The 72,089-nt window shown below is 35.7% G+C and overlaps 3 protein-coding genes across 4 annotated transcripts; all 3 read right to left on the bottom strand.

Annotated features, from left to right (window-relative positions):
- Window positions 1-15,916: 15,916 nt before the first annotated feature.
- Window positions 15,917-20,304, bottom strand: LOC121259059 (VAN3-binding protein). Its single transcript, XM_041160538.1, has 7 exons — window positions 19,870-20,304; window positions 19,307-19,432; window positions 17,815-18,250; window positions 16,661-16,894; window positions 16,508-16,557; window positions 16,366-16,423; window positions 15,917-16,207 (listed from the first exon to the last, which is right to left on the bottom strand). The coding sequence occupies exons 1-7, from the start codon at window positions 20,248-20,250 to the stop codon at window positions 15,993-15,995; spliced, it is 1,500 nt and encodes a 499-aa protein (XP_041016472.1). The 5' UTR covers window positions 20,251-20,304; the 3' UTR covers window positions 15,917-15,992.
- Window positions 20,305-38,462: 18,158 nt separating this feature from the next.
- LOC121259039 (ankyrin repeat-containing protein ITN1-like) lies at window positions 38,463-41,392 on the bottom strand. Of its 2 annotated transcripts, none has more exons than XM_041160517.1 (6): window positions 41,301-41,392; window positions 40,953-41,015; window positions 40,670-40,759; window positions 40,117-40,371; window positions 39,503-40,002; window positions 38,463-39,208 (listed from the first exon to the last, which is right to left on the bottom strand). In XM_041160517.1, the coding sequence occupies exons 1-6, from the start codon at window positions 41,311-41,313 to the stop codon at window positions 38,603-38,605; spliced, it is 1,527 nt and encodes a 508-aa protein (XP_041016451.1). In that variant the 5' UTR covers window positions 41,314-41,392; the 3' UTR covers window positions 38,463-38,602. The 2 variants fall into 2 exon arrangements, with proteins under 2 accessions (XP_041016451.1, XP_041016452.1); XM_041160518.1 differs by having other exon boundaries at window positions 38,463-38,752.
- Window positions 41,393-41,397: 5 nt separating this feature from the next.
- Window positions 41,398-43,436, bottom strand: LOC121259040 (ankyrin repeat domain-containing protein 27-like). The gene is made up of 6 exons (XM_041160519.1): window positions 43,093-43,436; window positions 42,464-43,003; window positions 42,156-42,305; window positions 41,919-42,056; window positions 41,619-41,723; window positions 41,398-41,454 (listed from the first exon to the last, which is right to left on the bottom strand). Exons 1-6 carry the CDS (start codon window positions 43,133-43,135, stop codon window positions 41,441-41,443), a joined length of 990 nt encoding a protein of 329 aa, XP_041016453.1. The 5' UTR covers window positions 43,136-43,436; the 3' UTR covers window positions 41,398-41,440.
- Window positions 43,437-72,089: the final 28,653 nt, after the last annotated feature.

Below are 72,089 nucleotides of genomic sequence, written 5' to 3'. Positions count from 1 at the left end.
GAAACCTTTGGCGTGGTGTACTGATGTTGTATCTGACTCTGTCGCTGCTCTGCTCTGTTTGGGTTGGTATTAAGGGTGAAAATGGTCCAGTCTGGTGATTTTCGGTCCATCATTTTTCCAGACCGGACCGGACTGAACACCCATAGGGACTGAACCAGATTGATAGCTATCAATCCGGTCCAGTCCAGTTGGTCCATTTGGTCTGACCTAATTTTTTTTTCTTTTTTTATTTTTTTAAATAATTAATAAAAAAATTTATTGAAAATACTAAATTAAATTAAGTAACTTATTAATGTGGATTATGTAACAAACTCAATAAAAAAAATATTTTATTTGGTCAATAATAATAAATTAGATGAAAATTATATTATTAATTTATATAATTACTATATAATTAACTAATTAATATTATATATTAGTTAATTCATAGAATATTAACAAGTGTTAATAACATATTTAAAATTTTATATTGTTAATAGTGATAGGTTAGATGAAGATATATATAAAATATTGTTAATTTATAGAATACTAACAAGTATTAATAACATATTTAAAATTTTATATTGTTAATTGTACAATTATTATATAAATAATATATATAAAATATTTTTTTATTTTTATTTTTCATTCAGTCCGGTCCGGTCCGAAAAAACCCTGGACTGTGGACTGGACTGAAACTTTTTGGTTCTCTAAAACGTGGACCGAGACCAACCGGTCTCTGTCTCGGTCCATTCCGGACCGAAACGGTTGGTCCGGTCGGTCCGATCGGACCATTTATCACCCCTAGTTGGTATCAACTTTTCTATCTCTTAGTGTGCCCACTTTGAAACAAAGTGGTTTTATGTGATCTTTCCTGTGTGCACACTCAGGGCTCCGAGAAGAATAAGGGAAATATCTCACCTCTGTCTCTACGCGGTTTGGCCACTGGGGATAGCACAACCCTACTATGGGGTGAAACATGGTCTCTGCTTTGTGAGATGCTCTAATTTGATGTGATAATGATGCTCAGGTTATGTTATACCAAAGTACTCTATGTTTTATGTGTCTTAAAACCATCGCTCTGTTATGTTTGAAAACTTGTTTTGTTCTGCATGCTAACTTTGTAAAATATTTTGTTCTGCATACTGTACTCTGTAATTGCTCTTGTTTGCACGCTAATATATATCTTCTAGTTACTGAGTTATTGATAACTCACCCCTTATCTCCACAATATTTTTCAGATGTTTTGGATGTCTTAGCTGATGATCAAGATTATGGAGCGTAGGTGAGATTATTTTTAAGCATAGATGGTTTCTTTGAGTATTGGCCTTTTTGTTAAGAAATATTTTCATGCTCTGATGACTTGGTATTTTTGGGAGGTTGATTATATTGAGGAAATTAATTTGAAACAAAATGTTTTATACGATTTTGAGATTTTTGGATTCTTTGAATATATTGTTAGAATGTGAGTTTAAGTGACAAGGAGTAACTTTCAGACCCTTGCGAGATCGGGGCGTTACCCATATCATCTGGTCCAGGTGCCTTTGTTGGATGCATCTCATTTAAAGCCATCTTCACCTCTTTCTCTGTAAAGATCATATCCAGCTACTCCACCATGTCAGTTGTTAATCTGCTTGCTAGTCCTTGCAAAAACTCCATGTTGCCAAGATCATCAGCATCTTTAAAGAGAGTATTAAAATAACTAAGGATGGCTGCATCTCTTCCTTCATCAGCTTGCCATCTTCCATTGGAGTCCTTCACCCCTTTAATCCTATTCTTCTTCTTTCTTTGTGTTGCCTTGTTATGAAAAAACCTTGAATTTTTATCCCCCTCAGCTACCCACAAAGCCTTAGATCTCTGCTTCCACATTATTTCACTTCTTGCTAACCATTTTTTAACCTCATTTATAGCTTATTGAAGCTTCTGCTTGTTATGAGATTAAGGGTCTGCCTTATGTGCAATCTAAAGTTGTTCCTTAGCCTTACTTAAGTTCCTCTGCACATGTCCAAAGCTAGTTTTATTCCATACAGTAAGATTATCACCATAATGTTGTATTTTCTTCATCACAGTTCTCAACTCTTTCCTTCCTTCAATTCCCCTCCAAGCTTCTTGAATGACCTCTTTGCAATCAGTAGGATCAACCCACATTGCTTCAAATCTATACAACTTCTTTCTTGGAACCTACTTAATCCCTTCAGTTAACTTCAATATTATAGGCGTATGATCATAATAAGCAATAAGTCCATGGTTCACATAAGCCATTGGGTAAAAAGAATGCCACTTTAAATTTGCTAAAAATCTGTCTAGCCTTTCATTGATGCATTGTCGCATTTCTCTTATGCTACACCAAGTGAAAGAATTGCCATTAAAATCCAAATCATGTAATTGACATTCTTCAATAACATCTCTAAAACCCTTAAGTTGTCTGTCAGGTCTTGCTTTTCCCCCACTCTTTTCATTATTACTTATAATCTCATTGAAATCTCCCAAAAGTAACCACCCTTTATCACTAGGTACTTTTAGAGATCTTAGTAAAGTCCACAACTCATGCCTCTTACTCAGAAGAGAAATGAGATAAAGCCTTTAAGTCATCTCAGTAAAGTTTGAACCTTGGTGGCTAACTGGCTTTTATGGTCAAACTTTTCACCTTCCTCAATAACTTTAGCATGGATATGGAACTTAGAATTCCACTTTGAACTACTTCTTCCAGTAAAGGGCAATACCTCTACTCTTTCCTTCACAACTAACTGCTAAACAACTATGAAACCCCAACTTATACTTCAACCTTTCCATTACTCGTGCATTTAATCTTGTCTCATGGAAACAAGATCTAACTTCTTTTCTGACTAAGTCAAAAAGGGCCTGAACTCTCAGTGGGTTCCCAAACTCACAGAAATTCCAACTTATGAAACTCATTGATCCCGATAGGGCTGTTGCACAGCCACTGTCGATCCCAAAGTATTGTTACCCCTCCTTTCATTCTCACCCTTTTTAAGACAACAAGCTTTATCATTTACTTAAATGTAAATGTAAGTTGATTTTGTATTTATGTTTTTAAGAGTCTTTTAACCAATTGGCTTATTCGTATACATATTGATATGAACCCGCGGGAATAGAATCCCTTGACCCCACAATCAAATTGAAAACTCACCCAAGAAAGCCAAAATCAAATCAAATGGATGGAGAATCTAGACCCGATGAGAACTCGTTTCAAGAACCTAGATTATATTAAAATTTAGACCTGTTGAAGAACCCGTCTCAAGAACCCAGACTACAAAGGAGGAACGCCACAAATGTTGTGATTTACCTTTAATAAGTTCAAAAGTTCAATCAAGAACAAGACGAGATAAAACTCAACTCACAATGAATAAATTCATCAAATTTCATAAAACTTCCTAACATGAGGCAACAAAGTGTATTTAAACCTAAACCGAATTAAAACCCTAACCAAAATAAAGTCCTAACTTCCAAAAATACCTCTGAGTGAATAGTGCCACAGCTACAGTACGCGCTACAGTAACTCGGCTACAGTACTTTTGAAACCCTAGTTCGCTACAGTATTTCTTAAAACCCTAGTTCAACAAAATAATAAATTTTCCAACATGCCCTTGAATAGATTCCCCTTAATTCCTTCTCATAATAAACTCAATTATTCTAAACTAATAAAATAAGTCTTTTAAATGAATTAAAAAAGTTGAAAGCATTCAAGTGCCCAAAGCCTTTAAGTCATTTTATTGCCCTCTTCCATAACTTATCAAATGAATCAAAACTGAATCCTCATCTTTCAAGCCCATCTTGAATGTTGGGTTCTTGCTAAACTCGTCCCAAGTGGATTGCATCAATCCTTGCATTGCCTCTTTGATCTTCTTGGCTCTTGACCTTCTAATTGGCCCATCTGGAAGTTGCAAAGGATCTTTACGACTAGGCCCACCTTAGTTCCCATCATTCTCCCTCTCCTCAAAGGATTCAACCTTGAATCTCCACCTGGATCAAAAGGAAAATGGTTAGTAACATTGAAAATAGCAAAAAGAGGATACTTACCTGGAAGATCCATTATATATAAATTTTCATTAATTTGTTCAAGAATTTGGAAAAGTCCATCCAAACTACTCCTATCATCAACAGGTAAAGGTGTTAAATCTGAATGAGTAAATAGATTAAGTCTATAAACAATTTCAAAAGGTGAAAATTGTGTAATAGCATGAACACTCCAATTATATGTAAACTCAATGAATAGTAAATAATACTCCCACAAATGTTCATGAAACATATCTAAAGCTTTCCTCACACCAAAATGACCACTCCAATTATATGCAAACTCAATGAAACGCAAATGATACTCCCTCAAATGTTCATGCAACAAGTCAATGTATGGCAAATGATACTCACACAAACGTTTATTAAACACACCTAAAACTTTCTTTACACCAAAATGACCACTCCAATTATATGCAAACTCAATGAATGGCAAGCAATAGTGCCACAAACGTTCATGGAATATGTTAATCAATGACAACTGATACTTCCACAAACGTTCATGCAACACTTCAATAAATGGCAAATAATACTCCTACAAACGTTCACGCAACATGTTAATGAATGGAAAATGAAACTCCCATAAACATTCATGCAACATGTCTAAAGTCTTCTTTATACCAAAATGATCAATCAAATCAAATCCATGCACAAGTAACTCGCACATAAGACTAGTAGGCACATGACGTCTATTCTCTCTAAACAAGTACCAATCTAGTTTATGGAATTTACCAAATGAGGCTTTCTCACGTACTCCATACACACTAGCCAAGCCATCATCATTAATATACAATTTCTTATCATATTCAAGTCTCGATAACTTTGCATCTAAAATGATGACAATGACATACCTTCTTGCTAAAACATCCACCACAAAAATTTTCTTATCTTGTGTGTACTTGATTATATGAGGAAAGGTCTCAATGAATTGCACCCACTTGGCATGCATTCTATTCAACTTACATTGTCCATTCAAGTGCGTTAAGAACTCATGTTCTTGAAAGAAAGGTCGGTTAGGAATTGTCACAAAATCATTGTAATGCTCTATCTCCCTAATAGGTGGCAATCCACTAAACACATTTCTAGGAAACACAACCTCATATCCCTGCAACAAAGAGACAACAATACTAGGCAAAGATATGTCAAGTTCATTAGTATTAAGACTCGCTTTAGCATAAAAACTTACTTTTCTCTTTGTTTTTCTCTCACTTTCTTCACTCTCACTTTTCTTTCCACACTCTTTTTTTTTTCACTCTCTTTTTCCCTTTCACTTTCTTTTTGTTTCTCACTCTTTTTTTTTTCTATCACTCTCTTTTTCTTCATCTTTTTTTGAACTCTCGACCTGACAATTATTTTTCAACTCATTCTCTGTTTCTCTTGAGGTCTTAGCCTCAGCCTCAGCCTCATCCTTTTTTTTCTCTCATTTTTCTCTCTCTCTCCTTTTCGGCCTCACTATTTCTTTTTTTCTCAATCTCACCTTCACTCTTGCTTTTTAGCTTACTGTCACTTTCACTTTTGCTTTTTAGCTCAATCCCTTTTCCCCTTTTTCTTTTTTGATCACTCTCACTTTCACCCTTTCTTTTTTGATCACTCTCATTTTCACTTTTTCTTATTTGATCACTCTCACTTTCACTCTTTTTTTGAGCAACCTCACTTTTCAATTTCAGTTGGTCCTCATAGACCTGTCTTGGAGTTAAAAGAGCAAACTTGATTGTTTTGCCCTCCTTTTCAAAGTTGTACATGTTCTTGAACCCATCATGTGTCACCCTCCTATCATACTGCCACGGCCTCCCCAACAAAATATGGCCAGCATGCAAAGACACAACATCACAAAGCATCTCATTCTGATACTTTCCAATAGAAAAAGTAACTAATACTTTCTTGTCCACCCTAACCTCCCCACAATCATTCAACAATTGCAATTTGTATGGTCTAGAGTGTTTTAAGATTGGTAAATTCAATTTCTCAACCAAAGTAGTGCTAGCTACATTAGTACAATTCCCTCCATCAGTGATCATACTACATACCTTATTGTTGACATGGCATTTAGTATGAAAAATGTTCTCTCTTTGTTGCTCTGCATCATCCACCTTAATGTGTGCATTGAGAACATGCCTGACAACAAGAGACTCACCTGTCACGGGGTATACTACTCCATCATCATCACTAGCATCAACCAACTCGGGCACCTCATCACTATCATCCTCACTCTTAGTCATCACCTCCCCATTGTCATGCATAATCATCACCTTCCTATGTGGACATTGAGAAGCAATGTGCCCTGAACCCAAACACTTAAAACATTTAATATTTCTATTCCGTGAAGGTTAGGATTCTACATTGGATTTGTTGCTAGTTCCCTCATCTTTTTCCTTAGGTGGTTCGGTCTTTCTCTTTGCTTTAGCTGGATCATTCCTATCCCACTTTGATTTCCAAGTAGTGCTAGAAACTGAAGTGTACCTTGTTATCCATTTTCTCTTTAACAGTCTCTCCACCTTCATAGCCATGTGTACTATGTCCTCTATCTCCACATAATGCTGCAATTCAATTACATTGGCTATGTGCCTATTCAGACCACTAAAAAATCTAGCCATGGTGGCTTCCCGGTCCTCCTCTACATTAGCCCGAATCATCGCCACCTCCATCTCCTTATGGTAATCCTCCACACTCCTAGACCCCTGTGTAAGATTTTGTAATTTCTGGTAAAAGTCTCTATGGTAATGACTAGGTACAAATTTCTGCCTCATGAGAGCTTTCAACTCTCCCCACGTCTCTACAGGCTTCTCATAATTCCTCATCCTATTAGTCACTAATTGTTCCCACCAAATAATAGCATAATCAGTGAACTCAATTACCTACAACTTCACTTTCTTCTCCTCAAAGTAATTATGGCAATCAAACACCAACTCTATTTTTTTCTCCCACTCTAAATAAACCTCAGGGTCAGCTCTACCTTAGAAAGATGGTATTTTCATTTTGATGCTCCCAAGGTCTCTATCTACACCATCCCGACCCCTGAGATTCCCCTCAAGTCGTCTTTCACACCTAACTCTTCAATGTCTACCCGACCCAACTTCAGATGCTAAGTCTTCCTCATCCTCACCATCTCCTTCATTCTCATACTCATTTTCAACTCTATGCTCACGTCGCCTCCTATCTCTCCCACCTTGCAAATTTCTAATCGCTACTTCTTGATGATCCATCTTATCCCCCACTTCACCCAACACAAAGTTCAACCGCTCAAACTGTTGTTGCATGGCTTGCAACACAAAGGATGAGTTATCTGCTCTCCCCCTTGGTGATGCGCTACTCTGCTGAGATATTATAAGGTGCTGCACAAAAGAATGTTAGTGGCAAAAAAGAAAACCTCACACACTCCCTTACGTGTCTACACTCGAATAATAACACTCCATTCGTGTTTCACTTTTAATTGGTTTTTTCCCGATAATAGTCTCACACTCTCTAGCATTTTACCTCAAGAGTTTTCCCACTCAAGTTCTTTAAGAACTAATTGAACTTAATCAAGACAAAGCAACCATGTTTTATCCCAACTAGTAATTAGGTCCATGAAACAAGAACAAGAGAAACACGGAAGGAATGAAAAAAAAACGACAAGTGAATCAAGGAAATTATACGAATGAAACAGTAACTATAAGACAAGATACCAACTTGAATAATGTATGCAGCCCCTTTGATGATAAGGCTCAAGAAAAAATTTTGGTTTCTCTTTTTTTTTTTTTATCTGGGAGATTTTTTTTTCTTTTCTTTTCACCAACTGATTTGATCACAATCAAGAATAAGCAATTGACAAAACCCTAACAATAACTCAAAAACTCTAACACAAGTGATATACGACAGCCACCTCTATTTTTTTTTTTTTGTAATCAATCCTAGAACAATGAAACCCTAGAATTAAATATGTAAGAAATAAAAGATAGAATCAGATCTGATTGGAAACCTTGCTCTGAATACCAAAGGATATGAACCCAAGGGAATAGAATCCCTTGAACCCACAATCAAATTGAAAACTCACCCATGAAAGCCAAAATCAAGTCAAATAGATGGAGAATCTAGACCCGATGAGAACTCGTTTCAAAAACCTAGATTATATTAAAATCTAGACCAGTTGAAGAACCCGTCTCAAGAACCCAGATTACAAAGGAAGAATGCCACAAAAATTGTGATTTACCTTTGATAAGTTCAAAAGTTCAATCAAGAACAAGAGGAGATAAAACTCAACTCACAATGAATAAATTCATCAAATTTAATAAAACTTCTTAACATGAGGCAACAAAGTGTATTTAAACTTAAACCTAATTAAAACCCTAGCCAAAATAAAGCTCTAACTTCGAAAAAGACCCTTGAGTGAATAGTGCCGCGGTTATAGTACGCGCTACAGTAACTCGGCTACAGTACTTTTGAAACCCTAGTTCGCTACAGTATTTCTTAAATCCCTAGTTCAAGAAAATAATAAATTTCCCAACGTGTCATTGAACAGACCCCCTTAAGTCATTCCGATAATAAACTCAATTATTCTAAACTAATAAAATAAATCTTTTAAATGAATTAAAAAATTTGAAAGCATTCAAGTGCCCAAAGCCTTTAAGTCATGTTGTTGCCCTCTTTCATAGCTTATCAAATGAATCAAAACTGGATCCTCATCCTTCAAGCCCATCTTGAATGTTGGGCTTTTGCTAAACTCGTCCCAAATGGATTGCATCAATCATTGCTTTGCCTCTTTGATCTTCTTGGCTCTTAACCTTCTAATTGGCCTATCTGGAAGTTGTAAATGATCTTTAAGACTAGGCTCAGCTTGGTTCCCATCACATATTTTATGTGTTATTTAATGGAACGTAAACAAATTTCTTCGATGAAATTCAAATTCTGTTTAAGTTTTGAAAGTTGCAAAGAAAAACTAAATAATAATTTTTATATAAAAAATGAAAGAAATATTAGATTTGCACAAAAAGTTTACACAGGCTAGTTTACAAATTAACATGGTTTAATATGATTCGTTAGATCTATTTTATAATAAAAATAAGTTTTTTATCTGATGAATCACATTAGATCACGTTAATTTGTAAATTTATTTATTTAAGATTTATGTATAGATCACCAAACATTTCTCAAAAATAAAACATTTTCATTGATTACAATCCTAATGGCCGGGTTGGCCACAATCCTATACTTTTTATTTTTAACTTTGAAATTTGCTTAACAGAGTATACGTCTCAACCCCAATTTGCTCCCCGAACAACAAGCTCTAATTCCTTCCACGTATCTGCTCTTAAATGTGTGTCTATTTATGTAACCACCTTTTACGTATATAATATATTGGAACAAGTTTATTTTCTTAGTTTGTTCGATAGTTTATTTTTTCTTAGTAGTGCGATATTGTTAGGTTATAGCTTGAGTTTGAAATTCTGATTTACTTTTTGTTGGGTATGAATATATGTGTATATATATATATATATGTGTGTGTGTGTGTATATATATAGAGAGAGAGAGTTTTGCTACTTACCATCCTCACACACCACATTTTTTTATTTTTAATTTTTTTATTCTTATTAAACTAATTAAATTTTCTAGTCATCGACCACATACCACACATTTGGTAAGAGAAAAAAAAATAGAAAAAATGTGGAATATGGGGATGATGAATAGAATTTTTCATATATATATTTATATTACTGGCAGTGAGGAAAGGTTAGTTGGTAAATAATAGTCACATCATGAGGAATTTACGTGACGTAAGATGACTAGGTGACGTTTGGATAGTGAGTTGAGATGAAAATTAAAAGTTAAATAAAATATTGTTAGAATATTATTTTTTAATATTATTATTGTTTTGAAATTTGAAAAAGTTGAATTATTTATTATATTTTGTGTAGGAATTTGAAAAATTTGTAATGATGAGATGTGATGAGATGAAATCATGAAACACTTCTTATATCCATGAGGAATGAGATAAGATGAGAATTTTTTTAATAATAGTGAGATAGTTTGAGTTAAATATTTTTTAAGTTTTGGGAAAGGAGAATGAAAAAGTTGAATAAAAAATATTATAAAGTTAAATTTTTGTTAGAATATAGTTTTTTGATATTATTTTTATTTAGAGATTTGAAAAAGTTGAATTATTTTTTATTTTTTTGTTTGAAAGTTTGGAAAAACAGTAATGATTAGTTTGAAAGTACTTGTGTTTGAGTAATATTTGAGAATGAGATGAAATGAGAATTTTGGAATGGAAACCTTTTCCAAACAAGCCCTAAAGAATAAAATTATGAAATGCCCAAATGAAAACTTAACTAATATCTGGATCCATAGGATAAGACCGAACGAGAAAGCTGCGCTGGAAAAGTATTATAAACGACATAATTGTGCCATAGCAAAATATTCCAACCCTACAAATAGTTAACTGGGTATGTTCTGGGGACAATGAACTCATTATTATTCTTTACTAGTAGAAATAGATTCCTCTCTGAGTACTTAACCATCGAAGGTATCCCCATTGGGTTCCTCAAAAACTATTGTTATGAAACTATTGGTAGTCGACTTGGTGTTGAAGAGCCTCTTATTGTTGATGCTTAGACATTGTATTATCTGCCATAGGATCGGTGGCTATTGATACTAATTGTTAGGTTATTGTTCTAGAAGTTGAATGTAATCATATGGTTGCGTGAAATCCTAAACTGGGAATACAAATGAGGAATAACAAAGGGGATGATAAATGTTTGTGAAAACGACTCAATGAGTCACAAGCTTGTATTGATAATAGGGTTCTTTGAGGGAATTTCTAAACCTCCATACATTTAGACTTTCAATAAACTTTTCAGATGATTCTTTTGTTTCCTCTCTTTCTCATATACCCAAGACCTCATATTTGGTAACTAACTTCTACCAAATGATAAACTGACCTGACAGACACTTGCAAAATGACAGAAAAATAAAACGCACCGTTTGGTGTTTTTAGTCCCAAAAACGGTGCGTATTAGAGTAAATAAAAATGTCAAACACTAATAATTGATTAAACGCTGCATATTGCAACTCCTAAACGACAACCCAACTTCAGCCAACACGCCTCATTTTATTCCCTCAAAACGCAGTGCTTTAGGATCTCTTCCAACGATGTCGTTCCCAGTTCCATGCCTTTCCACTTAGTTCATTTCGCACAACTTCACCTTCAGTTCAACGCTTATTTGCTTTTCTTTCTTCTCTACTCCTCCTTAGGGTTTCTGACGCAATAGGTTCCTAACACAACCTCTCCAAGTACATTCGTAGCACCTTTGAAAGCCAACCACCATAGCCCTCCATCATAGACTCCCTTCCTGCGTCATCAAAACTCCCCAAGCTGCCAGCCTCCATCTCATGAAAACACCTCCCCACACAAACACCATAATCACAGCTCCTCCATACACAATGGAAACCACCATCACCAAGGCCCTATTCTAAGAAAGAAAATGGAGCATTATTTTCCCCACTGCGAACCACCCACCGATGCACACAGCCCCACAATAAACCATGGAGACCGCCTCCAACAATCACATTCACAGCCCCTATGTTGCATTCTCAAAAACATAGCTTTATCGCACGCACTCTCTTCCATGCCGCATCAGCCACGAAGAGCCAGTTCTGCACCATTTCTCCATCGCCAATCCCATGGTGCCTCTCGAAGTCCTCACTGTGCCATCTCCATTTCCGCCTGACAGAACCGTAAGCCTCTCTCTTTCTCTCTCCACATTATCTCTCTCTCTCTCTCTCTCTCTCTCTCTCTCTCGTGAGTAACGGTTTCCTCTTTCTCCCTCTCCAATGCTTTGACGCCGCATCCAACCACCTGCCTACTGCTCATTGCTTTGCTCATGGTGAGTTCATCGCATGGTCCTTTCTCGATGAGTCTTTGTCTCATCTTCACTCTTTATGAGGAGCTTTTTGGATGAAATTATAATTGTGCTCCTTTGAGTTACAAGACAAAGTAGGAGTGGGCAACGGGGCCCTGCCTCGGCTGTCGCGTCCCCCGTTTGCCCTGCCCCCGTGAGGCAGAGCAGATTACCCCGTCTACCAATGTGGGGTGCAGGGGGACCCTGCCAGCATCTAAGGCTTCAAGCGGAGATGGGGGCAAAATGGGGTGGAACCCTGCCTCGTATATACCTCGCCCCGCTCCACCCATTTGTAATATATATATTAATTATATATATTATATATAATACATATTATATATAAAAAAAACCAAAGCACAAAACTGGGTATTTTTTTAATACCCCTACCCATAATCAAAGCGACAGCGTTTTGATTATGGGTTAATACCCAGTTGAAGACCCCTTAGCCCTTGCTTCTCGGTTCTCTCCAATTCGCCGTTTGCCTCACCAATCAACACCATCATCTCGAGTCGATGTCGCCGTCGCAGATTGCCATTGCCGTCTCAACCTTAGTGCCGGGCGAATGTAAGTAGGGCTTAATGGCTCACTACCGAATCTCTTTGTGAATTGCCCCCAATTTTTTTACATTTCTTTAATTATTTGTGGATGAAGATTGGAGGATGAGATTATGAATTGTAGGGGATTTGATTGTGCATGTGGTTTTGTGAATTGCTTGATTGTGCTCAATGTGCTGTAAATCACAGAATTGGTATGGAGATTGGAGGGGTGGGGGGGGGGGGGGGGGGGGCGCGGTTGGAGGTCCACCCCTGCACCCCCATCAAAGGACGGGGTATCCCGCCCTCGAATAGACGGGAATGGAGCCCGGAGAAGAAAACCCAACCCCCGCCCATGCAGGGGCGAGGGGTGGGATAGGGGTGGCCTCGCCCCATAGGGTGCGGGTAGCACTCCTAAGCCAAAGTGTTTTGAACTTGTATTTTAGGTTGGACATGGTTTTCACGATGGGCCTCAGTTGGATTGCAATAAATTATTATAATATTTTAAGTGGGCTTAGTCGTACTTTATATTAGTACAAAAATTTTATTTAACATAAATAAATCAGAGTTTAATATATTACTAGTAGATATTAAGTGGATAGCGATTAAATTGGAGAGTGACGATATTTTAGAGTTTCAATGATTTTTAGACATTAAAATATAGAATTTTTAATATCTCAGATTTTAATTATGAAGTACGTGTTAAATTAGAAATTTATAGAGGTTACGTGACTATTTTATAAGTAATGATTGATACTCCCTTGGCATGATTGTGAGAAAATTAAGAAAAATTAAAAAGTCCAAGTAAGTGGAGTTCTTATTCTACACTTTGCATAAAAAGAAATGAATTGAGGTTGATTTTGGAAAAATATGCATGTTTTGTTATGAGAAGAGAATATGAAAAACCTCAATTATTTGTTCCGCATTACTCATGAATTTCATATAAAAGAGAAAAATATTTTTGTCATGACTGGTGTAGATATAAGCAATATATTGGCATTCTATTTTTGAATTGTGAAATAAAGAGCGAATGTGAAATCTAATTTTTTTTGCATGATTATGAAAAGATGCTCTGAATCTATTTTGATTATGTAAAAATGATATAATTCTGTTCAGTACTCCATTTTATATGATGTGACATCTGAAAACCTTTAGCATGAAATTTTGATTCTGTATCTGGCTCTGTTTATGCTATGATCTGCTCTGAACTTACCATGAGTGTAAAACTGTGGCCTTTGTTTGGGTTGGTACTAACTTTCCTGTCTCTAAGTGCACCACTTTAGAAACAAAGTGGTTTTCTATGTGGTCTTTCATGTGTGCGCACTCGGGGCTCTAAAAATAAAAAGGAAAGATTTACTTTTACTTCTACTCGGTTTGACCACCGAGAATAGCACAACCCTACCACAGGGGTTAAACGTGGCTTATGTTCTGATATGATGCTCTGATACGATATGATATGAAATGATATGATAATGATGATGATGTTCAGTTATACTATGCCAAAAGATATTTTTTTTAATATGAATATTTCTGAACTATCGCTTTGATATTCTGATAACATATTCTGGATCTGCATCCTGAAATTAAAAATATTTTGTTTTGCATTCTGAACTCTGTGAAAAGGCTTATGTTTACATATTATTATATATTCTCTGCTTATTGAGTTGTTGATAACTCCTCCGTTATCTCCACAATATTTTCAGATGTTTTGGATATTTCACCTAAGGATCAAGAATGAGAAGTATAGGTAAGGCTATGTGAGCATAGTGGATTAAGTACAAATAGGGTACTTTGGTTATTAGAAAATTTTATTTAGTAGTTTTGTTTTGCTATGCTGACTTGTTTTGAGAGGTTGACATTTATTTTGAGATTTGGTGGTATCTTAGTTTAATTATATTGAGGTAGTTGATTTGAAATAATAAATTTTATGTATCATTGAGTATTTGGAGTCTATAAATATATTGTTAAAATCGAAGTTTAAGTGATAGATAGTAACTCCTCCTACCCATCCAGGACCGAATAGTTAATAAAAATTTGTTTTTTATTTTCATTTTTTATTTATTTTTAAAAAGATAATTTGATGACGATTCAAAAGATAACACTTGTCATCTGTTAATTCAGATGGACGAAAAATTGTGACGAGAATCTAATCCAAATTATTTAATACCAAAAATGATTAATCCTAAAAAAATACAGGGCTGTTAATCGCAAATGGCATAAACACAAGATGGTTATGTCCAATTTCTCTTATTGAAAATGCATGATTGAGCAACAGTCTCATTTATGATTGAGCATACGATATTCTTAAAATGATGAAAAAAAATATTTGAAATATAAAGAGATATTTTTGAAATGTGACCATTTAAAAATTAGATTTTAATTATTGTTGCTATTAAGAAGAGCCAAATTTCTTCAAAGTAAGACTTTTTTTTTTTTTTTTTTTATGAAAAAGTAGACTGTTGAGAACAAACAAATTTGAAAATAAAATACTACTATTAAGGAGATGTTTGGAAATATGTCTCATCTCATTTTATCTCATCTATTTTCAAAACATTATTTAGACATAAATACTTTCAAACTAATCCTGAAAATTTTATGATTAATTTTTAAATATTGTAAGGATTAGTTTGAAAGTTTTTGAAAATTTTCAAATAAAATAAAGTTCAATTTTTTCAAATCCCAAAATAAAAATAATATTAAAAATAATATTCTAATAATATTTTAATTTTATAATATTTTTTTTAACTTTTTCTCTCATATTTCTCAAAACTCAATAAATATTTAACTCAAACTATCTTACTATTATTTACAAAATTATCATCTTATCTCTTTCTCCAAACATCTCCTTAGACCATTGGGAAGAGAAAAACATTGACGTTAGATTGTTTAGAATGGATGAGATTTAAGAAAATATCAAGATTAAAAATAAAGTTTTTATATTATAAAGAAAAAATATTTAAATAGAGCATTGAAATAATATAGAATAGAATGTATATAACGTTGCATTCCACTTCCCATTCATTTATTTGTAAGTTGTTAAAGTTGCAATATTACGTTTCAAAAATACTTTATCTACAAAAAGATATGCACAAACTATTATAATTTTGCGAGATACATCAAATTATACTATATCAAATCATATTAATTTATAAATTTATTTTTATAAGATCTTCAGTTAGACAAGCGATGTTGCAAAAGTAGAGACACAGTATCAAGTTCCAACTCAATTAATTAGGAGCACCTGCTTGACTGAAAATATTTTGACAAATTCATATACACACACGTTCTAATATCTAGTTGATATGGTCAGATATATAAATATGAGAACTTTTAAAAAACAGGGCCAACTGATACGGACCATACGGTCTACTCTCACTTCAATCCATAGCAGCCTTTATCATCTCACCCTTCCCACTGCTTTCTTCTTTGCTTCTAAAGCATTGGAAGCTGTAATCCTACAGTCTTACCTTTTAACCTTTTTTTTTTTTTTCTTTTTAATATATAGGACTACTGCCTGTGCCCCTATTTCAATTACTGATGGTTATTTCAAAGTAGCTAGCTAGGCGAAGACTCAAGTACTCTGTCTCTTCTTTCTTTCTGCCACAATGGAAAGAAGACTCGAAATCCCTTGAGTCCAGATATCGTATTCTCTTTGGTTCTTGCACTCGAACTCCACAACACCTCGAGTCTCAGTCTGCAATCCAAAGTATCGACGCTGCTCTGCACCATCAAACAGATGTCTTCCTGCCCATGCTGGCATGTCCGTGTACAACTCCAACACAACATCTGTATTTACGTATAACTCCATAATTACTACAATATTATTATTAGACCTAGCTAGTTTTTAGCTGATCTGCTATCAACCCATTATGAATTAATATGTGTTATTATTGAAACAAACAAAGAGTGGAAAAGCTGATCAAAAGAAAGCAACGAGTACTTACTCTTTTTCTTTTTGGTGATGGTCCCTGCAACATGCTTGCTCTTCATCTTCAGCATTACCTGCAAAAAGAAGTAAATGCAGGGTAAATGATGGATAAAACAGTAGATCAGTACCATTTTGCTGAGCGTTATGAGTAGACTAACCTCGCCCGTTCGATGAATATAAACAGAGACAATCTTCCAATGAAGATCACCTACAGGATAAATATTTCCACATTAATTTATGTCTGGAATTTGTTGCTGGTAATTTTCTTCGGAAAATAAAAGAGAGTTGAATATTATGATCCTTAGCATTACCTTTACGGGTGCGTTTAAGGAGTTCAGTGCCCCGAGCAAGAAGGTCTTGGCTATCGATGCCTAGAAATTTCTCTACAGGAACAAGCTCTCCACTGGAGCTGCTACTAGGAAGACCGTTATTGCCTTTACCACAAAACCCGATTCCGGCCATTCCTTTTTCCAGCGGTGTGACTGCTGCAATATTCCACACTTCCTTCAGGGCTCTTGCCTTCAAGGTTGCCGCCCCTCGTAGAGCTGCATGCATACATACAAATTACAATAATGTTCAACAGGAGTGACATGATCTTCTCCTACTGCTAGCTAGGACCTTAACTATGGGCTCAATGATAAAGCAAGCAGTTTTTTTTTTTCTGCTTTTTCTCGGGAGAATGAGATCAAGGAATCTTGATTCATAGGGGATGTAGATCACTCGGTATGTCCTGCAGTGACTTGCCTAGTGTGTCACCTGCCAATGGAAACGCATCACCCTAATACATTGATGGGAAAGATAAAATTTGGACATTCGTGTTTTTCATCTCATTTATAATTTATATACGATTCAAGTTCGCAAAAAAAAAAAAAAGAAAAAAAACTATTCGATTGGTCCGTGACACATTAATTAGTTGGTAAAGCTTTAGTGAATTAATAATATCTTTAGCATTAATCGTCAAGAAAAATGTTAAATATATTTAAAAAAACTTATTTTTTTACGTGTTAATTATTGATATGCTGTAAATCAAGAAATTTAAAATTTAAAATTCTAATTTCAAAATAAAACTAATAAGATGAGTTTTTTAAATAAAATTATAATTACATGTAATCCTAGAAGTTTGAAAATTTGGTAAGGCCCATTGTAATGATTTGGAGAAAAAGTTTTTGTGAGAGTTTTATTTTATTGGGTTTTCATAAAAATTTTTGGTTTTTCTATTTTATCATGAAAATCAATACAAAGGATTAGATGATTCTCTCTCTCTCTCTTTTTTTTTTTTTTGGGTGTATAGAAAATGCTTAACTTGAAGGTAATTATTTGTTTATATAGTAAATTTAATATTTTTTAAAAACAAAATCTCCTTGGAAATATTTAAGGTCCATTAATGATTAAACAACATAGTATTCATTTTCAATGGGTATTAGCTAGGAATTTTATTACAAAAATACTACCGAGTCAAACTTACCAGTAGCTGCTGCTGCTGTTAAAGTAACGATATCGTCATGAGAACGGACATTAACAGCCGAGCTGACAATGGAAGCAAGGTGATCACGCTCAGCTCCCATGGCTTCTGCAGCTTCTACACACTGCGCGGCCACTAATGTTGCCGCCGACGCCACGGCCATGTCAGTCTTGGCCGACTGCTCATTCTTTCCCGATGATGAAGTGGCTGCTGTGGCTGCTGCTATGGCTGCTATGGCCGAAGCCACGGCAGCAACGGAAACAGCTGCATGGAGCTGGGCATTGTGGGCTCTTGTTTCCTCTTTCTTCTTCTCCCTCCTGTCCTTCAACCACCTTCCAACTGTCTTGGCTCCAGCACCGGGATTGCCGCCATTGGCGTTGCCAGAACTGGCCCGGCCACCGTTAAATAGATGATGAATGGTGTTATTGGCACGGAAAAACTGCATGAACAAATAAATACAACCATATATTATCATCATTATTTCTTACAAAGACTCGTGTGTAAGTTTGTACTTTGAAGGGGCACGTAATATATAGCCGTAAATACTAAATTCTCACACAATTAATGCAGCATTTTGCTGGACTTTCACAATAAAAAAAAATATTATATAGTACCACCTTTATTCAACTGCAATCTTATGAAATTATGTATCAAGTATGAGGTCTAATGATTGCTATTTAATGCAGCATCTGTGACAGGAGGGATTATCGAAAGGATTGATTTACGTGAGCACGCAGAGGGTTTGTAAAAAGACGATACAAAAGAGGATTTCAATATTCGTATTCATATGTTAATGTTATGACAAGTGCTTTAATCACTTCGTTGAGATCATGGGAGATCCAAAAGATGATGGAAATGTCACAGCTTCCGTGATCAGAAGCAAAAGATATTTGTTTGCTTTCGTGAAGGGGGGATCGGATGACTATGGAGAATCAGTGACGGTGTTGGTCTATAACGAAAACAGGCAAAGTTGCAGTCAAACATGACAAGACCATGTCTACCAGGGTAAAACTAGCTTCGATCATCAGTCTTTATCAAAGAGCATCTGATTTGACACCTTAAAATATTAAAAAAAAGAGCGGTTATTATGTCCTCTCATTTTGATAGCTGGTCATACCGTTCAGTGTAATTATTTATTTATTTATTTTTTTTTATATTTTTTTAACATATTTAAATATATTTAAAAAATAAAAAAAATATATCAATATACTTAAAATCACTATCTTAACTATTAAGTAAAAAAAAAAATTTTTAACTAATGATTAAATAAAAATGTCAAGTTAAAAAGGTAAAGTAAATTTCCTCTTAAAAAAAATGGAGCACTATTATTTTGTTGGGATAAAGTAAAATAACAGAATAAAAAAAAAATAATAATAATAATAATAATAATAATAATAATAATGATCGCAATAATTATTTGGCAGAGAGAGACTATAAAGCTGAGATAAAATTATAGAGTGAAAGAATAAAGGAGTCTAAAAAGAGAGAAGAAAACCTTAACGACATCGTCGAATTCATCAGTGGGAGAAACTGGTGGGCTATCTGTTCCGGTTAAAGAACCAACGCCATTCAAAGGTTCACTACTGTGAGATAGCCTCCCTGACGTTAACGGTGACACCTCCTGCAAAAAAAGCCACCAAGCAACCAAGGGAAAGATGAGACAGCTAAAAAAAAAAAGTATGGGAATGGTCATCTGCATTTTCGTGCTTTGTTTGTTTCCAGGGAAAGAATGAGAAGAAAAAAGAGGGAAGAAAAGGCTAAAAACTTGGTTCGTTTTTCAAAGAGCATAAATGCATTGTCTTTTAGTTTCTTTTCACTTTTATTTCAAAACGCATCTAGCCTATTGAAACCCTGGAAAGAGAGAGTGATGAAAAGGGATTCCCTGTTTTTTTGTTGCGTTTGGTTATCAGGCAAGAATGAGAAACAAAAAAATGGGACAAGAAATCACTATTATGATTCTTTAAAATTTCTAGGCATTTTAGTTTTCATTTTTCTCATTGTTTCCCGCAAACCAAACAGAGGTTTAAACTTTCTGAAACACGAAGCTATATGAAGCACCTCTCTCGCAGATTGTGACATAATGCGGTCAAGAACAAGCTGGGAAGTAGCAGAGAAGGCGAAAGAGAACTGGTTCCCGGACAGATTTGCTGGTGGAAGTTCTTCGACCTCACCCGAAATGTCCTCGGGTATAGAGTTGGTGGTGCAAGACGAAGAGCCACTAGCAGACTTGGAACCCATGCATGAAAAAGAAGGGAGAGGAGGAGGAGGAGGAGAAGTAGGGGGAACAGCAAGAGCTTTGGAGACTTCAAGAGCCGAAGCACTCCATGACCTCGAGAGAAACTCCATGGGCAATCTTGGGCTCTCCGGCAGCTGGGTCCCGCCTCGAAGAGTGGGTCCAGCCCGGCGAGACTTCTTGGGGAGAAGTTTGATCTCTTCCATGGGGTTAATCGATTTGTGCTTTTTGAGAGGTGGCGGGGGTGAGAGGAGTAATATATAGGGGCCGGGAAGGGGTTGGTAGTTTTGGATTGTTTTCTTGGACGTTAATCATAGCAAAGGTCTGGTCAAATAGTGACTGAAGTTTGTCAGAATAGCATAGAGTGGTCCACGTTTGGTTTGCCACGTGGAATAGTTCAGGTCCAATTTTAAAAAAATAATACTATATACAGAAGCATCTCGTTTAAAAAAGAAAAAATACAATCTATTATTAAATAATTATTTTTAATGTAAATTTTGTATTTATTTATATATTTTATAAATATTATACAGTTTTTATACATCCTACAACTGTAAATATTATTTTTTATTTAAAAAAATCTAATATACTATTAATAATTGTTTTGGTTTTTAATACATCATAAGAGTGTTATGTGAAAGCATGGTAATCATGTGATCAATCTTTCTTAAAAGGGAAAATGCTAAGCTCATTGTGTAATTTAGTTTGGGCCCATTTCCCATCACATAGCAGATAATAGTCATCAGTAATCCGGCTAATATAGTAAGATAAGTAATGTCATTGTTAGTATCCTTTCCTTATTTGGAGCTGCACATATGATTCGAAATTCGAACACATATAAATAAATTTATAAATTGAAAAAATTTAATATAATAGGTTATAAAATTAATTTTATCATAAAATAAATTTAACCAATCACGTATGAATCTATTTTTATAAAATCTCTTTATTCTTGTTATCTTTTAGTTATTATCCATTTAGCTCATGATTCATCTAATCAGAAGCAGCTTTCAGAAATGGAACGTAAAAGTGAAGTTTTTTTTTTTTTTTTTGTTAAAAAAAAAGTAAAAATTATTGAGAGTATGATTACAAATTATCCTTAAGACTGTTATATATAGAAACAAAGTACTAAATGGCTTAAAAGACTTGGGACGTAAGGAACGAGAAATGGAAGTTGATCGAAGAAGAGTGTTTGAAGTTGCAGGGTGGCTTTTACTGGGTTTTGGGTTCCAGGAGGTAGCTCGTGGAAGGCTGTGCTAGCTGATCTCGATGCCTGAGGACCAACTTGTTTCACTTTTCGAAATGGGGCTGCCCCCTTCCACTTCTGGGGCTCCACATTACATGTCAGAGTGTCTGCATACCAATCTAATATATATATATATATATATATATATATGCATTATATATGTAGCAGCAGAACAGAAACCTGGCCTGCGTGCGTGGTGACCAAGTGATTGTGTTCCTCAGCGACGAGGACCTTAGGTACGGTCAGGTCTTGGCCACGTCCAGTGCCGACAGCCTTTGAGGTCCAAACAAAAGCTTCATCTCCCTCCTCCGCGGTCTTGTTCCTCTGGAGACACAAAGCTGCGCACCAGAGAGGGACTTGTGCTAAAATGCGCGTGCCCTCTTTTCGTCATCATCCTTTGCTTCATCCCCCTCTCCCCACACTACTCTTTCTTTTTCTTTTTTTTTTGAATTTTTGGTCAGCTTTGTCTTTTAGGAGGCCATGATTGCTGACAAATGGACACCCTTTATTCCGCTTGCCTCATTTTCTAAATGATCATTACCACCTTTCGTTTTCCTTTGCATTTCGACTGTCTTCTACCTCCTTTCTTTTTTTTAAATATTTTTTAACTGGACCTAATTTACAGATTGGCCTACTGTTTAGCTTTTTCTCTCAATAGAAATAAAAGCCATCTTCGACACTATTTTGTTGCTTCCGAACTTGGGCCACCTGTCCGGCGGCCCCCACCAACCAGCTCCCCCGCTTGGGCGGTAGGGTGCCTAGGCCGTCAAATGTCAAGGCATTTGACATAAGATTTTTAGTGGCTCTGTTCTAGTATTTTATGGTATCATGGTCGCCATCGTGGTCTCTCTCTATGTCTATGGTTGGTGGTTCATGGATAGGGATGAATTCGGTCAGGTCCAGTTAGTCGCTATGAGATTTTGCAAACCAGATTGAAGGAGTTCGTTCCAAGGTTTTTCCATTCTAAACCGGACCAAATTGGCATGTGGACCAAACCGGCCCGTTGCCAGTCTGTAACGCTCCATACTTGGATAGGTTGGAGAATTACTACCTGTCACTTATAAACATGTCTCCCAACACATCTAAAAAAAAAATCTCCAAAAACCTCATAAGCAAAATCAATCTCATATCTTCTAAATAAACACATTAAAAACTACACAAAGTCATTACTGCAATAATAATAAACCAATAGGTCCACAATCTTCCGGTAGTCATAACATACCAAACTAATAATTTCATAAGTCCTACTAAACCCAAAAATATAATTAAATCTAAAAGACATCAGAATTCATTCTTTTAACATCCTCTCATCAGCTTAATCATGCTTACCATTCTAATCTAGGTCCTCAGTTGGACTCTCCACATCATTTGAAAATATTATGAAGATAAGGAGAGTGAGTTAACAACAACTCAGTAAGCAGAGGACATATGCTAGCGTGCAAACATGAGTGTTTACAAAGTACAGTATGCAGAACAAAATATTTTTCAGAATTATCATGCAGAACAAAACATGTTTTCAAAAGTAATAGAGCAATGGTTTTAAGACAAGTAAAACCCTGAGTACTTTGGCATAACATAAACTAAACATTATCATCACATCAAAACAGAGTATCTCACAGAGCAAAGACCTTGGTGGCCAAACCAAGCAGAGACAGAGATGAAATCTTTCATTTATTCTTCTCGAAACCCCGAGTGTGCACACATAAAAGATCACAATAAAACCACTTTGTTTTCAAAGTGGGTGCACTCAGAGACAGAAAAGTTGGTACCAACCCAAATAGAGCAAAGTAGAGACAGAGTCAGATACAAAATCAGTACACCATGCCAAAGGTTTTCAGATGTTATATTAAAATAAAACAATGTACCAAAACATAATCAGATCATTTTCACATATTGAAACAAAAGTCAGAGCATCTTTCTAAATCAATGCACAAATTTTCAGATTCTCAATATCGTTCTTTTTCAGATTTCAGAGACCACATGACAGAATTTAGCTCATGTCTACACAATGCATGTCAAAAAACATTTTTCATTTTCCACACAGATTTCATGAGTAATGCAAATAAGCGACCGATGTTGGTTTTGTTTTCCTAAGTTCTCATTTTATCACAAAATATGTAAAGTTTTCAGAAAGTCAATCTCAGTCTTAATAACTCGTATAAAGCCTAGCATAGAAACCTCACTTACCTGACTCTTATAGCGTATTATCTATGCCTTGAAAACGATCTATATCAGTTTCGTCACCTATTTAGAAAAACAATATACATAAACTAAGTATTAGAGACCAACAACACAATTTCGATCAAAAAAATTAAGACCCAAATTCTAAACCACATTTTAGCAAATTTAACTCAACTCAAACAACCATCTAATCACTTGGATAGCCCACACTTCAACCCAAAATACCATATACTAATTTCAATATTGGTCTAAACACCCACCGAAACCAACATCCACTCACATAATCAATACATCAAACCCAATTTAGCAGCCCATAATTCCAAGCAAACACCAACAACTCAACCAAAACCACACTACACATTAAACATTTTTCTCTGTTCACAACTCCACAAAAAGAAAATCCAACACTTCTAAATGTTAATCGGCACCCAACGAGACTCACTACCATTTATTTCTAAAGCACAAATCCAACAAATCAAATTCTATTCTTCTTACACATGTAAATAGGTGACTACGAAAGTTTACAACAATATCTTATACCTAGCATCGTGTGGTGATCGATGAAAGAGGGGAGCGACGCAACACTGTCTAGAGATGAAAATAATTCCTTGTGATTCAGTGAGAAAGTTAGAATTTTATTTCTTCAAAAGAGAAAAATTACCCAACTAAGTGAATAACTTACGGTTGGAGGCTCAACGGTTATGAGAAACCGAGTAGAACAACGTAATCACTGCACTACAACAAACACGAAGACATACGGGAAAATCCACCAAAACCACGGACTGCACTTAAAAAAAAAAATCTATTCAATAGCCATTTCGTGTAAGAGGAAGAGATATGTGAAATCTTAGAGAGGAAAAGAGAAAAAGAGGTGATTTACCAACTGGATGAGCTCTCGGCAACCCAAGTCTGAAATTTGTTTTACGCAAAACTGCAGCACCAACAAATACTGAACAATAGAGGGACGCGAGAGAGAGAGAGAGAGAGAGAGAGAGTGAGAGGCACACTAATCTGCAAGGGATTAAGAGTGTAGAGAGGCAAGAAGTCCAAACTGAAGCAACGTGTGAAGAGAAAGGGATACAGGGAGAGAAAAACAGGGAAAGAAATAACCAACAAGAGGAGAAATTGGAAAGGAAACTGATGAAAAAGAGATGCTCACCAAACGGCATCGTATCTAGTTCTCCAAGAAAGGTTGGGCCTTGCTCACGGGACTGGGCCTCACATCACTGGGTCTTACACAATCGGTCCAGTCTGGTCTGGTCGGTCTAACCCATACCCCAATGGGCCTCTTTTCCAGTTTTAGCCCAACTGACTTTACTAGTTAAATTTGGCCCAAGTCCTAATTTGGAGACTATTTTCAACCTAAGTTATTATTAACAATTTAACATACAAAAAAAAAAAAAAATAGAAAAAACAATTAGAAGAAGATGCAAAATTCCAATAGCATCCAAAATATAAATAAAAGAAATATATATTAAAAAAATGAAAAAATACTAATAAAACTAAAAATCCCGAACCATCCAAACTCCAAATGAAAGAAAAAAAAAGTTACAAAATAAAAAAAGTAAAGAAAATACATATTAAAATTTACAAATTACAATCCATGCATCTAAGTCAAAATTACAAATTACAAATTATAAATGACTGAATAGTAATACAAAAAAAAAAACTCCAACTCCAAGTCTTAGTTTTCAAGTCTTCACAACTTTACTGCAAAAACATAGCAAACAAATATTAAATGTCTTAGTTTAATAACAAAAATCACTAGTATAACAGTATAAAATGTAAGGCCCAAGCGTTGTGAGGCCCGGACCAGTGCGCAAAAAGGCCCAGCCTTTTTCTTGGAAGTTTTCGGAACGGCACCGTTTTGTGTAAGCAATTTCCTTTACCCTCAGCTCCCCCGATTCCTTCTCCCCCTCTTTCTTTTTCGGTTTCTTCTATTTTCCCCCGTATCCTTCTCTTTCCCGTAACCCACTCCCCCTTCTCGTGTCCCTCCCTTCGCTTCATGGAGTTTGTTGGTGAGTCCGAAGTCATGCCCTAGTTTTTTCCCGTTTTGCTTTTCCATCACATTCGATTTTTCTCTCAAATCCGACGCTCTCTCTCTCTTACTCTATTTTTTTTCTGTGTTTTGTTTGGAGTTGCAATGGATAATCTCAGTGAGTGACGCCGAGCCTTGTTGAGCGAAGTGCTACGTTGTTGGGTGGAGAACAAATTTTTGACGGGTTGCCGAGAGCTTCTTCAGTGGTCTGTGATTTTGGTGGTTTTTCATTCGGTGTGCCTTGTGGTTGCTGTAGTGCAGTGAGTTCGAAGTTCTACTCGGTTTAACATAAACATTGAGTTTTCACCGTAAGTTTTTCACTTCGTTGAGTATTTTATAAATTTTGGCTTGTTGGTTTGGTATTTTAGAAATAATTAGACGGGAATTTGTTGGGTGCCGATTAACATCTAGAAGTGATGGGATTTTTCTGTTGTGGACTTGTGAACAGAGAGAAACGTGCGATGTGGAGTGTCGTTTTGGTTAAATTGTTGGCGATTGCTTGGGGTTATAAGCTACTGAATTAAATGTGATTTATTGATGAGTTGAGTTGACATTGGTTTTGATGGTTGTATTAGACAATATTAAGATTAGTATATGGTACGTTGGGTTGAAATGCTGGCTGTCCAGATTACTATTTGGTCGTATTAGTGAGTTGTTTTTGGGCTATATTATGAGTTTTAATTATTAGATGGACGTTATGTCAATTGTTGTTTGATACTCAGTGTATATATATTTTTTCTATCGATAGGTAATGAGATTCTTAGAGGTCGAGTTTAAGACATAGCTAACACGCTATAGGAGTCAGGTAAGCGGGGTTCCTATACTAGGTTTTATACAAGTTAATAAGATTGAGGTTGATTTTATGAAAACTTGCATATTTTGTGTTGTAATGGAAACTTGGGAAAAACAAAGATCAACCTCTGTCGCTTATTTGCATTATTCATAAAATCTGTGTGAAAAAAAGAAAAATATGTTCTGACATGCATTGTGTAGACATGAGCTAATTTCTGTCATATGGTTTCTGAAATCTGAAAAATGAGCGATATTGAGAATCTGAAAAACTGTACATTTATTTAGAAAGATGTTCTGGCTTTTGTTTTTCATTGTGTAAACTATCTGATTCTGTTTTGATACTCTGTATTATTTTGATATAACATCTGAAAATCTTTGGCATGGTGTACTGGTTTTTGTATCTGAATCTGTCTCTGCTTTGCTCTGCTCTGTTATGCTCTGCTCTGTTTGGGTTGGTACTAACTTCTCTATCTCTGAGTGCACCCACTTTGGAAACAAAGTGGTTTTATTGTGGTCTTTCTTGTGTGCACACTCGGGGCTCCAAGAAGAATAAAGGAAATATTCACCTCTGTCTCTGCCTGGTTTGGCCACCGGGGTTAGCATAACCTTACCACGGGGGTGAAACATGGTCTCTGCTCTGTGTGATGCTCTGTTTTGATGTGAAGATGATACTCAGTTTATGTTATGCCAAAGTATTACGGATTTTACTTGTCTTAAAACCATCGCTCTGTTACATTTGGAAAATATGTTTTTGTTATGCAAGATAACGCTGTAAAATATTTTGTTCTGCATATTGCACTTGGTAAATGCTCATGTTTGCACGCTAGCATATGTCTCTTGCTTACTGAGTTGTTGATAACTCACCCCCTATCTTCATAATATTTTCAGATGATGTGGATAGTCCAACTGAGGATCGGGTTTAGTTTGGTGAGCATGATTAAGCCGAGGAGGGGATGTTAAGAGAAGGAATTCTGATGTCCTTCAGATTTAATGTCTCTTAGATTTAATTTTATCTTGAGTTAGTAAGACTCGTTAAGTTATCAGTTTGGTTTGTTATGACTACCGGGAGATTGTGGACTCCTTAGTTTATTTTTTTGTTCTGTTGCAATATTAGTTTTATGGAGTTTTCAAGGTGTTTATTTGGAAGACTTGAGTTTGAGTTTTGATGGAGATTTATTTTAGTTGTGTCGGAGTTTGTGTTTATAAGTCACATGTAGTAATTCTCCAAGCCACTCGGGTTTGGGGTGTTACAATAAAAGTATATTCTTCTCACATTATTCATCTACATTGGGTGTAGGTATTGTATTCGATGCCTCCATAAAATTTTCAACCTACCTAACAAGTTCTATACATAAACGATTAAACAAAGCAAATTATATAAATTTACATAACATATAAATCATAAATGATATAATATGAAGTAAATTTATAATTGTTACATACACATATCTAGCTGTTTCTCAAAATCCTCTACCTTAACTATTAAAGTCTTAAGGGCATTCACATCCCGTGCCCCAAAACACTACTTTTTGTATAATTTGAGGTTTACTTTAGAATTTTGATCAAAATACTCCTCACATCCCATCCCTATTTTAGGGAAAAGATTTAGGGGATGACCCCCGACCCCCATTTAAGGAGACTCGGGAATCGAGACACCAGGATGGTGACAAAAGGGTCACACATCCCAACGATAGTGCCAAATGTGTATACATGCAACAGTATACAATAAACAACGCAGCGGATAATTAAGTCAACTAAGTATCAGAATGGTTAATACAATTTAAACAATTAGTAAAAAGGTTTAAAAATTATACATTCATCCAAAATAAATATTTTACAAGTCTCAAACCAAAACGAGTGATCCCAGATCACTCCTTAGGCGGAGCCGAATCCTCAGGCTCACCTTCAGCTTCATGTGCATCGAAATCTGCGTTACTACAAAATGGTACCGTAGGTAAGTATAGACCAAACAACTACGAGATAAAGATACATTAATGCGACAAACATGCATGCATATGATGAAATACGCCTTAGATCCAAAAATACTATTTTCCCCGAAAATAGATATTTTCAACAAACACCATATTTCCATTTTGGCCCAAAAATAATATTCTGTCATTTTTCCAGAAAATGACCCAAATCAATAAAACCTCATTTTCCCAGAAAATGAATCACATAAAATTCTTTTAATCAACACACACTATTTTCCTAGAAAATAGCCCATTATTCCATTAACCAATGCACCATGATCTCCATAAGGATCATCCGCACGTCCTGGTTTCGTAGCGATGCTCAGTTCCGCGCCTAGCGTGTTCGTGGCCAAGCACCCACTACTCAACGAGCGATGCCCAGTTCCACGCCCAGCGCGTACGTGGCCAAGCATCCTCTAGCCGTCGCCAGTAGAGGGGCCACGGAGTCGGCACGAGACCATCTCTTCTGATCCCGTTGTCGCCCAGCGACAACCTAGTGGACGTCACTCAGTATATTCCGCTCCTGAGTGACTAGAGGAACTCCACCGAGATAATACCCCATCTCAGATTGGGGTCGTGATACACACGCACCCAAAATCCTTTAACACATGAAAACTCAATTTTTATGAAACACATGAATATGAATGCATGTACACGAAAACCCAATCTCCTTTACAAACATGATCATGCGTGCAATATGTCATGTACATGAACAACACCATACCAACAACCAACATTTCACAATACCAACCAAATACACAACTCTATCCGCAATTAATCCGACCCCCGAACTCCTCGGACTCAATCCGGCATGTCCAACCAGATTACAATAATATGAGTTAGTGCAAAAATATATTTAAATCACGATAGTTCTTTGAAAAAATACTTACAGTGCTATATAATAATTTCCGAAGGATCATGGAGCTGCAAAAGGTGGCGACACAACAACATAACAGTGTAAAATACACTGTGGCCGTGGGTCTCAAATACCTACTTTTGAATAGGGACAAACTAAGACCCGAAATTGATAGAGTAGGGCTTAGCGAGGTCGGTGAAGCCAATGATGGTGGTGGTTTGCCATGGGTGGTAGCGCAAAGGGTGGTTTTAGGCCAAATATATCCAAATCGGAAATGGAGATAGATAGGCTTCACCGGTGACGGATCGGAGCTGGGGTTGGGTCCATTGGGTTGCTAGGAGGTCGAGGATGAAGTGGTGAAGAAATGGTAGCCGGAGGTGGCGCGACGGCGGCGCGACGGCGGCGTTGGAGTGAAGAGAGTGCCGCGGCTTGGTGTGGTGCGTGGGGGCTGTCGGCGGCGCGAGGGAGGCTGAGATTGGTGGGGTGGTGTCGCCGGCTGGTGGGGAAGCTGACGGGAGGGGCGGTGAGGTGCATGGCGGCGCACGGCGGCTGGGCTGGGAGAAGAGAGAAACGGGCGGGGAGAGAGGGGAGCAAGGCCGCACAGGAAGAGAGAGAGAGGAGAGAAAAGAAAGAGAAAAAGAAAAGAAAAAGAAAAAGAAAAGAAAAGAAAAGGGAAAAAGAAAAATGGAGGGAAAGAAATGAGGTCCAATCCTCATATCTTGGGTCACAAAAAATGATCCAACGAAAATGATTTTAAAACAGCATCTCAATTAAAATAATTTAAACGTAATGATAAAATGAAAATATAATATTTAAATCCAACAATCAATTAATTTAAAAAGGAGAACAATTTAAATGTACAACAATAAATAAACATTAAGAGAACATAACAATTTAATTTTCACAATTTAAAGATCATAAAATAGACCATTTAAAATATCCGATAATTTTAAAACAAGAGAATAAATTTTTGAATTATTAAAATAATCATTCAGTAAAAATACATAAAAATACGGGGTGTTACAAAAAATATTGAGTAGTTAAGTTTGTAAATGGAACCAAGAGAAAAAAGTAATAAAGAAAAAATAAGAAAAAATTATTTCAATAGAATATAGAAAGTATAGAGAATGAGATGTAGGAAGTTTTTGAAAGATGAGTAAAATTTAGGAAAAAATTTTAGGGAATGTACTTTTTAGCTAAATTATAGGAAATTTTATGGGGAATGAGATGTGAATGCTCTAAGGCTGATTGGAGTAGAAGAAGAACGAAGCCAATTCTGTGCACAAATGAGACCCTCAACCATCATCAAAGATAAACTACTTCGGAAAGGATTAAGCACACGAACCGCTGTGCTAATGCAGATTCAGAAGCCAGTGTAGATATCGGTATTACAAGTACATCGTGTGTAACTTTTGAAAGTACGTGATATCTAAGTGAATTGACCTTTCACCAATTTAGAATATCAAAACTCGCATCTTTTTCCTCACAACTTTTAACTAGATATCTATCAACCTCTGACTTGTTTTTCTAAGAGTTTTTCGACTGTAATCATTGCTTAAATATGACCAATCTTTGTGCCTTCCTATCCTCAAATCTAATAACTGTACGATTTACATTTTCACGTGGGGAACTTGTGTACTACTGTTGTTGACCAAAACTATTCCCTTCTTCATTTTCAGCGCATGCCTCATACATGAGGGTTGAAGTATTTTTCACATTCCAACTCAAATCAACTGCTTTTGTTATATCATTGACTTGCATTGATTCTAATGTAAAATTAAGATATCGCATCTTGTACTGAGGATCAAGACTAATCCCAATATACAACAACATATTCATATTATCAATATTGCCCCGATATTTTTCAAAATTTTTCCTCATATTTGTAGTCATTAATCCCGTTATGGGACTTCCCTTTTTACACTCCATATCAATCACATCTTGAATTGTAACTAACTCTGGAAAAAAAAGAGTTGCAAGTTACATATCGTAAAGTTGCATCATGAGAATAGTTGAAGAAACCTAAAAAACAACCTTACCTTTTTCCAATTGATATTATTGGGAGGTCCTAACTTCTTCGACATTCTCATATTCATCACACTATCTTCATCAACGTCATTGTCGTCATCGTCTTCAATACTATTAAGGAACCCCAAATCTTCTTCCTCCAACCATTCAAAAGCTTTTCGAAAATTTTTAGTCCTCTCCAACGTAAGATAGGTGGAGTTCTACCTAATCGGTATATCTAGGCAAACATGACTTTTGCAAGTAATCTCTTCCAACTGTACACATTTCTTGAATGTACTACACCTTTGAGGGGAGGACTTAACATATTTCACAACACCATTCACCTTTGCAATAGACTCATCAAATTCTTTCAACCACTCACAGACTATTAAATTTAAGATGCGGGCACAACATCGAATATGTAAGAATTCAAGTTCCAAAACAGTGTCCCTCCTATACTTTATTTTTTTTTTCATATAAGAAAATGCTCTGTTATTAGAACTTGCATTATCAAGAGTGATTACAAGTACTTTCGGTCTCCTCCCATCATTCAAGCACATCTCTATGGCTCTACCAAGTGTATCACCCTTGTGATTTTCAACCAATAAAAAGAAAGAATCATCTTGTGTAGATTTCAATCATCATTAATAAAGTGTGCAGTGAGACACATATAATTGAGGTTTTGCGTGGACGTTTATGTAACTGTGATGAGGGAGACTCGTTGCCCTTAAAGAGCACTTAACTTATTTTTTTTTCTCTCATATATACACTAAAACAATCATTCGCAATCATAATGTGAGATAGAATTCCATCACACTTAGGGCAAATTATAAGCATAAACTTCTTAAAACTCTTCCCCTTCAACGAATCGAAAGGGTAACTTATCGAGAATAATCATCTTTGCTAAAGCTAGTCTACAAAACCATCTGTCCATACCTTAGGGGAGGGGATGTAGACTCTGAGATGGCAGGGCAGGGCAGGGGCTGCGAGTCTGCGGCGGAGGGCCTGGACACACGAAGAGGGCAGGGGTTGCGACGGAGGGGTTGGAGAGGGGAGGGTATGCGACGGAGTCACAAAGAGAGGGGGGATGCAACGAAGAGCTAGGTTTTTTGAGAAGAGAAGAGAAATTAAAATGAGGAATTGAGGATAGGGATTGGGGGGGGGGGGGTGGTTGGGGAATAAAATGTAATGTTGAAACGGTGCCGTTTGGATTGAAATTGGACCCAAACGACACTGTTTCAATAAACGGTTTATTTTTTAAAAAAACTGAGTTGCGTGAACCACGCAACTCAATTTCAATTTTGCTCCATCAGTGGACTTAAATGGTGCCGTTTAAGTCCAATATTATAGTAAACAACATCGTTTCTTGATTCTTGAATGAGATATTTTTTAAGCTTGTGATTCTTTTATCTTTTTGGCACACAAATTAATAAAAAAATTATTTAAATTAATAAAATTAAAATTAAGTAAACTCTTTAATGTGGATTATTTAATTAACTCATTAAAAAAATAATTAATTTTAATTATATTTATGATGTTAATTGCTAATTTGTTACTAACTTAGAGTATGTCAATGTATTATGATATTTGTCAATATATTAAACTTTTTAGTTCTTACATTTTGTATATGATTAATAAATAATTGTATTTGGTATTTTACAAAAATTTATCTAATAAACTAGAACTTTAATTAGATGTAGATGTTAATAATTAGTTAATGATGAATTGGTAATAGGTTAGTTAATTGATATTTATATCATACATTAGTTAATTATATTAATATTTATAATTGCTTTATACTCACTTGCAAGTTGCAACATAGGTATCTTACAAAAAATTAACTAATAAATTAGAACTTTAATTAGATCATAGATGTCAATGTTAGTAATAGTGAATGGTGAATTGATGATAAGTTAGATAAAAATTACACAATTAATTATACAATTATTATATAAATAATTTATATAAAAAATATATATTATTTTACTATTTGGTCGGTCTGGGGTGGAAAAACCCCACACTAAGACTGAGCGATCTTCTATTTCATGGATTGAGACTGACTAGTCTCAGTCTCGATTCGGTCAGGACTAGACCCAATCAGTCCGGTCGGTTTCTCCGGTCCGGACCAGCCAACTTTCAGTCCTAGGTATCGCCCCTATTCCAAACTATTTCGTTTTGAAAGGCCATTATTTAGATCCTAATTACCAACTATAGTACTGAGTTGTTTACTCGTACGTAATGAATTAAAGCAAGATCCTTGCGATGTTCTAGATCTTTAAATATTGATGCCGGATCTTTAAATATTGATGCCGGATCCTTGCTTGCAACTTAAACGCGATACAATCTAGTTTTAGTAGAGGCTATTACAGAGAAGAACAAAGGAAACGAAAGAAAAAAAAGTTGTAATTGCTTTTTTGGCTGCTTGATGGTGAAGACGTCCTCGGACCCAGTTCTTAAAGCCAGATGGATGGAATGCATCCTCTTTTCAAGTACTTTGACATTCAAAATAAAGCATCATGAACAGTGGCGGAACCAACAATTTCTTTGACGAGGGGCTGACTTTTTTTCCGCATAACACATTTATGTAAAATAAACAGAAATTAAAAAAATCATAAAAGTATTATTATATATAAAATTAGATCTCTATAATTTGTTACATACACTAGAAATAAGATTCTAAAAGTACAACTTAATATATGTTTCTGATTTTTAACGATAATGTTTCATAAAATAATATTCATCCATTATTATTTGTGTAATGAAATATTTATAATTTAAGTTTTATGTAAAATCTAGATATTTTCATGTCACATTAAACACATAATGTTATAATTGAGACTTTAAATAAATTTTTTTCTTGCTTAATGAAATCTAGATGTTAAAACCTCTCAACTTTTTTCACATAGATTATTACCCTTAAATGATTTTTTTTTGTATTAATTTTAATTTGGACTCTATACATTTAAGAAGCCTATTATTGTATAACAAAAAATTTTGGGATTCATATTAATAAATTTATTATTTCTCTTCTTAATTTTAATTTAATTTCGTTGAGACCACATCCTTGAAAATAGATATTATATAGAAATTATACAAAATTCAGGAACTATAAGAAAAAAAATTGGAGAGAGACATTTCCAAGTTTATTAAAATTTTAGAAAATTTTAAAATGGGGATTATAATTTTTTTCTTTTGGAGCCGGGGGGGGGGGGGGGGTGTATTTTCTATATTTAGAAAATTATAGAATAAATCTTAGAATCTTGGGGCTATTTTGAATTTTCCATAAATTTTGGGGGGTATGGGCCCCCTCAAGCTAAACGTGGTTCTGCCCGACTTTTACCCGATAGTGTAATTTTTTTCAAACATTTTTTAAACTCCTTAAAATATTTTTTTTAAAATGAAACTATATTTATTATTACAAGGGTGTACAAAGTGATGTGATATTGATATTTAACTCAATTTTAAAAAGGGTAATGTTACATCCACCGAGAAAGACCACCAAAAACTTATACCGATAATATAATTTGTTTTAAAACATTTTTTAAACCCCTTAAAACATTTTTTTTTTTAAAGCAACTATATTTGTTATTACAAGGGCATACAAAGTGATGATATTTTATACTTGGAAGGCTTATAACTGACAACATAATAATAGCATATGAGATGCTTCATTCCATGAGGACTAAACAAAGGGGAAAGTGGGGAATATGACACTAAAGCTGGACATGTCAAAGGCCTGTGATAGGATAGAATGTCCTTTCTTGGAAAGCTATGTTGAAAAAATTAGGATTTGGTGATAAAATAACACAGCTTATTATGTCTTGTGTATCCTCTGTCAGTTATTCGGTGTTGTGAATGGAAAAATTGGAAGAAGAATTCAACCAATAAGGAGAATAAGGTAAGGGGATCCATTATCTCCTTACTTATTCATTATATATGCTGAAGGGTTGAGTCAATTGTTGCTAAAGTTAGAAAGGTAAGGAGATATAAGGGGAGCAGCAGGGAGTAAGGGAGGATTGAGGCTCAACCATTTACTTTTTGCTGACGACTGTGTACTTTTTTGCAGAGCTTTAAAGAAAGAATGGAGAGTAGTTTACTCATTGGTGGAATTGTATGAAAAAGCCTCGGGCAAACACTCAACAAGGATAAAACCTCTATTTCTTTAGTGCCAATACCCCTACTGATGTGAGAGGGAGAATATTTCAAGAGGTTGGAGTAGTGGTTTGTGACAGTTATGAGAAGTATTTGGAACTTCCACCAGTAGTTGGCAGATCAAGATATAATGATTTTCGAAGTATTAAAGAGAGAGTTTGGTTGAAGATACAAAACTGGAAAAACAACTTTTTGTCTAGAGTAGGCAAGGAAGTATTTATCAAAGCAATGTTGCAAGCAATCCCCACGTATACAATGAATGTTTTTCAGTTTCCTAAGAAGCTATGTAGGGAGATTGAGGCACTTATGGCTAGGTTCTAGTGGGCTAGTTATAAAAAAGAGAAATGAATTCATTGGAAGCAATGGAGGAGTCTCGAGTTAGCAAAGGTTGAAGGGGGTTTGGGGTTCAGAGACTTGGAGTGCTTCAATGGTGCCATGTTGGCAAAGCATGGATGGAGACTGCCAAATTAGCTTCATTCATTGGTAGCCAAGGTCTTTAAAGATAAATATTTTAAAAACTTGCAGCTGTTGGAGGCACCATTGGGAAATTCATCTTCACTAATCTGGAAAAGCATTTGGTCGAATTTAAGAATAGTGAAGGAAGGTATGATATGGAGGATTGGGGATGGGAGAACAACATGTATTTGGGGTCAGAAAGGGTTGCCTATTCCCACTACCCATTGTGTACAGTCAGCTGTAAGAATTTTGCAGAAGGATGCAAAAGTTTGTGAGTTGATTGATGACCAAAAGGGGGTATGGAAGGAAAATGTGGTTGGGGTTGTTTTCAATGAAGAGAAGGCTAAGGTTATATATGTGATACCAGTTAGTCAGAATGGGGTGGCAAATAAGCTGATATGGAACAATTCAAAGAAAGTTGTCTTCACTGTTAGGAGTGCCTACTACATGGAAAAATAGAAGCAGCAGAGGGGAGAGTGTGGTCCTTCTGAGTAGAATAAAGGGGATGATATGTGGAGGAATATATGAAGGCTTGATATCCCTATTATTGTTAAATATTTTCTACGGAAAGCTATGAATAATATTTTGCCTACAAGGTTGATGTTATACCAGAAAGCAGTGGTGGAAATTTTGAAGTGTCCAATATTTCAAACTGATGATGAAACAATTATGCATGCTCTTTGGAGCATTTATGTAAAATAAACATTTATGTAAATATTTTACCGTATGACACATTTATGTAAAATAAATAGAAATTAAAAAAAATCATAAAAACATTACTACATATAAAATTGGATCCCGATAATTTGTTACATACACTAAAAATACGATTCTAAAAGTACAACTTAATATATGTTTTAGATTTTTGACGATAATGTTTTATAAAATAATATTTATCTATTATTATTTGTATAATAAAATATTTAGAATTTAAGTTTTATGTAAATCTAAATATTCTTGTGTCAATTTAAACATATAATGTTATAATTGAGACCATAAATAATTTTTTTTCTTGCATAATGAAGTCTAGAAAATAAAACCTCTAAACTATTTTTCATATAGATTATTAACCTTAAATGATTTTTCTTGTATTAATTTGGACTCCATACATTTAAGAAGACTATTATTGTATAACAAAAAACTTTGGGATTCATACTAATAAGTTTATTATTTCTCTTATTAATTTTAATTTAAATTCGGTGAGACCACATCCTTGAAAATAGATATTATATAGAAATTATATAAAATTCAAAAACTATAAGAAAAAATTTGGAGAGAGACATTTCTAAATATATTAAAATTCAAAAATTTTTAAAAAGTATATGGGGATTATAAATCTTTTGGATGACCATTTTCTATATTTAGAAATTATATTGAATAAATCTTAGAACTTTGGGGCTATAAATTTTCGGTGGGCCATGGCCCCCTAAGCTAAACGTGGTTTTCCCACTGACTTCTACGGATAGTGTAATTTTTTTCGAACATTTTTTAAACCCCTTAATATATATATATATATATATATATATATTTTAAAAAAAGAAACTATATTTAGTATTACAAGGGTGTACAAAGTGATGTGATATTGATACTTAATTCCATTCTGAAAAGGGTAAGACTACACCCACCATGAAAGACTACTTGAAACTTTTACCGATAGCGTAATTTTTTTTTTTCAAATATTTTTTAAACTCCTTAAATCATTTTTTTTTTTAAAAAGAAAACATAATTAATGAATTTTCTCAATATCCACTCTCAATGGGAGTATCATTATTCTTTTGAAAACAAATTAAATAGAGAATGACATGTATTATAAGCCAATGAAGTAGATGGTGGCGGACCCAAATTGGGGACTCCCAAAATTTTTTGAAATTCGAAAATATCCACTGAAGTTTATTTATAATTTTAAAGATATAGAGAATGACCCCTCCAAAAAATTTATAATTCTTTTATGCTCTCTAAAATTTCAATATACCTAGGAATTAATAACTCTCTCCAAGTTTTTCCCTATAGTTCTAAAATTTTGTATAATTTCTATATATTATCTATTTTTCAAGGATGTGACCTTAGTACTAAAAATAATTTAAACTAAGTTGTAGAAGAAATAATATCTACTAATATGGATCTCAAAATTTTTTGTTATATAATATTATGCTTCTTAATATGGAATATAAAGTGAAAATAAAAGAAAAATCATTTAAGATTGCTGATTTTTTTATAGTTGAGAGGTTTTGTAAAAGTTTGACAAAATGACCTCTTTATATATAATTTGTACAAAGATTTGAAATAAATATAAAGAGATTTACAACTGTTTTGTAGGCTATAAAGTATACACTAATGGTGCAACTATTTATGCTGTGGTAGAATCATAGAAGCTATGATTGAGGATCATCACTTGACTTCCCTTGTATGAGAGACTTATCAGTTTTATCCTCAACAGGTTTTACCCTCTAAACTTCATTCAACAAGAAAAAATTTATTTAAGGTCTCAATTATATCATTATATGTTTAATGTGATATAAAAAAATCTAGATTTTACATGAGACTTAATAAACTAGCTTACACAATACTAGAATGAAAGATGACATTCTAAATAATCGAAAAAAATAAATTTTAAATATTTAATTACAAAAATAATAATAAATAAATATTATTCCATGAAATATTAAAACAAGTATGGTTATGTAGCAAATTATCGAGATCTAATTACATATATAATAATAATAATTTTATTTTATTTTTTTTCTTAATCTTACAAAGCTATGTCACACGAAAGAAAAATAGGCACCCTCTAGACAATTGCTGGTTCCGCCACGGAAGTAGATCGAGATGTAGCATCCGCACACAAATGGAATTAAAAATGTCAGGGATCCACCTTGTGGCTGCGTTGTGGCACCTTCGATACGGTAGCCCGTAAAAGATCAATATAAAGAGGAAACTGCGCCATAGCAAAAAAGGTTACAGGTAGGCATGTCACTGCATACACTGGAATCGCCGCAAATTTTAGCTGGTCCTGCAGCACATAGAAATGGCCCCCACAAAATGAAATTAGCATCGCGGCTATGGACACGAACAAAGATGTTAAACCCAGCAAGAGTTTCCTCGGTAAGTTCCTGCCAAAATCTCTCTCTTGGTATCGTGATGTTAAGATGGCGAGGAACATGACTAAGGCCGTGATCGAGAAGCAGAGAGCAACGAGTGATGAGACCGCGAAGAGGTCAAAACCAGGCTTGTTTTCGAGCGCTGGAATGCCAGTACTCTCGAAGCCTCCGGGGACCGTGGTGGAGGCAGTAAAGGCCACTGTGGCAATGAGTGCAGCTACGACGGAACAGGATTGAGAAGTGTTTGTTAGCCACTTGCTACCATTCTTTACAAGGTCTTTGTGGGTTTCAGTGAACAAGTCGCGTGGGGTCTTGCCCTCCTTGTTGTAGAGGGGGAAAAAGTTGGGGGGCATGGAATCCCTGACATACTACACGCAGGAAGCCAAGCAAAGGATCCAGTATTAGGTATCCCATATATATATATAGTAGTTTGTCAACAAAACTAATTTTGTAATAAAATACAGGGACTTCTCTTTTCTCTTGTTTAAGGAAAGATATCATGCATATATGTTTGTTCTCGCCCTTTTTAACACAAAGAGGAAGAGATTTGAATCCTCAAAATCTTTTTAAACAAAGTCAATGAGTAGTTAGATGATCAGTATATATAATTGGAAAAGAATAAAAAAGACATACAGAAATATAAACATAATTCGCAGTCGTACCTCATACCACTTGTTTTCCCATTGCATTTGCAATGCTGCCCCGGGAATTCGCCATGGCTGTTTGTCTCCAAGCTTTGCCGCAAGATGCAGGGCACTATTCTCTTCATTATCCAACTGTCGAAACATGGTCTCTTTCAAGTTATTTCGTCGTAGAAAGAGTTCATATAGTACCTTTGGTTGCCTGTACTCCACCGCCAACAATACTATGTTCTTACTATCTGCATTCACGTCATTAATGGCAATTGGACAGACTTCTAGGATTCTTTTCACAATTTCAACGATTCCATTCTTGGCTGCAAGTAATATTGGTGTCTCTTTCTTTGGCATTTCAGGAGCTGGTTTATCCTGATCTACGATCATCATTAGATTCTTGCTCTCAGCATTCCTATCTTGTATGGAAATCGGAAGAAGTTCTTGTACTTTCTTCACAATATCATTGACGCCATTTTTAGAATCAATTAAAATGATCGTCTTCGCCGTTTTAAGGGTTTTCTCCATCCCTGCCAATAACACAAGTTTTTGGGCTTTAATTAAATTGTTTGCTATATATTCATTGCTAAAAGTACTACTAATGTTACATGGACTCATTGTTTAAAGGACTTATTTGTTTGTACCATTAGTACTTCCCGTAGTTTTCATAGAATCAGTGGGCGGAGTTTCACTACTGATCAGTTGATCTGGAAGAAGACCGTAAGGCATTGTTTCTTCTGATTCCTTTGTTCGGGATTGTGCAGACTCGCGCGCATGATCCCCAGATGTGGAAGCAGCATCTTCATATGTGGAATGAAGTTCTAGAAGTTCGTTCAAGATTTGAACGGCCCATGTGTGCTTCTTTTTGTTGCTCTCTATCTTTGTTATTGCGGTGAATCCTTATAATAACCATGATACACAAAACAATATATATATTTATTAGCAAGCCTTTTGATTAACACTAAATATATTGATCATAAAAAAGTATTGACATTTTGACTATGTTTAATTAATGAGTTTTGCTATGTACAAGCAAGTTTGCGTACTAATCTACGTATTAATATTGTTGCCAGATGATTTGACAGATGATTGCTATCGGATGTTATATCATTCTATACGGTATGCGGAACTCATGTTGTATCAATCTATTTAAGCGTGAAATTATAAAGGATCTTAATCCCTATACTACCAACATACCTAATCCAAGAAACGTCAGCAATGCCTTGTTCGCAAGCTTGACAAATTCAATGCAGGTGCTATAATTAGCTGGAAATAACTCATCAGTTCCTGTACAATAGAAGCAATTCATTGAAATGAATGAATATATAAACGAGTTTCAATGGTTTTAATAATTTTACGCCAGGCTAGCTCTTGGACCCTCTTTGTTTCAACGTCAATGTGATCCGTACTCCAAAAAACTGCCTCTCAAAATCTTCCTTTCAAGCACAATTAATACAGTTATGCATTGCTATTTGCTCACCAAGTCTTGCCTTCCGTACTTTAGTGTTCTCCGCATCTGTTTTTACACTGTTTATGCCTGCGACTGGTAATTCATGAGAAAAAGATAAAAAATAGTTCGATCATTAACAGAAATGAGCCATGCATAACAACAAAATTCTACACTACGCTAGCTAGTGTGGTTGAGTAATGCAACTAGTTTTGAATGTGATGGTACGTATCAATTAATTAGTCTCAACAATGGCGTCTTCAAAACGAAAGATATGACAAAGTTGCTGAAGCGTATATGCCATGACATGGGTGTTCTTGTCACAGTGCGTATATACAAAATGTGTTACTGATAATTATCAAAATCTGACCATTCACATACCAACTAGAACCATTTTCCACAACAATTTGAACAAGTCGTTGCAGGTTCTGTAGTTCTCTGGATAAGCCAGAGTCTTTTTGTTCCCGCTTCTATCTATTCGCATTCGCTGGTCATCATCTGGTTCCAGCCAAAAGCTTTGTTCAACCCCTATTCCCTTCGACGACACAACAAGTGAGAATTCTTGAAACGAGAAAATCTTGTACAAAGAAGTTTATAAAACTCTTTTTTATAAGTTTACGACGAAATTGAGTCTGAAAATCTTGTTTTCTGTTGGAGGTCTAATTGTTTTCAAACACAGTAAAGTTACGCATTTCTGACCTGGACGTCCTGCCTTTGGTTCAGGGTTCTCTGCATCTGTTTTCTCTCTACCTTTGCTTTCAGTTTTTGTCTCTGTTTCCTCTCCATTCCTGTTTTTCCCTGTCACTTTTAATCGAGGAAAAAATAAGTTGGCCTTTCCCAAAGAAAAGATATGACAAAGCGTGCTTGCTTCGAACATGACCCATATAATTCTCATAATCTAATGGGATATTTACCATGACATGGTGTTCTTTACACGGTGTGGCTTCTGCAAAATATGTTACAGATAATAATAAATAAAAAATCTATTTATTCACATACCACCTTGAACCATTCTCCAAAACGATTGCAACAAGCCGTTGCATGCTCTGTACGTCTCTGGATTCATTTTCTTTTTATCCCCGGGACTATCTGGCTGCTTGATGGATGCTTCCACCTCGAGCGGATCAACCAATATGCCTTCCAAAAGAACAACAGAAGGAAGGATACGAGTCTAGGAAAGAAAGGATGGAGATCTAAGATCAGTTCTTGCAATACTGGCGATTTAGAGATACTTACAGTGATAAATGATTTTGTAGTATCCTTCAAGGTGGCTACCGCTTCTAAAAGCTGAAGGCTTGCTCGCTAGTAGATGGAGAGGAGTGAGTCCTTTCTGATTTACAGAGCGTGCCAGTTTCGGATACAAGTGAATTATTTGGAATGCCAAATCTGTCAAGTCGAGTGTACAAAAATCAAGTATATTCTATATTTGAAATTCCAAATCCGCCTACACTATTTTAATGCTATCCTCAAGCTCTTTTTTAAATTACCGCGTATAGAAGTAAACTAGAAAGCAAAATATATATGTCGGTTGCAGTACTACTGACCGAAGTAGTCCCCAGCAATGGCACAATGAAGGATGGTGTCATCATTCTTCCTCCAGGAAAATTGATAGCCATCCATATCCTTACTGAGACAGATAAAGTGAAGACAAAAGAAAGCTGCTTTTTCACCATGCAGTGCTGCCATTACAAAAGGGGTATCCCCGTTATTATTAGTAGCACCTACCAACTCTGGATAAACTGTTGCAATGCATCGACACATGGCAACATTCCCCATTGATGCAGCAGAATGGAGCGGAGTATTCCCTCGGTCGTTCCGAGTCTCAAGAACCTGTCTGAGTCGGGATGGATCCCAAATTGATTGTATAAGTTGTCTGACGTTGTCTTCTTTGCCAACGGAGACAGCTATGTGTAATGCTGTGTCTCCTGAATTGGTGATTTTGGCCGTTTGAGCCCATTCGTCTTGTTCATACAGCTCGGCAGCTTCATCCCATTTGCCTTCCATTGCCATTCTGAACAACTTGCTCTTGATGTCCTGCCTTTCCTGATAAGTCCATTGCTCTTCGCTCGTACCACTCGAAATGTCTTCCATTAATGTTTGGCAAAGAATTGAACTAAAGACAAATTAAGCGGATAGAGAGCAGCTGGGTGAGCATATTTGGGAGATTGGTTACCTTTATTTATACTCAGAAACCAATTTCCTGTGTGCTGCCACATAATTAAATGTGATTCACGTACGTTCGCTCGAACAATACTTTAACCCCAACATTCCAAATATCAAAAATTTTATTCCATCCAGCGTGTCGATCGGTGTACTGTGTCTGTCGCTTGCTGGATACGAATGTCTGCTGCGATTCTCATATGAAAAATACAAATTAAACAAGACCTTTTTCCAAGTTTTAACTTTAATAAATTGTCATTTTCTCCTCATAATTATATATTATACACCACTGTCGCATCTCGATTCCCACTTATGAGATTTCATTGCCCGTCAATTTTTATATATTTTCTTTGAAAACATAAAGAATCATATCAGGATGATAGAAGTGTCAAATTTTACATAATGAAATGAGAGTATGGTTCATTTATTGCCTTATTCATTAGTCTTTTATTTGCGTAACCTCAAGGATGCACCGATATTAATATTATTTTTAGAAAAATTTTATACATTACATCACCGTCAAACTTTCATCCTTCTATATAAGATGTGTCATATTTATCACTATTAAATATTTATTTATCATCTAATAGTGATAAATGTACCATATCTTACAATGTGAGATGAAAGTGAGATGTATAACATTTCTTTTATTTTTAATATAATATAAAGTATATTAATATATTAATAATAAGTTAATTAAAATTATTTAAATCTTATTCTTCTAACTTTTATGAGATGCAAAATTATTTGGACTTTATGTTAATATATTTGTTTATTGATCCTTAATAAAGAATTGATCATCAAAAGATCCTTTTATGACTGAATTATATATTATGTTTTTTTTTTCTATTTTTTTTTCTTTTGTTACAACTCTCCTATCCTAGCTTAAAGTCTCTTCCAGACATATTCGAGAAAAATACTAAAAAATAAAATAAATATGCGTAGAACTATTAACTATATGAGAATTGAGACAAAAAACATAAAGCTTTATAACAGTTAATAGAACCTAGCAACATCTATGGTCTCAAGGATTTTTAATACATGCATATATAAAACCTAAAAAAAAAATCAAAATAAAAGAAAATAAGTAAGTGCAATATGCATACTTGCACTGGACAAAAGTACTGTTGAGAGAGACTCTGAGAGAGAGAGTAGTTAACAAAATTGGGGTCCAACGCTCTTTATTAAAATGAAAAAGTTGATTGGGCCCCTCAAGATTTGGAACTCAAGCCGAGTACGTTCCACATGTCTTCAAAAGCTGAATCAATACCATGCTTTCACCTTGTTATTTAGCTTTTAATTTTGAGCAAAGAATCCAAATCTCATTTTTAAAAAAGAAATGCTATACTTGTTTCCTAAGAAAGCATAATATTTACTTTATAGTAATACTTATTTTACACTATATTTGTAATGCCCCGTTCTCGGAAGTCTGAAGAGTTAGCTCTTAATACCTAAAATCAACTTAAATAACATAATTATAAAATCTAGAAAATTTCATAAAATATTAATCCATTTAATCAATCCAAATATCTAAGTTCCTCCATGGGACAATAAAGAAATTCTCAATAACATAAATTAAAAATCCTCCAAAAACTCGAAATTATCCTTAACTCATCAAATCAAAATACCCGAAAAATAAAATCAGTTTACTAACTACGACTCTCAAATAAGCACTTGTACCCTCAGACACTTATTCCACTTCGATCATTACACCTTACTAAAACTTCATACTTTTGTTCTCTAGCTGAACCATCAAAATTATCTAAAAAATATCTAGAGATAAGGGGTGAGTTATCTAAAAAATATATATTTTCTTTCAAAACATAAAGAATCATATCAGGATGATAGAAGTGTCAAATTTTACATAATGAAATGAGAGTATGGTTCATTTATTGCCTTATTCATTAGTCTTTTATTTGCGTAACCTCAAGGATGCACCGATATTAATATTATTTTTAGAAAAATTCTATACATTACATCACCATCAAACTTTTATCCTTCTATATAAGATGTGTCATATTTATCACTATTAAATATTTATTTATCATCTAATAGTGATAAATGTGCCATATCTTACATAGTGAGATGAAAGTGAGATGTATAACATTTCTTTTATTTTTAATATAATATAAAGTATATTAATATATTAATAATAAGTTACTTAAAATTATTTAAATCTTATTCTTCTAACTTTTATGAGATGCAAAATTATTTGGACTTTATGTTAATATATTTGTTTATTGATCCTTAATAAAGAATTGATCATCAAAAGATCCTTTTATGACTGAATTATATATTATGTTTTTTTTTCTATTTTTTTTTTCTTTTGTTACAACTGTCCTATCCTAGTTTAAAGTCTCTTCCAGACATATTCGAGAAAAATACTAAAAAGTAAAATAAATATGCGTAGAACTATTAACTATATGAGAATTGAGACAAAAAGCATAAAGTTTTATAACAGTACTTAATAGAACCTAGCTATATCTATGGTCTCAAGGATTTTTAATACATGCATATATAAAACCTAAAAAAATATATATTTTTTTATTTACATAAATAAGTACTTAGTAAAAAATAAAAAGTAAAAAGACTAATAGAATTGGAAAATGGCAATGAATAGTGAGAGAGAATTAGGAAAGAATTAAAGAAAAATAGGTAAGTGCAATATGCATACTTGCACTGGACAAAAGTACTATTGAGAGACTGTTAAAATGAAAAAGTTGATTGGCCCCTCAAGATTTGGAACTCAAGCCGAGTGCGTTCCACATATCTTCAAAAGCTGAAACGATACCATGCTTTCACCTTGTTATTTAGCTTTTAATTTTGAGCAAAGAATCCAAATCTCATTTTTAAAAAAGAAATGCTATACTTGTTTCCTAAGAAAGCATAATATTTACTTTATAGTAATACTTATTTTACACTATATTTGTAATGCCCCGTTCTCGGAAGTCTGAAGAGTTAGCTCTTAATACCTAAAATCAACTTAAATAACACAATTATAAAATCTAGAAAATTTCATAAAATATTAATCCATTTAATCAATCCAAATATCTAAGTTCCTCCGTGGGACAATAAAGAAATTCTCAATAACATAAATTAAAAATCCTCCAAAAACTCGAAATTATCCTTAACTCATCAAATCAAAATACCTGAAAAATAAAATCAGTTTACTAACTACGACTCTCAAATAAGCACTTGTACCCTCAGACACTTATTCCACTTCGATCATTACACCTTACTAAAACTTCATACTTTTGTTCTCTAGCTGAACCATCAAAATTATCTAAAAAATATCTAGAGATAAGGGGTGAGTTATCAACAACTCAGTAAGTAGAGAACATATATTAGTGTGTAAACATGAGCATTTATAGAGTTCAGAATGTAGAACAAAAATATTTTCTTTCAGAATGTAGAATCAGAATAATGTTTTCAAAATGCAGCATCAGAACATGTTATCAAAAATATCAGAGCGAAAGTTCGAAAATATTCATAATCAAAATCCCTTTGGCATAGCATAAACTGAAACATCACATCTTATCTTATCATAGAACAAATACCATGTTTAACCCCCGTGGTAGGGTTGTGCAAACCTCGGTAGCTAACCGAGCGGAAACAGAATGTAAATCTTCTCCTTATTCATTCTCGGAGCCCCGAGTGTGCACATAGGAAAGACCACGCAGAAAATCACTTTGTTTTCATAGTGAGTGCACCAGAAACAGAAAAGTTAGTACCAACTCGAACAGAAGCCACAGTTTTACACCCGTGGTAAGGTCAAAACGGAACAGAAACAGAAACATAATGTTATGCCAGAGGTTTTCAGAAAGCACATCAGATCATATCAAAGTACAGAAAATCTTCAGAACAGATCAAAATCATATCACAACATAATTTATGCACAAATTTCATATTCGCTCTCTTTTTCAAAGTTCAGAAACAGAATGTAAAAAATAAGCTCATGTCTATACAAGTCATGACAGAAAATAATTTCTTTTTAAACAGAATCTCATAAGCAATGCAGAACAAATAACTGAGGTAGCTCAAATTTATTTTCATAATCAAATATGTATATTTTCCAAAAATCAACCTTAGTTCATTTTATTTTAATGCAAAGTCCAGCATAGGAACCCCGCTTAGTTGGACTTCTTAGCTTTTTCAGATTTTTCCTCAAAAATGTCGAACAATAATTAATCGCCACCTATAACATAATAACGCAATAAATTTTCAATTGAATATATATTTCAATATTTAAGTCTAAAATGCTACAATGACCTATTTTATTATTCCTTAAAACCTAAAATTCTCATAATTTTCAAAATACCATCATTTCCCAAAACCATCAATATCCACTTAATCGAATTCGTACCGAATAACAATTTAATAGAGCAAGTATTAAGATAATTATAGAACTCAATAAAAATTAATATTCAAAATATCTAAAATACCAACAACATTTTATAAATAAATAGAATACATTGGCTACTAAAATTTTCATAAAATAAGTCATGAAAAACTCATCTTTTAAGAAAAATAGGTTTACTTCATTTAATTAACAATATTATCAAAATACAATATAATACTTAATGAGACTTAAGGCAAAACCCATTTAAATATAAACCCAAAAATAAAAAAAACTTCTCACCCAAAAACATTAGGTTAAAACTAGTAAGTACCCAACTTAGGTTAAAACTTTACATATATATATATATACGTACATATATATATGTATATAAAAATACGCCTTATGAAGAAAAACTAGCGATGAACCTACAATGAATAATAGAAATGTAGCGGCAGCAGGGACTCACCGAGAAGGTAACGTGTGACAGCGCAATGTGCGATGGGAGGTGGTGAAGTCGGCGGAGCGCTGAGAGAGAGAGAGCAATACGGTGAGGGAAACGGAGAGAGAGAGAGAGAGGTTATGGGAATGAGCAAGCCGAGCGTGAGAGAGAAAACAGAGAGGGAGATTATCGTGTAGCAGAGGTGGCGTGAGGCAGACCTGGGGTGACGAAAATCTTCGCCGGCGGTTTCTGGGGCCGCAACATGAAGGAGCTCTCAGTGGGCAGTTGTCGCAGTGGCTCAAGATAGGAGGAACACATCCTCTGTTTCGGGAGTGAGGAATAAAGGTTTTTGCGGGATGGCTAATGGTGGATTTCGACGTGCGTGGGTGAGTCTCTCGTCGTGCAAACCTTGGGCTCGGCGTCTCACGTGGTTCAACCCATGGTGATGATCTTCCTTTGCTGGTTGTGGGTGGTGCATTGCATAAGTGCACGGTGGGGTCCGCTGAGTATGTTGTCGGTAGAAGAAACCCAGTGGTAGAAGTTGTGGAGGCTGCACGATGGTGGTTTCTGTGATTGTTGCTGCATGTGGAGTGGCCGAACAGCAGTGCATGGCGTCAGACGGGGAAGACCGCAACAACGAGGTGGCTGAAGAGGGCAGCTACATGGAGGTGCAGGACTAGTTAGGTGGTACTGCACGGTTGGAGCATTTTGGGAGGAACTACGTGAAGCTGGGCAACAGCTACTCTTGGGATCAAAAAGAGACGGTTGTGCATTCTAACGTGTGGTTTCTAACGTGTTGTATATATAGGCGATTGAAAGGCCAAATTAAAACCCTAGATATGGGAGAAAGCGGTGTGCATGCATAGGGATAAAACGGATGTAAAATTGTGTAGAATGTGGAGTCTAAAAAAATAAGGTAACACGGGATTGGGCTTTAAGGTCCATAAAAAAAATGTAGTGAATAAAAAAATAAATGGGCTCTTCCTTAGAATTCTCGGCCCATAAAATAATACTTGGAAAAAAATTTTAACCGGATTTTTCCCATACTTAACCCAAAATAGGTAAAAAAAATACTTGACTGGATCCGGGTATTACAATATTAATTCTTTCTTTGAACTTATTTTACACGATGTTAATGTCGTATGACCTAGAGATGGTGGAGCAACAAGCCAAGTACATTCCACGTGTTTTCAAAAGATGAATCAATCCCATGCATGCTTTCATGACCTTGTTATTTAGCTTTTAATTTTGAGCAAATAATCCAAATCTCATTTTTTTAAAAAGAAATGAATTAATTATTTCGATTGAGATCATTATATTTATTCATTAACAAACGTACATTGAATTAAAAGAGAGAATATTGGAGGACAAAGCAGGGAACCTGACGAAAACACTTTTACAGAAATTACAATGCATACAGTAGAAAACAAAAGTAAACAGACAATGAAACCAATAATTTTTTCCAAATTTCAATCAATGTGATATGGAGATAGGTTTAGAGCAATGTCTTTTGCACAAACATGTAGATTGATATAGAGACAAGCAGAAAATAGTCTAATAATGAGTGCCGGAAAAGGGAGACAATATTTGTCAGAAAATACTTGTCAATTTTCAATCATTCAAGATTTAGCAAACAAAGATTTTAATGAAAAAAAAAATTAACATCACAAAACAATTAATATTTCCACATTCAGTCCATATCCAAAACAAAAAATAACAAATAGTAAGTCAAAACTATAATAATATAACAGATAATAAATATATAATCCACAGCTTGCTTATAGGACTGGAAAAGTTCCTACTTTGTTGATCAATAAGATTTCCAACAGTTGTTGATCAATAAAACCATGTTACCCTAGGCCTATTCTGACACCCTAGATCTGGGTGGAATCTTGGTGCTGCATGCAATGCCACAATAGCACATTATAAAGAGCAAGAACTTCTCTTATTGTGATACCTCATTTTGATAAGTGATAAAGGTAGGTGATATATGAGATCTCACATTGCCTGAGAAATGGAAGGTTTAGCCCATTGTCCATTTAAGCATGTCTTATCTACTATGCTCAACTTTGTGAGGATATTTGTACGAGCACCCAAAGAAAACTACATTGACTTCATTAATGGATAATTGTGAGGATCTGAATTCTGATTACCTTGTTGTTGTCAAAGTGTTGTGGTTTTTTTTTTAAGAACCTTCCACTAAATAATCTCAGGAAATGTTGAGCATTACAACACCTTGTGTGCAATGTGCTTGAAGAGAGAGGGGGAGGGGGGCAGGGGGTTTGTTAGGAATTATTGGGTTGCATGTGGAGACTAGTCTATGAGCAGAAAATCGAGTTTGCTCGATGTCACTGAACATGGCACTCGAGCGAAACTCAACCAGTGAGTTCACTCGAGGTGTGCTCAATAGTAGATTAGAGCAAAGCTCAACCTGTGAGTTTGCTTGAGTCTCGAGCGAGACACAAACCCTAGTGTTCGCTCGAGCCATGCTCGACACCCCACTCGAGTCAATGTTCATTGGCTGTTCACTCGAGCTGCGCTCGACAAGCCGCTCGAGTGAAGAACGTATTTTTTGCCAGATTAGGGTTTCCAACACGGTTTACTATAAATAAGCTATCTTTGACTTGTTTTGTACGGCTTTCAACATCTTTTGAGAGAGAACAATTGTCAAATGAGACCATATTGTGTGAGAGAGCAAAAAACCCTAGAGAGTGTGAGTTGAGATTGGGTGATTGTAATCTCTCCTAGTTAATACGATTTCTGTAGTTTAGTCGACGTAGACAATTTGCCGAACCACGTATATTGTGTGTTGTGTGGTTGATTATGCTTGTGTTTTATTGGACTTGAGCTATACCACCTACGACGGACTGGCCCAACGAGGACGTTGGGAATTTAAGGTAGGAAGATTGTGATACCCCATATGATGTGCAAGAGAATATGGTGTATGGGATCGAACATTGCTTGGGAATGAGAAGTTCTTGCTCTTTGTAATAGTTACAATGAGGCTCCAATTGTATTATCGACTAATCCTTTTGGAGTATAGACCATTTTGTTTGAGTTTCCCATTGGTGCATTACACCGAAATAATATGGTATTAGTATCGCACGTATCAATCTTTGATTGGCTGACGCAGATAGCTAACGCACCATACTTGAGGCCCTAAGGCATCTTGATAAGTTTCCAAGTATAGATGGGATGGCACTCGCAAGTCACATTCTATTAATTTAAACTTACTATTCCATTAAAAATCTTAACATCAATACTAATTTGAAATTACATGGTATACTATTATATAATGAGAGTTCGATATATTCGTATTATGAGATTACTTAATATAGGTTGGTTTGGTTACACAAACTAAACCATCTGATCTCATTTGATCTCATATAATCATTATAACTTTTCCAATCTCTCACACAAGATATAATAAACAATTCAAGTTTTAAAAATAATATTTTAACAATATTTTATTTAATTTTCAACTTATATATCATCTCATCTAATTTGTGTAACCAAACGAGACTAATATCATTTGAAATATTGCATCACATAGCGATTATGGAAGATGAGAAATCAAGCAAATTTGCTAAGAAATAGAGAGATAGAAAAATGATCATGACTCTTGGTTTTGATTGAGTGGTGTATCATGCTTGCTTGCATCGGGTGATCCTTGATATATTGTATGATACCCCATATGATATGAATAATGGCAGGTGGTGCATGAAATCCCATATTGTTTGGGAAGGAGAAGTTCTTACTCTTTATAAGGTTCCAATGGGGCTCCAATTGTATCATTGACTAATCCTTTTAGAATATATAGGCCATGTGGTTTGAGCCTTTCATTGGGGCGTTACAAATGGTATCAGAGCCTATCCTAACAAAAAATGTGGGATTTGAGCCGTGTCACCTAAAATGGACAGACCCGACTAAGATGTCGGAAATTTAAGGGGGGTAAATTGTGATACCCTATATGATATGGATAAAGATAGGTGGTGTATGAGATCTCACATTGCTTGGGAAGGAGAAGTTCTTACTCTTTATACAGTTCCAATGGGGCTCCAATTGTATCATTGACTAGTCCTTTTGGAGTATAGACCATGTGGTTTGGGCCTTCCATTAGGACGTTACATATTGTTTCATATATCACTATCACAAAGCGAGTCATATTAATACTGACCCCGAATGTATATGACTAAGAAGAAAAGCAAAGAAATCAGCAGTTAAAGCTTTATAATCAGCCTCCTCTTTTTTTGTTGGGGGGGAACCATTGAGCCATAAGTTGATCCGCACACCAAAAAAAAAAAAAAATCCATCCTTCGTCAATAACAAAACCTAACCAACATTAAATTTGGGAAAATGATAGTTAGCACATGATTAATTTTGAGTATTATATTTGATTGAGTTAATAAAACTCTTTGCACTTTTTTTTTTAATTTTAAAATTTTCTTAAATGAATTAATTCATTATTAAAAAATTTGAAAATTTACAAAAATGAAAGTTTTATTGAGATGAAAAACACGAAATCAAATGGAATGAACAAGTCGGGGATCCACCTTTTTATTTTCTTGTAGGCAGCTCGCAAAACATCAATAAACAACGAAAATTGGGTCAGAGTGAAAAAAAGTATCGACAGGAATGTAATTACATACATTGGAACTGTCATGAAACTCATGCGCAGCTCTTTCCGCAAAACAAAGAAATGGCCAGCGCATAAGGAAATTAAAATTGCAGCTATGGACAATGGGCACAATAAGGCCGACAACTAATATCATGCCTTCCACAGGTGATTGGGAGTTCATGGATCAGGTTGACAACTTCATCAATGGCAAGAACACTCTTTGGACATTGACAAAGCTGAGAAAGAAACAACTGGAGTGAGCACAGAGGAAGGCGAAGGCACCAGCTAAGGTTAAGGCCCATGAGAAGCTGAAAAAGAGTTCTTAAGATAAGAGGAGGGAGGAAGCCTCGACAAGGGGACTAGGACCTCGGTTCGACCATCCTACACTCACCATCCACGAGGCCGACACTTCTGCCGCTTATGAAGAGGATGGCCGGGGTATTGCACACTGCTACTGCACATACCACAGGTCCACCTTGCACAACACCTACGATTGCTTCTCTCAGCAAGTGAGAAGGGAGCATGCGAAGCAGACAAGGCAGCACTATCCCCCGGCCCAGAGATTGGAGCAAGAAAGAAGGGGAAGGTTGAGGGAAAGTAGCATGGACCCTAGTGATGACCACCAGCGCGGGGATTGTAGCAAGATCGTCCTCGCTCTCCACCATGGGGGGACCTCCACTTGGAGAAATCTGGACCATAGCGGGAGGATTTGCGGGTGGGGTTGTTTCCTCCTTAAGCAGAAAAGCACATGCCAGGTAGGCCCGATACCACAAGGTGTACTCGACTGAGAACCATCCCACCAAACATCGTAGGAGTGATCCTACCCTAGTCATCTCCTTCACAGAGGCTGACGAGGAGGGGGTCCTGTTCCCCCAAGACAACGCGCTAGTAGTGACTATGTTGGTCGCCAACTTGACTACTCACAGAATCCTCATTGTCAACGGGAGTTCTGCGGACATCCTGTTCTGGGAGATCTTCACTAGAATGAGAATAGATGTTGCCCGGCTATGGGAACCATCACGCTACTAGTCCTCGTCGACAGCGCCTCTTGCACGGCCTCAGTCATGGTTGACTTCCTGATGATGAAGACTCCGTTGTTGTATAACGCCATCATCGGAAGGCCCACACTCAATAGCTTGCGGGTTGTAACATCAACCTACCACCTTAAGATGAAGTTCCCAACTCCCCACGGAGTGGGAGAAATTTGAGGCGGACAGGAATTGGTAACAGAATGCTATGCCCAAGAGCTGAAAGTAGAATGATAGTGTGCTTACCCCGGACGACACTTCTGGGAAAGAGTAGGCCAATGGGCTTTAAAGCCCTTTGCTGCCGTTACAGAGATGCCGACGAGGAGGTTCTCAGCCTCCTCTTGGGATCAAACACTATACTTCATAGTATTGTTTTCCAAGAAAACCAATCTCAGCAGCTCCTCAACTACCAACATTACCAACACAGTGCAAACAATGAAGGAGAAAATAAAATAAAATCCAAGCAAAGATTGAAGCAGATGCATCAATATTTCATGGAATCGTGAGCAATCACGTGAAAGTTTTTATTTTACAAAAATATATCAACATAAAATGGGAGAAGTACATGGTATTATGATGTTAAATTAATATACGATAATATGAAATCTATATTTTATCAAGACCATAAAAAACTTATAACCTAAAGCTCTGATACCACATGTTAAATATTTTAACATGAACATTAATAATCGGATCTTCGATTTTCTATGATCTACAATAATAAAACAATAATAATTTAAAGACGTACCTTTCTCCATCTCTAATTTGATGAAGAATTTTACTGACTATGAGAGAAGGATCGCCCTAACAACTTAGCCTCCAAGTATCTCCCAATAACTAGAGGCACAATAATATTGTAGGTGAGAACTCTCAACTCCTCAGTACTATTTATAGACTTCTGGTCATCAAGAAATCTAGAAACTTTGCAACCCATTGTGATTAGATAAAGAATTAATCTTATTTTATTGGAGTTAATCTTATCCCATTGTGACTCGTCAATTAAGTGATAAGTATTGAGCTATTTTAAACCCATCAGGATATGAGTGTGTGGGACATAAAGTTTAAATAAAACTCTTATAGAATGTTTCCTCCTCGAGTTGATCAACCAATACCATGCCTTCCAAAACAACAGCAAAAGAAACGATATAACTCTAGGAAAGAAAGGATGGAGATGAGTTCTTGCAACACTGGCGATTTATAGATACTTACAGTTATAAATGATTTTGTAGTATCCTTCAAGGTGGCTACCGCTTCTAAAAGCTGAAGGCTTGCTCGCTAGTAGATGGAGAGGAGTGAGTCCTTCTTCATTGACAGAGCTCCCCAGTTTCGGATAAAATTTAATTATGTGAAATGCCAAATCTGTCAATTCAAGTGCAGCAAAATCAAACATGTTCTATATTTGAAATGCCAAATCCGAAGTAGAAAGCAAAATATATGTCGGTTGTTATTAGTAGCAACCACCAACTCTGTATAAAATTGGGGTCTAACTGTAAGGCCCTGCCTCTTCATCAAAGTGGCCCGGATCAGTGCGTGAAAATGGCCCAGCCATTTTAGTGTTTAGTGAGAATCCCGAACGGCGTCGTTTTTGAGGTGAGTGTTTTCTTCTTCAAATTCCGTTTCTTTCTGTAGTTTTCAGTTTCAGTTTCAGTTTCTCCCGCATCTCTCTCGCGCACGTCTCTCTTTTCTTTCCGGTTTCATTTTTTATTTCCAGTTGTTGGCATTATTTTGAGGTTCCGAATCACATGCCCTAGACTTCCTCATTGTTTCGGTTTCTCTCTTGCGCTGCATCTTATTCCAGTGAGTTGCCGTCTGCTGCATCTCTGTTTCTCTCCATTTTTACGTTTCTGTTCTTCCTCTGCAAGTTTGCGAGCAGTACCTCTCATTCCTCCATTTTTTTTTCTTCGACTGGTATGTGCTTCCTTCTCATCCTTTTAGGTTTCAGTTTCATCTACTGAAACTGTGCAGATTCTATTCCCTAGTTTTTTTGGTTTGATTTTATCTTCATTTCCTGCAGTTCTGTTTTTAGCCGTGAGGTTTGAGTTGCGTTTTGTGGGTCTGGGTGTTGTGCGTGGTGAGTCTCCGGGTTTGTGTGTCCCTTGTAGTCAGTGAAGCTTTTGCTGGATATTCTTGTTGCTTCAGGTAAACTTTCTTGCCTCTGTTTCCCGCACACACTCACACACAGTTACACTTCCTCTCTTTGATTTTTTGTGGGTAATGGTCTCATTTCTAGATTAGTTTAGTGGGCGGCTCTTTGGGCTTTTCTTGGTATATTGAATTTCTTGTGGTGATTTGTCCGAGGTTTGAATTGTTTGAAGTTACATTGTAGTGAAACTGTTGGATTAGTGGTGAGAAAATACTTAGAGTTCATATTTCCTGTTATGGAGTTGTGAATGGAAAGAAGTGTGCTTGTGAAGTGTTATTTGGTTTGGAATGGTGGGTTGTAATTTTTTTGAAGGAGGTTGTGATATTTTCTTTTAATACTTGGTTTATATATTTTTCTTATGAATAGGTGGCGAGATTGATAGAGGTCAATTTCAAGGTATAGATAATACGCTGCAGGAGTCAGGTAAGTGGGGTTCCTATGTTAGGTTTTATACAAGTTAATAAGACTGAGGTTGATTTTATGAAAACTTGCATATTTTGTGTTGTGTTGGGAACTTGTGAAAATAAAGATCAACCTCGGTCACTCATCTGCATTATTTATGAAATCTGTGTGAAAAAGGAAAAATATGTTCTGGCATGCATTGTGTAGACATGAGCTAATTTCTGTCATGTGGTTTCTGAAATTTGAAAAATGAGCAATATTGAGAATATGAAAAGTTGTGCATTTATTTAGAAAGATGTTCTGACTTTTGTGTTCAGTGTGGGTAAACTGTCTGATTCTGTTTTGGTACTCTGTATTATTTTGATATAACATTTGAAAACCTTTGGCATGGTGTACTGGTTTTCGTATCTGACTCTGTCTCTGCTCTGCTCTGTTATGCTCTGCTCTGTTTGGGTTGGTACCAACTTCTCTGTCTCTGAGTGCACCCACTTTGGAAACAAAGTGGTTTTATTGTGGTCTTTCCTGTGTGCACACTCGGGACTCCGAGAAGAATAAAGGAAAGATTCACCTCTGTCTCTGCCTGGTTTGGCCACCGGGGTTAGCACAACCCTACCACGGGGGTGAAACATGGTCTCTGCTCTGTTTGATGCTTTGTTTTGATCTGATGATGATACTCAGTTTATATTATGTCAAAGTACTATGGGTTTTACTTGTCTTAAAAACCATTGCTCTGTTATTATGAAAATATGTTCTGCTCTGCATGATAACTCTGAAAAATATTTTATTCTGCATACTCTACTTTATAAATGCTCATGTTTGCAAGCTAGCATATGATTTCTGCTTACTGAGTTGTTGATAACTCACCCCCTATCATTATAATATTTTTTTTCAGATGATGTGGTGAGTCCAAATGAGGACCTGGATTAGAATGCTGTTTGTGTTTAAGCTGATGAGGTGTTGGTAGAAGGAGGACTTCTGGTGTTATTAGTTTTAATGTCTGAGTTTTATTTATGTCTTGAGTTTAGTAAGATTTATGAAATTTTTAGTTGGTTTGTTATGACTATCGGGAGATTATGGACCCCTTTGATTTATTATTATTCCATTAAAGATTGTGTGGAGTTTGTAATGAAATTATTGAGAAGATATGAGAATGATTTCATTTATGAGGTTTTTTTTGGAGATTATCCTTTGGATGTGTTGGGAGACATGTTTATGAGTGGCAGGTATGATTCTCCAAGCCACCTGGGTTTGGGGCGTTACACTAACGCTCTTTATTAAAATGAAAAAGTTGATTGGGCCCCTCAAGATTTGAAACTCAAGACAAGTAGGTTCCACTTGTCTTCAAAACATGAATCAGTCTCATGCTTTCACCTTGTTATTTAGCTTTTAATTTTGGACAAAAGAATCCTAATCTCGTTTTTCAGAAAGAAATGATCAATTACTTATTTCCAAAGAAAGCATAATATTTACATTATACGTACTTTATAATATAGTACTAATGAAAGGTTGCCACTGTCCTATGACCCAGAGATGGTGAAGCAACAAGCCAAGTACGTACGTACGTTCCACGTGTTTTCATAAGATGAATCAATCCATGCATGCTTTCACCTTGTTATTTCCAAATCTCAATTTTGAAAAAGAAATGAATTAATTATTTCCAATGTGATCGTAATATTTATTTATTTATTTTAATAAACTTGCATTGAATTAAAAGAGAGAATACAAGATGAGAGGGCGGGGACACTCACATAAAAGCATTTACATAAAATTGCAGTGCATTCAATAAAAAATAAAAATAAATAGGCAATAGGACCAATCATTTTCTCCATGCATAATTCCATCTGTGATATATAGAGACATGTTTAGAGTACCTAATGTCTTTCGCCCGAGCTTGCAGCTTGATATAGAGACACGGTGAAAATAGTGTATTGGTAGGCGCAATAATGAGCGATGGAAAAAGGGAGACAAGCTTGTCAATTTTCAATGATTTAGTATTTAACGAACAGAAATTTTAATGACAAAAACAATTAGAGTTAGGTCGGGCTGACCTCCACCCAAAAACAGCCCTCCAATAATTTCATGACATGTATGCTTCTCATTTACACTGCAATGGAACCACACCGCACGGAAAGAAACACCTCTCACACTCAAATCCCTCCTCTTAGATTTCTTCTTCGTCTAGCTCCTCGGTCTCCCTCTCACATTCGCAGCCTCATAGCCCATCCCAGCCCCGCAGCCCATCCTAGCCCAACACGCACTGCTCGGAACATTCGTCGACGAGCTCCCTTTCAACCTTCATTGGTATTTAAGCATTTGGTAAGGTAATCTTTCTAACTTCTTATTTTGCTTCACCGTCATGAAATGGGGAGAACCTTTTGCAAAGCCGTGTAATGCACATTGTGATCGTTCATTGTTGCTTGTGGTTCTTACTGGCTCAAAATGTGCAGTCATTCAGTGACATTACTTTGATAAATAGGGGAGGTTATTAACGTACTAGTAAATAAATAAGAACAGAATCCGACAATTTGTAATTATGAATGTTAAGAAATCGCAAATTATATAGAATGTTATACCTAAAGAGGTCTCAATTTGGGTAATTTTAGTATGCATCATGTGTTTCAATACTTGGGAGAAAATATTGATTTGTTGAATTTTGAATATGACTGTTAATTATAAAGTTTGGATATAAAAAATGATTGATTTTGTTTTCTAAGAAAGGCAAATGCAGAATGATTTGTTCAATTCTTGAATTTGACTGTTACTTTTAAAGAAAAAGATCTTGAATATGACTGGCATTGAGTTCTTCCATGGAAGAAAAAATATTTTATAGAGAATTTCTTGGGTGTGGCTCATCCAAGTCATTACAAAGTCGCCAGTTTGGAAATAGTACCAAGAAGGGTGACAAGATCAAGCAAATAAAGATTAACGCATACAGTTTTTTTATTTACCATTTTTTTCTCAAAATGCATGCTGTTACAAAGCCTTACCTAAAGCCACCTATGGTTTACCTGTTACATAGGATACTAATATTACTGGAAGGAGGTAAATATTGTTGTAATTGAGAGTTTGTGTATTGACTTAATTAGCTGTTACGTATCTTGATTTTTGTTTTACCTTTTATGTCTCCTATCTCCGTTCTTTAACTTCGATTTTAACTGTTTTTCACTTGGATTTCTGATTTAGCTATCCAAGGATTTACCTATTGCTAGATATATATCTTTGTAGATGGTAGCTGACATGTTTGCAATGATATAGTTTCTGTTTATGTATGCAATGAATACATTTGTATGAAGGACATTAATTTTATTGGTCTTGATGGCTTGCAGAATATATTTCTTATGTCTCTTGTTGGCAGCCTATACATAACACATAAAGAAGTCGGAGTCTAAACTCGACACATCAGAATATACACTGATCTTAGATTAAAATTCTTGAAATTATGTGTTTTTGCCTTTTCTACTGTAATTGAATGCATTTGTTATATTTCTACAGTGTAATATATTTGCTTTATCACCTTCTTGGTCGGATTACTTCTTATTCTTAATAATGAATATGCTTGAATTTGGTATTGTAGCATTCAATTGAAGCTACGAATTTCTAGAAAAACTAATAGTTTTGGTAGAAGGTTTCTGCAAGAGGGTACTTCATGAACGTGCAGCAATCGAGCAAGCCAAATTTAAAGTAATGGAGAAGAAGTACAAGGAAACCTTGAAATTATTGTTGTTGACATGGTTTATTTTTATGCTTACGAACATTTAGTGGTGAATGTAATGAACATGTAGATTATGATGTGGGAATGTAATGGACATGTGGGAAATGATGTGGGAATGTAATAGACATGTGGTGAATGTTGTAATCTTTTTTTGTAAAATGCTGAATGTTGTTCTTTTTTCCAGCTGAATGAACATATTGTTTTTGGACTGCTGATTTGTACATATTTTTGGACATGTTATAAATATGTAAGCTATAGATGATTTGAACACAATCTGGACAGCAAAGCTTGGAACCATAACAAATACAAGATTTTTCATAATCACATAAAAAGATAGCTTCAAAACATTTGGAATTACATAGAATAATAAAACCAAGGCATCCACTCTTCAAAGACTATGAAAGACTATGAAATAAAAGCAGTCTTCAAAGCTTCAAAGCTCCACTCTTCAAAGCTTCAATCCACTCTTCAAAGTTTCAATCTACTCTTCAAAGCGCACAATCTACTGCGTTCTTCACTGTCATATCAAAATAAAGAAGGGTTAAATTAACTTTGAGATAAAAAGAGGTTAAAATAACTATCCATAACATAATGAAAGATTGCAAAAAAAAAAAAAAAAAAAAAAAAAATTAATTATACTGCACTAAAGCAACTTCACTAAGAATCCAAATCTTGCGATATGTTGTTAGTTGTTGGCCCAAGATCCCAACATAAATCCCAACAAAAGACAATAAATATTAACTTCTTAGATTAAAGACCAAAACATAAAACACAAATATTTACAAGCTATTATACCTTACTGAAGGACAATTGTTCCTCGCAATATGCTTCAGTGTCTTCCATGTCGTCAAATACTATACCAATGAATGGCTCCAAATGACCACTACTTAAAGAGGAAATCACATTGACTCCCTCATCCATACTCCACACTCTATCTTCAACATTCACTCCATCTGTCAAATTCACTCCCTCTTAAGTGAGCATATAATGGTAGTAGGCAATGCCTAAGAAAGCTAAGGCAGAGACTAGGCATTTCTGATGTGAACATGATAAGAAAGAAAAAGACATTTGCTATAGCTTGGTTTTGGTCCGCCAATTAACTCAAATCTCTTTCTCAAATTCTGCATGGGAATACTTGCAGAAAAAAAATTTGCTTGTGACAACTAATTAGCACTAATTACTACTTTTTTTTTAACAATAATTTAATTAGCTACTGTATGTTCCATACAACTCTGATGGTTTATGCCTTTTTGTTTGCAACATTATATATAGGGTACCTTTCTCTTCTAATATTGGAAGAACGTGGCTAATTATCTAGATTGTTATAGGTTTTGGGAGAAAACTACAAAGCCAAGCAGTCCACAAAATGAACATGCATGACTACTGGCGCTAGCTGTTGCTATCATCATGCATAATTACATGATAAAAACTTATAAAAGAATCAGACAGAAGTGAAAAAATTCAGGTTATCTCTGAATTTAGCTTCTCAACCTTCACTCGGACAATGTTGTGAGAAAAATCTCTTGTTGATAAGGTGTTGGTGAGGGGAATGAGGAGTTTAAGATCGGCCATGAAAGTGGCTCAATCAGCCCGATACACCATCTATGGAAGATAAATCCAGACCCATAGGAAAAAACCTAAATTCGAAGCTTACCATGTAAGTGGCTAAGGACGACGGTGAGGACGACGGTGCTGAAGTGAACTCCTGAGGCGGTGCTGAAGGCTTGAACAATTGAGGGCTAATGAAGCTTGATTTTGATCGGGTGAGAAAAGGGTCTCCAATTCATGAAAGATCTGGTGTGATGAGGTTCATTATGCTTTAAGCAGAATTGCTGATGTGGCAAATTATCATTGAAGGTTGTTAAAGCCAAAGGATCAGCACGATCGCTCCAAAGTGGTTCTAAAACAATTAATATCTCCACATTCAGTCCAGGATCCAGAACAAAAATCAACAACAAGTGGTTGGTTAGAATTATAATAATATAACAGATAATAAATAAATAATCCACATGGTTGTTCATAGGATTGGCATAGTTCTCACTTTCTTGATCAGTAAAAATCCTACCAGTTGTTTGGATTGTGTTGAACCCAAGGTTTCAAACATCATATTGTTATATATATACATATGGATTTTGATGATAACAAATACAAGAATAAATGAGTCTCAAGTTCAAGTTGTCTACACAATAGAGCTAATCACATCAACAAATCAAGCATGAGTAAGAAAGGGAACATGTTTACAAATAAAGCACTTAGAGTAATTTTGTACTTCTCTTGAAAAAATTCAAAATTGGATTAAGGCTCAAAATTAATCTTTTCTTATAAAGTATCAAATTGCATTTTCCACATGTGCATGATATATATAAAAATTAAAATTTTGAAATTTGAAATTTTGAAAGATGAAATCATCTTTCACATGTGCATGCCATGATTAAAAGTTTGAATTTTAAAAATTTGAAAGATGATTGATTGTCATATTTTACATGTGCATGTTTTGTTTGAAAATTAATTTGAAAATTGATTGATGCTCTTTTTAACATAAGCAAAAGGTGGATGATTTTGTTTGAAAATTTTGAAAAGTAAATAATACTCCTTTTGTCATATGCAAAAAGTAAAAGAATAGGTTTGAAAATTTTGAAAAGTGATTTATGCTCTTTTTGACATATGTAAAAGGTAGATGATTTTATTTGAAGATTTTAAAAAGTAAATAATGCTCTTTTTGTCATATGCGAAAAATAAAAGATTAGGTTTCAAAATTTTGAAAAGTGAATAATGTTGTCTGTAACAATTGCAAAAGTGCAAAACTTTTAGTTGATTTTTTTTTTTAATAAGAAGAAACTTCATTCAATCAACAAATATTGTGCTTACAAATTAGAATGATCAAGCCAAATATATTGAGATAGAAAAGAAGGGAAAGATCCCATCCATATCTCCAAATCATAGACTGACCATGCATGCTTTGCCAGAAAGTGAGCAACTTGGTTTCCACCTCCAAGCACATGTTGAACTTGATGGTCTTCAAAGTGGCTGAGCAAATTTCTGACCTGCTTTAATAGGTTACCTTGACTTTATAAGGATTCTTTATTAGTAGACAAGGCTTGCACCATGAGTAAACAATCACTCTCAAGCACAACTTTGGAAATCCTCAAATGCAAACTGAACTGTAGGTCTCGTAACATGGCTAGTAATTCAACTGACTCTGGTTCATGAAGCTCATGCTCAGATTTACTCATAGCCATAAGTACATTTCCTCTTATCCCTAAGCACAACACCTACTCCAACCTTTCTAAGATAAAAAAATAAAGCAGCATCAACATTTAGCTTGCAAAACGTAGGTGGAGGAGCATGCCAACAGCCCAATTTCTGCATCGAATAGCTTGGTTCAGTAGTTGCGGGGAGTACAGGCTTTTGTACACTAATAGCATAGTTTGCAGTCTGCAGAGGGTCCAGTAGGTTGTGCTCTATGATCCACTTTTTGCACCTATACCAGAATGACCATGCAATTAAGAAGGATCTGCTAAGTAAACCTTGATCCCCTCTATGTAACAGAAACACAACTGCATCAATAACTATGCATATGCTAGGAAAATATGTTAGATCAGGTAAAAGTTGCAGCCATGCAGCTTTAATATTCCTGGCACTGTAACACAACATGAGATACATCTTCAACAGGATAATTGTAAAAATCATATGCAGTACTCTCTATAATTTTCCTCTTAAACAAGTTATGTTTCGAAGGTAGACTTTCCTTACAAATTCTCCAAGCAAACACTCTAACTTTATTGGGAACCCTTATTTTCCAAATGAATTTCCACATTTTCTGCTCTACATTAGCATTAGAACTCTCAGCATTATCATTATGTATAAGATTTTTGAAGAATTTGTATCCATTTCGAACACTGAATACCCCATTTTTCTCATGCCGCCACATCCACACATCTTCATGTTGACCTGGACTGAGAAGGATTTTCATAACATCTGAAGCTATTTTTGGATTAAAGAGAGCTCTAACCCTTGAGACATCCCACCAACCTTCTCAACATCTATCAAAGAAGCTACCCTTGCTGAAAGGTCCCTCTCTGCACTACCAGACTCTTCCATTAATAAAGATTGGTGGCTAGGAACCCAGTTATCTTGCCATATGCGAGCATTAGCCCCATTCTCAATCCTCCATTGACACCCTTTCATCAATAAATTTCTAACTTCCCAAATTCCTTTCTAAGTGTAAGAAGAGTTATGGCCCATTTGAGACTCGAAAAAAGAGTAGTTAGGGAAATACATAGCCTTAAACATTTTATGGACTAGGGATTCTTCATACTTAAGCACCCTCCAAGCCTGTTTGGCTAAAGGAGCCATATTAAAAACTTTGAGGTCTCTAAATCCATTCCACCACTGAATTTGGGAACACATAGTTTATCCCAGGATACCTAATGAATTCTCCTCCCATCATCTTTGTCTGCACAAAAAATGAGCCATCATCTTCTCTAATTCTCTGCACAAAGTAGTGGGTAATTTGAAGCAACTCATAGCAAAAGATGGAATAGAACATGCAACATCCTTTAGTAAGATCTCACAACCCCCTTGAGACAAGAATTTTTCCTTCCAACTTTGTAGTCTCCTCCATACTCTACTTTTAATTGTTGCAAAAGCAACAAATTTTTCCTTCCCAACTATGGAAGGTAATCCCAAGTATTTCTCATATTGTAGTACTATACTCCCACCCCACATAACCATAATGGTTTCTTTCAAACTATCAGGCACATTAGAGCTAAAGATCATAGCCGTTTTCTGTTTGTTAATCATTTGTCCAGAGGCTAAGTAAAACTTCCTTAATAGCACTTGAATATTCACTAAAGTGGCTACATCCGCATTACAAAACACAATGGAATCATCAGCAAAAAGCATATGATTAATAAGAGGTGCCCCTACGTATTTTAATCCCCTTAACAGATCTGTCCATCTTAGCATTTTTTAGCAAACCAATTAGAGCTTCAATGCATAAGAGAAATAGATAAGGGGACAAAGGGTCCCCTTGTCTAATACCTCGAAAAGGCAGTATTGGTTCAGTAGTGTTACCATTCATCATGACAGAAAATGAAACTGAGGTCACACATTTCATGATGAGATCAACCAATCCATGAGTGAACCCCAATTTTATTAAAACACTTTCAAGGAAGTCCCATTCCACTCAGTTATAAGCTTTGGACATGTCCAATTTCAGTGTCATAAGGCCCTTTTTCCCCTTTCTCTTATGTTTAAGATAGTGGACCAATTCATAAGCTAGTAACACATTGTCTGTGATAAGTCTTCCAGGCACAAATGCGGATTGTGTGTCAGAAATAGTGGAGGGCAAGACACCTTTCAATCTATTAGTAATGACTTTAGCTATTAGCTTGTAAATTATATTACACAAGCTAATAGGTCTAAAATCAAAAACCAAAGTAGGTAAGCATGTCTTTTGTATTAACACTAATAGAGTGTGGTTTAAATTAGTTGGGAACTGACCTATATTGAGGACTTCTAACACTGCAGCAATAACTTTGCCTCCAATGATGTGTCAATATTTTTGAAAAAAGAATGGTGGCATCCCATCTAGGACAGGGGCATTGCTAGGATGCATTTGCATTAAAGCCACAAAAACCTCTTCAGCGTTATAAACCTTCTCCAACTCAGTATTCGTGTCTGCAGTCACCCTTGGTTCCACCACATCCAGAATGTCCATAGAACCTTTTTTCGATGAAGCAGTAAATAGAGAGCTAAAGTACTCATTAATCAGCTTATCTTTATGGACTCCCTATCTCGAAATGCCATTCTCATCCTTCAATCTCTATATAAAATTTTTCTTTTTTCTCTAGGAAGCTTTCTGATGGAAGTACTTGGTGTTCTGGTCCCCACAACACAATCACTAAACCTTTGATCTCTGCTTCCACATAAGTTTCTCTCTCTAGCCACAATTGAACCTCCTCCCTTGTAGTTTTATGCTCCTCTATTTTCTCACAAGTAGGGTCCATAGATTGTAAATTCTTCAGCTTCACTTGGGATTGTTTGATCTGCTTTTGAACCATACCAAACTTCTTTTGGTTCCAACCAGCTAACCAGCCACCACAAGTTGAGATCATATTCATGGCAACAACCATGCAATTTCCACTCTATTCCTCCTGCCATGTATCCTGGATAATTTTCTCACAGTCATGATGACCCACTCACATAGGCTCAAATCTGAACATCCTTTTACTCATTGATTAGTAGAAAATTTATTGGTATTAAGACACACAGGAATATGGTCAGAATAGGATATAGTCCCATGTTGAACTCTAGAATCAGGAAATAAATCAACCCAGCTGGAAGTTGCTAAATACCGATCTAGTCTTTCACAAATTCAATCTCCTACCTCTCTCCTATTGCACCATGTGTAAGTAGGGCCAGAAAAACCCAAGTCCATCAATTGACAGTCAGTAAGAACAGATCGAAAAGCATCTAATTGACATTGAGGTCTCATTCTGCCACCCCACTTTCCATTATGATCCAAGATTTCATTGAAATCCCCATACACAAGCTAGGGTCTATCAACTGAATTGGCAATTGAACGGACCAAATCCCAGGTCTGGTTTCTCTTAGAAGTTTCAGAGTGGCCATAAAATCCTGTTAGAAACCAATCCCTATTGCTATCTACACTGCTTGTAATCATAGCATGTATGTGATTATTCGAATATTTAAGCACATGCAAATTAACCTCTTCATTCCATAAAAGCACCAAGCCTCCACTTCTACCACGACAATCAACAGTAAGGCAGTTAAGAAAAACTAACCTAACTTTATAACTTTCAATCACGCAAGATGTAACTTTTGTCTCCTGCAAGAAGACAACGTCGGGAGCTTCCTTCCTGATTTGATCAAGAAGAGTTCGAAATCCTTGTGGGTTCCCAAGCCCGCGAAGATTCCAACTTAGTAGCTTCATTGATCTCGGCAGGGCTGCCATGTAGCCTCCGCCAATCCAATATGATCACCTTCTTCAGCAAACCCGTAGGTAAGCATGTGGAAACCTTCTTCGCAGCCCTTTCATCATCACGTTCAATAGTGTAACACCTTGCTTCCCAAAAAGACATTTTAGAATTTTCAAGGAGCTAGAGTGCTACTACTAAGCTTGAACTTAAAAACTTTTTCTTTTTAGCAATGCGCCAGATGCGAAAGTTTTCATAAATAAAACAACTTTAATAGATACTGAAAATCCAAAATAGAGTCTGCGGAAGTACTTATTTTTAAAAAAATACGAAAGTCTCATGTGCTTATCATACGTGTAAGGATATGATCATGCTACTTACCTTGCAGCACTAATCCAGTAATCGATCACCTACACAATGAACGTGTAATTTCCGTAAATTTTCCAATCAGACACATGTTTAAATATTTAACCCTGAAATGCTAAACTTAACCTATTTTAATTCTTCAATACTTAAAATTCTCCTAATCCCTAAAATACCATCATTTCCCTAATTTCATCGACATCCAACTGATATTTGCTTACCCTAATTTCAATACAAGTCTATTTAAGAAACAAGTCTATCCCACTTAAGTAATATAACCGTTGCTTTAATAAAATATTACCAAACCCAAAATGATGTATAATCCGAATACATCATATGTGTTTATCGTCATGGTAAATTAAAAAATAACTGAACTATTATTAAGATCGTAACACACTTTTTTAGGCTCATTACAAAACAAACTAAACTAAACTAAACTAAAAGGGCAAAATTGTCATATTGTTACAACTAGAACCTATTATTGGCATGCCGTTTGAAACCATGTAACAACGTAGAGGAACACATAGTAGGGCTTACCGAGAGCTAGGTGGGAGGCTTTTGGGCTTCGTGGTGCTGAACGGCTGAGCTGGGTGGTTCCTTGGTGGCTCAAGGCTGGAGAGATAGAGAGAAACCGAAAGCTTGAGAGAGAGAGAGAGAGAGAGAGAGAGAGAGAGAGACACCAAGTGAGAGGGACGAGATGAACGAGAGAGGGAGGACACGACGTGGGGGAAAATAGAAACTTGCCATGAGACGAAGAGGAGGCGTGCGATGGTCTGGGGTGGCTTGAGGTGCCCGGCAGCCCTTTCTGTGCTGGTGGCGACAAGGTGGAGGGGGTTGGTGCTGTGGGGTGGCTAGGTTGTGGCTCACAGTGGGGAGAAAAATCCCCTGTTTTGGTGGAGTAAAACAAAGTATTTTGTTGGTGTGTTTTCTCAATGGCTGGGCAACGGTGGTGGAGGGAAGAGCTATGGTTGCTGCATGTGGGAAAGTTGGTGCTCCTTGGTGTACTACAGTGTGTGTGGTTGTGCGGTGGTCTCTTGTTTGTTCTACGGTGAGTGTTGGTTGTGTTTGGAGGTGGATAAAACCGAGACTCTCTCGGTGACGGACTTGCAGGTTGAGTGGTTTTGTGTGGTGTTGTGCTGAGGGAGGAGACGTGGAGGAGCTTCCTATGGCACGGGTGCAAGTAGGGGTTAAACTTGTTATTGCGACGTGAAGGTTCCTTCGAACTGGTTTTGTGCAGTGGGCTGGCGGTTTGGGGTGCACGTGAAGGCTTGGCTAAGCGACGGTGGTATAGGGCAGCGATGAGGGCCTTGCTTTTCTGTTCTGAAAACCCTAGGATATATGAAAGGCAGTGTGTGTAAGGCTATGCATGAAGTGTATAAATAGACACAGTGACGTGCATGCAGAGGAAACAGATGAAGCCGTGCATGCATAGGTTTGATGCGTGAGAGGAAGATTCACGGTGGAGGACTTGCGGCTTGTAGTTTTGGTGAGTGTAACATACATACATTATATGATTGAAAACCTAAAAGGAAACCCTAGATAAAAAGAGACGTGAATGTGCATGTGAGTGGATTGTTGAAATTCATAGAAGAAAAAATCTTATAGGGAGGAGTTTTATTATGAAAATGACTCATGAGCTTGGAGAGAAAATAATAATAATAATGATGATGATGGAGCCTTAATTTTAAAAAAAAAAAATCTATCCGATAAATTCTCTAATGGGCTTTAACTTATTTATTGAGCTGAAAAAAAATTATCCGTAATTTATTCCTAAAAAATAAAATATAAGATCGGGTCATTACAAATAGGTACAACAGTTCTTTTGCATAGAGCCTTGGTGGAAGTAGCTGGGATTAATAAACTTGGGACGGGGCTGCTATGTGGGTGGCTACCGACTCTTCTAAAAAACAAAAAAAAAAAAGTTGGGACTTCCACTTCTATCAGGGGGGAGGTTATACGCCTTCTACTTTTGGCTTTTTGTTTGGGCCCAACAACTCTAACAACAATAGGCTTTGTTGGACTCACCAATTGATCCAATAGAGTTCCATGAGAGGATAAGATGGAAGCCTTAGCCATTGAGGTCTGTTCCTGACCAATGGGTATGACTTCATCCATAACATTCAAAAGTCATTCTTCCTCAGATTGTAACTATTTGCTTAGATCACCCTTGTGACGCCCTCAGATTTTGCTTAGGATCGGACGGACATCCGAAGCGTCGGGACATGCAAAACAAGGTTACTTGCCCCCGTTCATGATATATAAGATGCAAGATTCCTAACATGCATCTAGCATTATGCAATATTCGCAACGAATAATTTTTTTTTGAGCAATACTATGCGCCAAACTTATAATATCCCAAATACTTAAAACATACTTCATTCATAAAGGCATACTAAACAACTAAGATCACAACACCAGTCCAAAATGGTTGTGAACAAAAGAGTGCTGGAGATTGAACTCCACAAATACAAGTAGTAATCTAGGGCAACTACATCTATGTCGCACCGTCGCTTAGTCCACCTTTTTCCAGTTGGTAGATTCCTGGTTCTCCTTTAGATCCTGTAACAAGATCTACCATACGGGGGGATGGTAGTTGGGTCTACCACAGTGAGATTTGATTACAAATGTCAGCAAGTTAACAGGAAACTTCCACACAGGTTAATGATGCATGCGTGCAGTAAAAGCATGAATGCATAATCAAAGTCATAAGTAAGCATAACATAACTTGACATATAGCGTGGCATAAATGACATAACCTGAACTGAAACTGAAACATAGTTTGGCGTGACATGGCATGTACGTGAACTTAAAACTTAACATGGACTAGCAACATAGCATGAACGTGAACTTGAAATATAACATGGACTTGAAACATAGCATGAACGTGAACATATATAATTTGAATATGAACTTGAACATAACATGAACCTGAGCATAACATAACATAAACGTGAACTTGAAACATAACGTGAACATGAACAAGACATAACATGAACGTGAACTTGAACATAACATGATATAAATATGAACTTGAAACTTGACATCAACGTAAACTTGAACATAACATAACGTGAATATAACATGACATAAACATGAACTTGAAATTTGACATCAACGTAAACTTGAACATAACATAACGTGAATCATGACTTGAACGTGAAATACATGAACTTGGAATCTTATTTAATAGACTTAATTAATAAAAGTGACCATACGGTTGCTACACGGGTTCCCTTGAGCCGTGTGTCCCTGCCAATTACTGCATCACAACACATGTGTCTATACCAGCTGTGAGTGCGTTAATACGTACTCCACAGTTGTTGTGGCCCCATGAATTATTTGTGCCACACTTGCTGTGGATACACATAACATAAAGTGTGGCTCCATCGGCGTTAGTGCTTGGCGCGCTATGATGACCAGCTAGTTAGGCCCCATTCGCAACCTGTTGATTGTACTTCGTCAACTCAAGGAATTTCACACCTATTTTAACACTCCAGCTTGAATAAAGGAGTTCCACTAGGATATTACCACATCCTAGTACTTAAGGTCGTGATTGACATGAATAACTTAACTCGCATACATGACATCTCGTAACGTGACGTGACATAAACGTGACATAAAAGACAGAAGACCTGGCATAGCGTAATGTGACATGAACGTAAAACGTCAGACATGACATACTTTGAGACATAAATGTAACAGACAATATTTCATAACATGGCAAACATATAACAAACAATATTCTGTAACATGGCATAACATGTAACAGAAAATATTTCATAACATGGCATAACATATAACAGACAACATTTTGTAACATGTGACAGTGAGTATTATGTGACATGACATACATGTAACATGATGGAAAATGTAATGTGACATACTTGCAGTAGATAGTAACATGAGACATAATATATTGTGTAACAAATAAGTATTTCATGACAGAATAATTTGTGTAATAGATAAACATGTGGTGACATGGCATATATAATAACATACGAACATAAAGTGTAGTTCTCTTACCCATCACACATACACAGTAAACTGAAAGTAAGTTAAGAGCTAACTTATCTCGATCGTCGCGTTCTACGAGATTAAAGCGCGAAACACGAGGAACTATAAGAGGGTATTCTAAAAGTTAGAACTTTAATTACTAATAATAAGAAATGTGAAAAGAGACAACTTAGAGTAAAATTATCATTTTATCCTCTACATGTGGTAAAATGACCATTTTACCCATAACTTAAGGATTTCACATTCTAACTCCAAAAATCACCAAAATTTACATTCCTCATGTAAATTTTGTCCTAGACTCAAATTTCAACTCAGAAAAATTTAAAATCATTCACAACTATGAAAAACTCACAATGGCCGAAACACTCATAGGCCATTTCTCCTAATTTTGGTTGCAGTTTCTTCCATCTTCAAAACCCATGATTAAACCAAAATCATGTAACAAGGATCTTCCTATCCTAAGTTTAAAAATACACTTAACAAAAAGGTAATCATCAACACCAAACTTTTTGTAAAAAGACCCAAACTTTTTAACAAAAAGGTAAACCCTTATATCACAAGTTTTGGCCTTAATAAAAACATCTCTAAGAATTCCAAAAAAATAAATCTTACTTCTAACACATTGATAACATTATCCTAAGATCAACCATGCTTTAAATCATCAAGTAAAAGCCACCAAAAATCACAAAACAACACTTGGAGTTTTTGGTTTTAAACTTAGTCCAAAACATAAACTTTTCTCCCCACTAACTTTGATCAATCTCTTGATCCATGGCTTAAACACATGTGATCTTCAAACTAGAACATCTCATGATTTAAAAATGTGACCTAAAGAAGATCCAACCATCAAACTGAAAATCACATGGCTAAAACTCCATAAAACATGGATCTAACCCAAAAACATCAAATCTTAGGCCTAACCGAAATCCTCTTGCATAGAAAAATCATACCTTTAAAAATGATCTAAATATCTTTAAAATAACATCATAACATGTATATAAGAGTCTTAGT

This window comes from Juglans microcarpa x Juglans regia, chromosome 4D, assembly GCF_004785595.1.
Source record: "Juglans microcarpa x Juglans regia isolate MS1-56 chromosome 4D, Jm3101_v1.0, whole genome shotgun sequence".
NCBI classification, from domain to species: domain Eukaryota; kingdom Viridiplantae; phylum Streptophyta; class Magnoliopsida; order Fagales; family Juglandaceae; genus Juglans; species Juglans microcarpa x Juglans regia.
The sequence above is the reverse complement of the archived record's forward strand: the minus strand, read 5'-3'. Positions and strand labels throughout refer to the sequence as shown.

What these genes read in the sequence shown, in the direction of transcription:
- LOC121259059 (XM_041160538.1), bottom strand. Translation starts at nt 20,250, where the DNA reads ATGGAAGAGATCAAACTTCTCCCCAAGAAGTCTCGCCGGGCTGGACCC. An exon ending in TGTCACAATCTGCGAGAGAG is followed by an intron (nt 19,433 to 19,869) that starts GTGCTTCATATA and finishes CTTTTTTTGCAG; the next exon opens with GAGGTGTCACCGTTAACGTC. An exon ending in AATTCGACGATGTCGTTAAG is followed by an intron (nt 18,251 to 19,306) that starts GTTTTCTTCTCT and finishes TTGTTCATGCAG; the next exon opens with TTTTTCCGTGCCAATAACAC.
- LOC121259039 (XM_041160517.1), bottom strand. An exon ending in AGTACGGAAGGCAAGACTTG is followed by an intron (nt 40,760 to 40,952) that starts GTGAGCAAATAG and finishes TCTATTGTACAG; the next exon opens with GAACTGATGAGTTATTTCCA. An exon ending in GCTGACGTTTCTTGGATTAG is followed by an intron (nt 40,372 to 40,669) that starts GTATGTTGGTAG and finishes GGTTATTATAAG; the next exon opens with GATTCACCGCAATAACAAAG.
- LOC121259040 (XM_041160519.1), bottom strand. Translation starts at nt 43,135, where the DNA reads ATGTGGCAGCACACAGGAAATTGGTTTCTGAGTATAAATAAAG. An exon ending in CATTGCTGGGGACTACTTCG is followed by an intron (nt 42,306 to 42,463) that starts GTCAGTAGTACT and finishes TCGACTTGACAG; the next exon opens with ATTTGGCATTCCAAATAATT. An exon ending in TTGGAGAATGGTTCAAGGTG is followed by an intron (nt 41,724 to 41,918) that starts GTATGTGAATAA and finishes CTCGATTAAAAG; the next exon opens with TGACAGGGAAAAACAGGAAT.